This window comes from Mauremys mutica, chromosome 13, assembly GCF_020497125.1.
Source record: "Mauremys mutica isolate MM-2020 ecotype Southern chromosome 13, ASM2049712v1, whole genome shotgun sequence".
NCBI classification, from domain to species: Eukaryota; Metazoa; Chordata; order Testudines; family Geoemydidae; genus Mauremys; species Mauremys mutica.
In genome coordinates this window covers 44,797,097-44,869,185 of record NC_059084.1, presented here as the reverse complement: position 1 = coordinate 44,869,185, position 72,089 = coordinate 44,797,097, and the positions used below count along the sequence as shown (strand labels likewise).

General features: G+C 44.7%; 2 protein-coding genes across 3 annotated transcripts in view; one reads left to right on the top strand and one right to left on the bottom strand.

Annotated features, from left to right (window-relative positions):
• LOC123347242 (H-2 class II histocompatibility antigen, E-S beta chain-like) overlaps positions 1 to 900 on the top strand; it is a 4,483-nt gene extending 3,583 nt beyond the window's left edge. For both annotated transcript variants that reach the window (XM_044984631.1, XM_044984632.1), the window contains exon 6: positions 1 to 900. This exon is cut by the window's left edge and continues 984 nt beyond it. The gene's annotated coding sequence lies outside the window, so the exon portion shown is untranslated.
• Positions 901 to 28,307: 27,407 nt separating this feature from the next.
• LOC123347952 (centromere protein F-like) lies at positions 28,308 to 58,689 on the bottom strand. The gene is made up of 9 exons (XM_044985140.1): positions 58,558 to 58,689; positions 55,335 to 55,439; positions 53,419 to 53,526; positions 46,378 to 46,510; positions 43,822 to 44,000; positions 38,557 to 38,638; positions 37,679 to 37,762; positions 36,646 to 36,839; positions 28,308 to 29,376 (listed from the first exon to the last, which is right to left on the bottom strand). Exons 1-9 carry the CDS (start codon positions 58,615 to 58,617, stop codon positions 29,173 to 29,175), a joined length of 1,149 nt encoding a protein of 382 aa, XP_044841075.1. The 5' UTR covers positions 58,618 to 58,689; the 3' UTR covers positions 28,308 to 29,172.
• Between the last annotated feature and the right edge of the window lie 13,400 nt (positions 58,690 to 72,089).

The following is a 72,089-nucleotide window of genomic DNA, read 5'->3' as shown; positions in this document are numbered from 1 at the left end:
GTTCTGGCATGGGCAGCATGACATTTCAAGTGACTGGAAAGACCTTAAGAGTTGTACTAAGGGATTGTAACAACATGTTCAGGAAACAGAAGGGTACAGCTGTGGACTCAGGAGTGCCACAGTCTTGGGTGATGGCATCAACGATGGGTTCAAGGCTGGGATGAGCATTAGGGAGCACGGACATGGGAATCTGGCTGCCCGGCCTGCTGGGGTCATGTTAGGTTGGCGGACTGGATGCCTGCACCACGGGGAGGCAGCAAAAAGGGATGGGACCCTGCTGCCTCTTTCAAAGGGGGGTGAGGACCTCTCCCGGCGGGAGAGGACTCTCATCAAGGTGGAATACAATCCCTGGGGTTCCGTGGCGGAGCTCCAGAAAAGGGTGCAGACTTGGCTGGATTTGTTAGACCTGTCTGCCAAGTATAAAAAGCAGAAGGGTAAAAACCTAGGGGCAGCCTTGGGATTAATATGGACTGCAGCGGCCATGTGGTATCAAATGTTGTTGGGACAGAAAAAGGAATTTGGGAAGTGTGGTATTTTTGTAAGTAATATTGTTTAAGGAAAGGAACCAGGAGGGGTGGGGGGTAGTTAAGAAGCCCACCCTCCTTGCTAAATTGGTAATGGAACGAAGCCTGTGCCCATAAAAAAATAAAATTAAAACAGGTTGAAAGCCCTGAGGGCAGTGGCAGGAGTAAGGGAAGCAATTAGTACAGGCATGGGAAATTCAAATCCCTGGAACAATACTTGGAAAGGTGAAATCTGAGTTAATAAAGGTGTAATGTTAAAAAATAAGCAAGTAATTAAAAAAAAAGTAAAAAGTTAACTCCATAAATGCAAAAAAACCCCTAGGCAATTAAACATTATACAAATATTTTAAAAAAATTCTTGGTTTCTTTGCACCCATTCTAAAAAAAAAAAAAAGGGCCTTTTTCCAAAAAAAATCTGTAAATAAACCAGGCACAAAAAATCTGATTTAAATCATTTGACTATAAACAATTTAGTCAAATTTGCTAAAAACAAAAAAAGAGTGTCTATTAAAACTTAACTGCCCCCAAATAAATATAAATGTATCTATATACAGCTGTGTAAAAATTAAACCAGTGCAAGGGGTGTTAAAAAATAAAATAAATTGGTTTTGTTTTTAAATAATGCCACTAAAATCCATTTAAATCTTTCATTCAGAGTTCCAAACCAAAAAATGTTTTTTGCTGAACACGGGTAACTAAAGTGCTGTTTGGCTTTGGTATTTGGCATTTAACCCTTAAGGGGTAACTCAGTGCTTTACAAAATTTAAAATGTTTTTAAATAAAGACCAAAGTCGTGGCTGCAGCAGGGCGGTCAAAACCAAAAGAATGGGAAAAAATTCTAAATTTGTTTTTTGGTAACAAAATAGCAAATAAAAGCTGTAGTAAAAGAAAAAAAGACAGTGCCCCACACTCAGCCTTAAGGTGGCTCTGTGTAATCAAACTGTCCCTTTGCTAAGGGTACATACAAATTCTGTAAGTACAAAAAAACCCAAAACAGTTACACCTTATATAAAAATTAATATAGCTATAGTTATACAAATTAAAATATAAAACATTTGCATTTTCCCCAGAACATGTGCAGTGTATATTGTAATTTTTTTTTAAATGAAAAATATACCATACTACTTAATTAGAATCCTATTAGGGCTCCAAAGGAAGCCACAATAGGTTGTGTTTTCTTTTTCAGATCTGTGTGTGTTTTAAAAGCAAAAATTAAAAGTTAAAAGTAATCAAAACTCTGGTGAAAGTTGATTGTGCCCCTTTTAAGACAGAGTCTCTGAGTTGCTAATGACTTTAAAGCAAGCCAGAAAGTGTTTGTGTTAATACAAATTACCTAACTAATAAAGGTAAAAGCCATTGAAACCTGGCCTGCCTATAGAACAAACACAGGAAAATATGGGGGTAATTCCTCTGTTTTGCCTGCAATCAGCAAGGATATTTATAAAAAATATATATATTTTAAGAAATAACCTGCCACCCCCAAAGGGGTAAAAATATGTTTGTTTTGTCTTTCAAAAAAACAGAAGAAGCTGATATCAGCTGACAAGTAACCCAAAATACCATGAATCTAATGTCACAATAGATATTGGTTTGTGTTCTGTTTTGTTTTGTGATGTTTGTCTTGTTCCTAGCACTGTTGTGTATTAAATGCTGCAGGGGAACATCCTCATGTAGCAAACATCATATTAGAAAAAAGTGGTTTTAAAGCAGGAATGATAAATAGTGTAGACGTGGAGGTAATTAAAAATAAATTAAGCTCTCTGTCCCAGCTGCAGGACAGCCTAATACAAAAACGAATAAAAATAAAAAACCAGACTGCTATTGCACATGGAATGTACTGAAAGGCAGATACTTGCTTTGTCCATCTTGGAACACAAAATGTTTTAAATAATATAAAAAAACACTAAGTTTTTAATACACTTGCTGAAGCAAAGAAAATGATCACTGTTTAATACTTATCATTACTTATTGGGGAGGGATAGCTCAGTGGTTTGAGCGTTAGCCTACTAAACCTGGGGTTGTGAGTTCAATCCTTGAGGGGGGGTCACTTAGGGATCTAGGGCAAAAATTGGTCCTGCTGGTTAGTGAAGGCAAAGAGCTGAACTTGATGATCTTTCAAGGTCTCTTCCAGTTCTAGGAGATTGGTGTATCTCCAATTATTTTTTTTAAATGAATGCAGTATGTTTCTAGCATAGTAAGGCCAAACCTTTTAATTGGGGAAATTGTTGTTAAAATTGCGCACCAACAGGCTCTGGAAGCACAAATATGAAAAGCTAGCCCACGCCCCATATTTCACATGGGATCCTTCTGGCTACCCCGGACCTCCCTTGGATCCCATGTGGTGGCCTGCGAGGCCCTTTGGCAAGCTATAGCAGTCCCTGAGCCCTGGATGCAATATTGTTATTGTGACCTCCTAAACCAGGCAAACAACATCCACAACGGAAGCCAGGAAGGGCTGTAACAGAACGACTAATAATTTAAATGGTTTTGTATGTGCCTCAATTTCCCCAATAGGTGCACTGACGTTGTTCTTTTCCCCCCCCTTTTGCTTTGTTAACAGGACAGGCAGTAATAGCGAGAGCCCAGGGACGCCCCGAACAGTGGTGGTGGGACTGCTCTTGCTGCTTCAGGCCTGCAGAATCCTTCATTGTAATACAATGGTTTTCTGGGTATTTTCCAAGGGCAGCCTCCGGCCGAGAGCCCCAGGTCCCCTGGCCCTGCGTATCCCTCCCCAGTTGGAGCCCAAATGGGATTAATCCAGCAGAGCTCCATACGCCGCCAGGCAGCACCAGACGGGACAATGTTACAGCCCATTGCCACACAGTGGTGGTGGCAAATTCCACCAGCCACTCAACACTGGCTCCTCCTCAATGCTACCTTGGGAGCTTTAGACATTTATTTGCCTCTGAAGCACTTCCAAGGCCCAGCCTTCCTTCCCAATTGTACCAAGGGGCCCACCCTTCATCTCACCCTCCTTACCAAGATGTTGTCCCCCCAGAAAAGGTTGACCTTAATAAGCTCCTTGTGGGATGGGGCCAATTTAGCAGTCAGTATTTGGAATATTCTGCAAGGGGCCATAAAAGACAAGCGGCTGGAACAATTGGAAAAGGCCATGGGGCTGGTTACAAGTGTGGGTCTCACCCACCTGACAGTGGCCACCGCCGCCCTCAAACACACTGCTGAATTGGCCCTCTACACGCGGGACACCTTGCAGGAATTAATTAAAACCATAATTGAGGCCAGACACCAACTAGCTTGGGATTCTGTGTGTGTTCCCAAATCCAACAATATTTAACTCGGCAAATTCGCAGCATCCAGAAGGATGTGCTCCGTAAAGCCTGGCCCTGGGAAATCGATTCCCACTCAGGAATTCCCCAGGAACAATTGCCTTTTCGCTACTCCTGGAGGCTCACTAATTGGAAGTGCACAGGAATAGCCTGCTCCTTCATGGCCTTTGGCCCCATGAAAAAAGTTTGGGCCCTCACTATCAAAATCCAACCAGGCCTTTGGGAAGGCTGCCTCTGGGATTGGTGGTCCATCACAATGTGTGGGAGGTGGCTCCCCCTAGTGACATGGCTAAGCGGTATGTGCTGACTGCCGCCCCTGACTATCGGCACATATGGATTGCAAAGGGCAACTATGGCCTATGGAATCCCATCAAATGATGTGTAAAAAAAGAGCAGTGCCAGGCCGCTTTTACAAGGTGGGTCAACACATCTGCTGGGACGGGGAGGCATCGGGATATGCCCCCAGCAAGGCACATTTGTTCACCAATACCTCTACGTGTCTGTGAAGAACCACCTACCCCATGGTCCCCCTACATTTGCAGTTTCAATCTTGTTGGTGGCACCAGGCATGGCCCCAGTGTTAACAGAGGGGTGGAAAATGACAGTGCCAATGAAGGCTCCCTGTATCAGGCCTCTGCTTGTCCGAACCGCTTCCATGTTTAGACTTTAATTAACCCCACAGGCCAGATGGAAAGAATGGAATGTGTGGCAACTAGTTATCAGTACCAGGAGGCAATTATGCAGCCTGCTTGCACCTGGCGGAAGGGAGTGAAACAGAATGACCGGTCAAGAAAAAGTTACTAACGAGATAATATGGTTTTTGCCAAGTATGACTTAACTGCTTCATGTGATTGCTATTGCAAAGTGTATTTGCTGCATGGGAATGAAAGGTGGGGGGAGAGGAGGAGTGTGAGAAGTGATGGGAATGCTTAGTTGAAATCATGTATAAAAAGAGAGAGAGCTGTTTTGTATCGGTGTGCAGGATTTGAGAATGCTTTTCTCCCTGGCACCTTTTTGGGCTCAAATAAACCTGGTTTTTGCTTCTCCACCTTGGTGTGTTTATTGGAAGCGAAGCACACCGGGCAACGAACCACTGTTGCTGTCGCCTCGGGCCTCTGTGCCAGCAACAGTTTTGGCGTCCCTGGGTGGGCTCGAGGCAAAATTGTGCCTTGCCCGGACTCCTCCAATGGCGGCGGACGATGGTCACAGCCGAAGCCCAGCGCGCACCGGTGCCTTTACCGGGGGCCTCGGCAGAGACGTGTCAGGCTGACCTTGGAGGACACAACGGTGCAACGCGCTCAGATAGTGGAGAAGCAGCTGCGGGCGACAGTGAGGAACCGGTCCTGTGGATAAGGTAGGAACAGTCCAGTGCTGTTAACCTTTTGTTTGCCTGTTAAGACCTGGGGACACCCAGTGTCTTCCCATAGGTATGGGGCAGGAACAGAGTACAGGCAGGGCACGGTGTACACCCTTAGAATGCATTCTGATGAATTGGAGAGTGTTTGAATCAGATCCATTGACTAAAAGCAAACTGAAAAGGTTTTGTACAGTAGACTGGCCTCAGTATCAGCTAGAGAGCCAGGAAAGGTGGCCACCGGAAGGATCACTTAATTACAACACGATCCTTCAATTACTCCTGTTTTGTCAGCAAACAGGTAGCTTCTGAAGCTGTTTGTATGTAGAGCTCTTGTAAAAATCCCTCATCATATGCCCCAGAGCTGCACTGGGAGGAGAACTGTCCGTGGGAACGTCTGTCTCTGCTGGGCTCATGCCATTTGAATTTATTGACTGTGCAGCAAGATAAGATGCATCGTGGCAATCGGAAACAATGGCCTTGGTGTGTGTGTGTGTGTGTATACCAGTGTGAGTGTTCGTTACTGGAAGACGCCCAGATTACCCTGTAAAGCGATTGCTAATGATCAGGAGTAGTCTAACGCAAGCCCAGTAACTAGTGGATCTTTAGGAGATCCGACCCACGGTGGGCTGACTCAGCCTGGCATCGTCCGGCGAGGAAGCTGCCTGGGTCTAGGAATGTGTGAACCCATCTTCCCTCCCCCGCCTTCCTTTCCGTGTGGGCTACTGACAGTCTGATCAGACTGTCAGTAGCCCACACGGAAAGGAAGGGGGGGGAGGGAAGATGGGTTCACACATTCCTAGACCCAGGCAGCTTCCTCGCCGGACGATGCAATCAGAGTATGCGGCGCTGTGTCTCCCAGAGACTAGCCGACGCTCTTTGCTGAAGGGAGGTGTAGGAGAGTCAGTCATCCTCTTTGCTGAAGGAAGGGCGGGGAGGGAAGATGGGTTCACACATTCCTAGACCCAGGCAGCTTCCTCGCCGGACGATGCAATCAGAGTATGCGGCGCTGTGTCTCCCAGAGACTAGCCGACGCTCTTTGCTGAAGGGAGGTGTAGGAGAGTCAGTCATCCTCGTTAGTCTCTCCTGCGTGAGTGTTCTGTAGGGAGAGATTCTTAGTTTATGAGCCGCTAGCGCGGACAGGGTACCCTCTCTGTGTGTGTAAGTGGAAAATGGGTAAAGGACAGTCTAAAAATTCTACCTCACCCCCTAAGGGTACCCCAGCATAGTACATGTACGTACATTATGGTCCTAAAACCTGCAGGTATTTAGAAAATTGGAATTTTTATATCTAAACAATGTCCATTAGAAGGTACCTTCAATCTAAATAAGATCATACATCTCAGAGGAGCTTTTAATCACAAAGAAAAGCCTCTGACACAGTGTGAGCAATTTGTCTAGGAACGGGTTAATTTGAAACTCGGCTAACCCCAGAGATAAGGAGAAAGCTGCTCTGCGTACAAGGTCAAGAATCAGTACAAAAAAAAACAAAAAAACAAACCAACTGCTTTCAGCCCCAGCTGGTTGTGGAAAATAGAGACAGAGGTAAACCAAAGGCAATACAAGTTACAGAACTGAGATTGCATTTGCAAAGCTTAACGGTTCAGTGAGATCCAACAGTTTTTGCAACCCTGAAGCCGGACAGGCAGCTGACCTGAACTGGAATCTCTGAAAGAGACACCGCAGGAGAGTCCAGGGTGTAAAAGAACAGCCCTCCTAAGAGCGGAAGCATGTTGGAAATTCTGGGAAAAGCTGTATACAGAATAATCTTCCATCCACCTATTCCCCTTCTCTGAATGTTATATACAGACATGAACAGTCTGGACATGTGTGAGTATTAAAGTGGCTTAAGGCTTGGGGCATTCATGTTCTTCCTGAGTGATGTGGGAGTGTTCCCAACACTCTCCATTGTTGTTTTATTATTTTTAATGAAGCTTTAAAATTTGGTTATATGGTGTGCTTTCTCTATCCACCCCCACCACCGTCCTGCAGTGTCAGTTTGATCACCTGATATGAGGAATTGATTGGTAACAGAAATTTGTCACAGTTTGGTGAGCAATAGAGAATGGGGGAGCCCTGCAGAATTTACACCATCTATCTGTTTTGCCCTTGTTATTTTATGTTTGCTTTGTTTGGTATTGTTGGTGTTATATGTTGAGGATTGTATGATTAAAGGTGTGCCCACTCTCAGCCGCAGTAAGTCTGAGAACTGGAGGGGGGTTTAGCATTCCTCTCTCGACCCTGGTTGACCGGGAAGGGTGGCAGGTGGATCTACCCCCAGTTGTAGCAGGACTGGGCAATAAAGTGGTTGGAGAAAAGGGGGGACCCGGGTAGTCTTGTAAGTAAAAATGTTAGGGAAAAGACCAGAAGGGTGGGGGCTAGTTGTAAAGCCTAGCCTCCTAGCTAAACTGGTTGTGAAATAAGTTGGTACCCATGGAAGCGACGGTTCAGCGAGAAAAGCAGGATCGGGCCCAGGCGGGCAGGCAACAGACAGAGACATTGAAAAACAGGTTGAAACAAGTAAGTAATTTAAGGCAGAGTGAAAAGTTAACTGTGTAGTTGCTGAAGGGAACAGCAGTTAAACTTTGTAAAATACTAAAAAGAAAAGTTGTTGGTGTCTTTGAAATGTTTGTAAATAAATTCAGGCAAAGAAAATATGGGGTAATTCTCCTGTTTTGCCTAAAATTAACAAGGGTATTTGTATATTTTAAGTAATGATTGACTGCCCAGAAGGGGTAGACCTCTGTTTTTGTCTTTCAGATAATCAAATAATATTAATGCCAGCTGCACAGCATTCAATATACCATGCATTTACTAATGGAGTAAAGAATTAAGTTTTGTGTTCTATGTTCTGTCTTGTGGTGTTTGTCTTGTGGCCAGAATTGTTGTGTTTAATATTTTCATGGGATGGTCTGGTTTAAAATCAGGTAAAAGGGTTAAATTAAAATGCAGATACTTGTTTTGTTCAACTTAGAATACAAAGTGTTTGGATACATCAGGAAAAATGTGATATGCTAAAGTCTAGTACATTTCCTTAAGAGAAAGAGAAACTTTATTGGCCAAATCTGTTAATTGAAAGTTTTTAAATTGATTGTTTAATTAAAGTTATTGAAATTTGCATATTAACAGTCTTTGGAAGCAAGGACATGAAGAGTTAACCCACTCCCCATATTGTGCATGGGATCCTTCTGGCTACCTCAGACTTCTAGCCAGTGGGCTGGGGATGGTGGGAAGCTATTGGACTAGAGTTTGTATTGAATGAACTCCTCAAAGTGGGTGTGCTTGTCCTGACTTGTTGTTCCAAAGCTCTGTAATAAGGTTAATTTAGTAAAAGGGTATATGTGGCATATATTAAATAATAAGACTAATGTACTGTATAACGGCAATGTGTACGTGTTCATTGTTAACAAAAGGTGTATAAATAAAAAGTAAAAGTTTCCTTTGTAGGTTAAAAGAAGCCAAAAAGGGGAAAAGGAAAAAGAACGAGTTAACTGAGGAAAAAAATAGTTAACATATTCAGTTTCAAGATAAGACACTGACTCTGTTCAAGGACTTGGCTAACAACCAAGAAAAGGGGGGGGGGCTTGAATATACCCAAGCAGATGTAAAATCTGCAAAGACATTAATGCAATGTGTTAGGTTTCTTTTCTCACAGGTAAAGAAGCACTATCCGAAGACCCTAGCAGCCCCACTACTCCTTGGAACCAGAAGACCGGATCAATGTAAAAGACCACCAGCGAAAGACTGCTTTGGCTCCATGCTGGAAAGGCCCTTATTGAGTCCTGCTGACTACCGACACCGCTGTGAAGTGCCAAAGACTGACTGCCTGGACCCAGGATTCTCACTGCAAAAAGACTCCTCCACCTCAGGAGAATTTTCCGACTGAGGATTAGCCTATCCCTTTTTCTAGTTCTATTGTGCTTCTGGACAGCAGGGAAAAAGGACAAGGTGACGTGCTGGTTAAACCTCTCCCTTGTCCACGAACAAATCTGCTGTGCCTTTGAATTTTTCTATAAGAAGCAAAACCATTACAGGGTGATGTACTCGTAATCCCTCCCTTGTAGACTGCTGAACTACAACTGTTTGGGGAAAGGAGAAGAAACACTCATTTCACTGACATTGCCAAAGTCCAGGAATTCCTGACCAGAAAGGACATTGAGAACTGACCCTGGTGAAAAAACAAAGAATTACACACTGGCAGGAAGAAACTTGTGGGACCCATGTTTGGGAATGTGGTATTAATTGGATCTTGGGGTTTATTGTACAGGCTGCGCCCTGTGTTTTGGATAAATACTTCAGTATGTATTGCCCTCCCTAATTGAATTTTAAATGACATTGCCTTTATTCAGTTTTCAGATCACTTTTACATACCCAGATTGCTCACAAGGGGCTGCCATTAGATTAGCACAACAAAGAGCCTGGGTTATTTCCTCTGGAAAAAGAGGAAATTGGTCAGATCCCTGTGGGCTGGGGCTAACAGTGTAACAGCCATTTGAAATATTCTTAAAGGCCAAGAACATGATAAGAAATTGGGCCAACCAGAAAGGGCCACTAGCCTTATTTCTGAAGTTCAGCTAACCCAAGTATAGGCTGGAATTGGTAAGTTACATGACATTTCCACCCTAAGTTCTATAACCCAGAAGTTACTGACAGAGATGGTATTGAATATCACTGAGGCTGGGAAGGTATTGCAGTGGGATCTGGTATGTTTAGAAATTCAGGATTTCCTGAATGACCAGCTGATGGCCATTCAGAGTGATCTTGAGCACCAGATTTGACCCACTGCCCTTACAGACATATCAGGAGTACCATCTGATCTGTGGTCATGAAGACATACTTGGACACTTTCTGGGTGGAAGTGTGGACATTCACAGTGCTCCTTCCAAGCATATGGACCAGTTAGGGTGGGTGTGGGCTCCCACATACCGAATCCTGCTGGGTCCATGGGGAGCATGCATATGGGACTGAATTATTCACCGAGACATCTGGGAAATTAAACCACTTGGTATACCTACCTGATTTATAGTCAGTGCCCCAATCCCTTAGTTGTTAAATGAACATTCCACTCTTTTGTCCATGCGTTCATTCTTGGGTTGGGGTGACTAAGCTCAAAAGAGCAGTTGTACATATTTCTGCAAAGCTTCATTGTTTTTTGGCCTCAAAGTTTAAGAAAGCTCAGCCAAAAGCTTGTTGAGTATTCTCAAAGGGGGGAATTGTTGGTGGCACCAGGCATGGCCCCAGTGTTAACAGAGGGGTGGAAAATGACAGTGCCAATGAAGGCTCCCTGTATCAGGCCTCTGCTTGTCCGAACCGCTTCCATGTTTAGACTTTAATTAACCCCACAGGCCAGATGGAAAGAATGGAATGTGTGGCAACTAGTTATCAGTACCAGGAGGCAATTATACAGCCTGCTTGCACCTGGCTGAAGGGAGTGAAACAGAATGACCGGTCAAGAAAAAGTTACTAACGAGATAATATGGTTTTTGCCAAGTATGACTTAACTGCTTCATGTGATTGCTATTGCAAAGTGTATTTGCTGCATGGGAATGAAAGGTGGGGGGAGAGGAGGAGTGTGAGAAGTGATGGGAATGCTTAGTTGAAATCATGTATAAAAAGAGAGAGAGCTGTTTTGTATCGGTGTGCAGGATTTGAGAATGCTTTTCTCCCTGGCACCTTTTTGGGCTCAAATAAACCTGGTTTTTGCTTCTCCACCTTGGTGTGTTTATTGGAAGCGAAGCACACCGGGCAACGAACCACTGTTGCTGTCGCCTCGGGCCTCTGTGCCGGCAACAATCTCAAGCGCAAAAAATTTCATTAAGAAAAAATTGGTTGCTGATGAGATTAGAAAAATTGCTTACTTGATCCAGCAAACTCAGATGTCACATGCTAAAATTTTTGCAATTATTTTGCAATCTGTATTCAATAGAGATATGGGGCGGAGGTTGCCACAGTTGCAACCATCTTTGTTCATCTGTAAGATTAAAGAAATTAAAGCAGTCCTTATGTCACAAGAAATGGTTCATTTTTGGAAAGTTTCAGTGAAGACCTTCCTACCAGGAAGGAGTATGAGCAAAGTGAGATTGCACAAATAGAAATGTTAATAGCATGAAGCCTTAAGGTGTGTCTCTAAGTGATCAGAAAATCACTTTGATAGAGGTTTATGGAAAAATTATAAGCATAAAACAGTTACACTTCATGTGAAAATGAATATGGTGTAACCCTTCTGCTAGTTGGAGTCAGCAGTGACAAGGGCCAGGTTCAATACGTAGGGGTTCCTTTTTAACAGTACAACACAAAACCCTCTTGAATCCCCACCAAGTAACCTGGGACTATTACACACCAGCCATTCAGTGCCTATAGAGGTAATACTTCCCCTCTTGCAAGAACAGAGTCTGAGTCTAGAAAAGAAACTTTTAATAAAAAGGGAGAAGATAACTCGGCATTAACTTGGGAAAATGCCACAAGCAGGAGTTGTAAGTGTGAAACTATGAGCAAAACACCCACTCTAGAGTACGTTGGGCAGTGTCCTTTTGCCTCAGGTTCTTAAGTCCAGCAACCAAACGTTCTTTTAACATGCCCCTCCCTTATTCCTCCAGTGCACCCCACTCACAGTTGTCCTTGGTCAGTGAAGTCCCAGAGTTCAGAAGTGCCTCTGTAGAGTTCACCTCCTACCCTGCTGGGGGGGCACCTTGATTGCTCCGCTGTCCAGGGAATCACTCCAGTATTAGCCATCCTTCCAGATGCTCACTGCTCAGCCCCACCGGTTGCCCTACCGGTCACTTGCCGCTGCATGCTGCTCCGCCAACCACCCTACCAGCCACTCACCACTCCACCAGCTGCCCTGCTGGTCTCTCACCACCCTGACGGCCACACTGACAGCTACTCACCACTTTGTTCAGGCTGGGCAGTCTCTTGCATCAGAGACACTGTCCCGAAGCTGGTCTAATGCTTAGGCCTGGTTATCAGTGATTTCAGCTCTATTCATCTACAACAAGACTCTCCACTGAGTCTCAATCAGCTCCGTCATTACAGAAACAGGGAGGGTCAAATGATGTCTAGGACCCTTAGGGAGGGCCCACACCACCAGGTACAAGTACCTGTCCCCACCCTCTCTCAACTTCCCTGGGCTTTGGCACCCATGTCCCCTGCCCAATGAGTGCAGTTTAGTTGAGGTTGAGTCCTTCAGTCAGGGAGTGACAGCATCCCCCAGGTACAGCTTGGATTGTAGGACTGCTGAGGCATCCAAACCCAGCAACCTGAGCTGCCTCTGACACTGTGATGCTGATGTTGAGCAACAAACCTCTGGCAGGCCCTGCACTTACACAGCCATCCATGGGCAAGGACACACCCACCTGAGTTACATGAATGCTCTCCCAGCCACTCATGAACCATTGTACAAGGGTTTGCCGGGGCTCAATCCCCTCCAGGGCGGCGGAGAACCACACCAGCTCCCTACACACAGTTGATGTTCGAGGGAATTAGTCTGGCTGTGGGGTCTTCGTCGGCAGCCCTTGCGGTACTGGAACAAACACCGTCAGCCCAGGCCCTGGATCAGGGCGGGACAACAAGGAGTCAGGGCTTGGGCCCTCAGGCAGGGCTGGGCAGTGACAGTACAATTCATAGCAGGCCCAGGCCCTAGGTCAGGGCGGGGCAGTACAGAGTCAGGGGCTCAGGCCCTCAGGCAGGGCTGAGCAACAGCAGTAGGCCCCAAGCCTCCACAGGCCTGGGAGAGGGAGAGACTGACACCCATGAGTGGGGTGGAGGGGGGAGGCAGGCCCTCCCACTCCACTGCATCCCAGCCTGGGGCCCTAGCAGCGGCAGACAATGGGGATCCTGGCCGCAACACACTGACCTGGGCTCTGGCAGTGCTGCAGGACTAGAGTCGGCTGCCCCCAGGCTACTTCCAGACTCCCCCTCGGGTAATACCTGGGTCGCAGTGGTGTCCTCTGGGGGGTCCAACACCATGGGTTCTTCAGGGCAGTGGGCGAGTGGCAGGTCCGGCAACTCCTCTGGGTAGCTAGCGCAGGGCAGGGCAGGCCAGTCCTGGCCTGCAGCTTGGGCCGCGGGGATTTCCCAGTCGCGGGCTACACTGGAGGCATTTGGTCTCTCCGGTGGCTGGGGCTTTACTGAGCTCTGAGGGCCGGCCTTTATACTTCCGGGTCACCACCTGACCCTGTGAGGGGCGGGCTCAGAGCTCCCTAGCTCCGCCCACTCCAGCCTCTGAATGGGCCCAACCCCCTCCAGGGTGGCGGGGAGCCACACTGCCTCACTACAACCATTCATTGAGAGGCTTCAGCCAGTTTCCCCCAGCTCATCAGTCTCGCACCCCAGAACTGTACCATCTGACACTGGTCATAAACCTGGCCAGGGTAAGCTCATTACCTAGTTCACCACTTCATTAACAGAAGTGGACATGCACTAGCCTTTGTAACCTGAGCTGCGATTTTCCCCAAGCACTTCAACCAAAACACACTGTTTTAGGTAAAATATAAAACAGCATCATTAACTACAGAAAGACAGACTTTAAACCATTATAAGTAAGGTGACCATTTTTTTCAAATTTAAAACCAGGACATTTAAAATAGCTCAGCCAGCATGAGTAATAGTCGCTGTCGTAGAATATAAGTTGAAAAAATATTGCGGAGTATGCTTATCTTTTTTTTCTTTAAGTGAAAGAATACAATAAAATGTACTTCTTTTATTTATATTATATATTATGAAAGTAATTTTGCAAAAAAAAAAATTGATATGGGTAGATTAGTACATAATTGTATACTTAGGATTTTGGGATCCAAGTAATAAAGAAACAAGTGTAGCAGTAAAACAAAATGGTTTTAATAAAAAATGGTACAAAAGTACTTAATCTACATTCCTAATTTTGCTTCTTATATTTTTGTGAAGAGTGGATTGATTTTAATAATAATTTGTTTTCCTGGATGTTTTTATAAAATTCCATGCAAGTTTGGTTAAAATTATATTTAGTAATTAGCAAACATTTCAAAGTTTCAACATGTACTTGAGTTTTATCACTGGACCAGATATTGTTCATCAAAGAAAAAAGACGTTCGGCAGGTGCATTGGTTCCTGGTAAACAGAGACAATATTCTACCAATTTGCCAATATTTTTGTACGAAACATCATTTTCAGTGAAGGCTTTGAATATTTCAATCCATCTGTTCGATAGTGGTACAGAATTTTGTCTCCAGTGAGTAATTTTTTCATCTGTAATGTAGCGCAGGACAAAGCAGGTTTCATCAAACAGTTCATCTTCTACTAAATTGATTTCAGAAAAATACTGAAGAATGTAATCACTGCAAACTTGAATGTTGTCACCATTTCTCTTTCTCCTCGTCATTGATTGGATTATGAAGACAGCCACTTACGAGCGTAGGAACGGAATTCAGTGGACGTTGTGGACCCAGCTTGATGACCTGGACTTTGCCGACGACCTTGCACTCCTTTCACACAGCAAACAGCAGATGCAAGAGAAGATCAACGTAGTGGTAGCCACGTCAGCACAGGTCGGCCTCAACATCCACAAGGACAAGACCAAGATCCTCAAGATTAACTCTATCAGCAATGACCCAGTCACACTGAATGGAAGCCCCCTGGAAGAAGTGCAGTCTTTTACCTACCTAGCCAGCATTATCGATCAGCAGGGTGGCACAGATGCAGACATCAAAGCAAGGATTGGTAAGGCAAGAGCAGCCTTCCTACAGCTCAAGAACATCTGGAGCTCCAGAGAGCTATCTTTGGCAATAAAGATTCGACTGTTCAATTCCAATGTGAAACCAGTCTTACTGTATGGAGCTGAAACCTGGAGGACAACTAAAACAACTGCTAGGAAGATCCAGACCTTCATTAATAGCTGCCTTAGAAGGATTCTTCAGATCCGCTGGCCAGACACCATCAGTAACATCCACCTCTTGGAGAGGACTCGTCAACCTCCAGCAGAGGAAGAAATTAGAAGAAGAAGGTGGGGCTGGATAGGACACACACTACGCAAGCAGCCAACCAACATCACCAGACAGGCATTGCGGTGGAACCCCCAAGGCAAGCGGAAAAGAAGCCGTCCAAGAAACACCTGGCGACGCGACCTTCAGGCTCATTGCACAAAAATGGGCTATACCTGGAACCAGTTAGAGCAAATAGCCCAGGATAGAGGACTCTGGAGATCTGTTGTTGGCGGCCCATACCCCGACTGGGGTGATGGGCATGAATGAAAGAATGTAGCGCAGGACAAAGCAGGTTTCATCAAACAGTTCATCTTCTACTAAATTGATTTCAGAAAAATACTGAAGAATGTAATCACTGCAAACTTGAATGTTGTCATGGGTGAGTTTAGTGTTTAACAAAACCCAATTGAATTTTTCGGTATGCTTAATAGGTCCTTCCCATTCCTCTAGATATTGAATACATGTGTCATAAAATTCTACCACTTTTTCTTTGAAAATAGCAGGTTTTAATAGGCCTTCTTCCTCAAACTGCTTCAAATTTTGCCGCACCTGTAACGGCAAGAAAACGTTGGCTTTTCTGTCAGCTAATTTTGTTTTTAAGTCACTGTAAATATTGCTAGTTTCTATAATAGAAATCTCCTGTCCTTCTATTTTCAAAATAGCATTGTGGAACAGTGATGACACGTTATGCAAAAAGTAAAGCCAAGACTCTGTCTCTGAATTATCAAAATAATTTGTGATAATTGTGGGGCTCTTCTCGTTTGAGGCAAAATATGATTTTAAGGCAGGATATATTTGTAGGACGCGCTCAATCGCGGGTCGTAACGCCAACCATCATGTGACACTGTATCCCAAGACTTTCTTATATTCGATGTCCACGAATTCACAAAATTATTTCAATTCATTAACGCACACTGTATATATATAAAAGTATGAATAAATAGAAATAAAATTTGCAGCATCTAAATCCTCTTCCAATAACTTTCGCATAAGGCACCAGCACATTGCCTCGCATTTTGTTCTAGAACATGTAAACCTGGCATCAAAACATGTTTTAATCAGTTTGCAGGTACAATCCATTGATCGGAATGAGTGCTTATTCATTACTGTGTGGTACGCCCATAAACCTTCAGCTGCAGCTAGTTTTCTTTCAGCATCTTCAGATTGTTTTTTCTTAAAATATGATGTCACACTCGTACTTGCAATTGCTGCAGACACGGCCCATTTATGTTTGACTGTATGTGGTTTTCAATGTCGGTTTTTCCACTGTTTGCAATAGAAAATATACTTCTGCATTTTACACATTCCACCTCACTATTGCCATTAGTAGTATTTGCTTTGATGAATGTATATTTCGATTTTAACTTGTCATTGAAGACACACTTTCGTCGTTTTGGCGCCATGGGTGTCCAAAAATAAACAATTATTACAAACTTCGTTGGATGTCGCTCTTGGTCCGAGGGGGCGAAGTCACTGGTCCAGGATCGAGGGGGGCGAAGACGCCGGTCCTGGTCCAAAGGGGCGAAGTCATCGGGTCCTGGCGAAGCAGCGAGGTGCGCCGTGAAAACGGCGGAGCGAAAAGCTCGAGTAACGAAGACAGCGCGGAGCTCTGAGGGCCAGTGTCACGGTCCGAAGATGCCAGATCACTGGTGCCTGTCCTGTGCTGCGGCGGGCCTTTTATAGTCCGAAGCTAACACCGAATTGGTCGATTTTGGCAGGCTCTGTGTGATGACGTCATCATCGAGTTCCCACGGTCGTATGGTCACTTTAATCTGAAGTGATATAACTGCAGGCTAGTAGTATAAGGGCCCTACCATCAATCAAACCCTAACCCTGCTCCTTGACCCCTTAACCTGTCCCTTGACCCCTTAAACACCACCTTCCTGTCACCAGAAGTCCCGCCCCAGAGGATATTACTTCTGGGGTCAAGGTAGCCACATGACCAGAAGCAAGTATGCCATGTGACCCCTCTAAGAATTCTGCCCACTGTCCTCTACCCATCAGGATGGGTTTTGTCCCATTAGCAGTGCCCTGAGAGGAGATTTGTCCAATCAGGGTGAGTTGCGGGGTGGGGTGAGCCGTCCGTAAGTGGGTCGTGTGACCCCTCTAAGAACTTCTCCCACCATCCTCTACCAATCAGGAAGGGTTTCAGCTGCTGGGGACCACCCTGAGAGGAGATTAGACCAATCAAGGCAAGTTCTGGGGTGGAGTGAGCCATTTGGAAGTGGGTTGTGTGACCCCTCTAAGAACTCCACCTACTTCCCTCTACCAATCAGGATGGGGTTCGCCCCGATAGGACCACCCTGAGAGGAGATTTGACCAATCAGAGTGAGTGCTGGGGTGGGTGACCTGTTCGGAAGTAGGTCATGTGGCCCCTCTAAGAACTCCTCCCAACGCCCTCTGCCAATCAGAGAGCAGCACCATTACCCCATAAGTCCCAGCTCTGGGCAGAGGAGGCCATCTCTGACCAAGGACACGTGTTTTAGAAATTGTGGAAAGGCTGCTGAGAGGAAACATGGACTCCTTTACCATCCCTGTGAGAAGTTTGGACTTTGTTTTAGCTCCGAGCACCTTTGGACTTGTGTGGAGAAAGTGCTACCTCAGTGACAGTTCCAAGGAGGACCCTTTGACTCAACGTTGATGGATACATTGGAATCCGACCCCAGAACCTTGTTAGGCATCCCGATTAGTGTGAAGGCCTCTCATTGTCCACCCCTTTCGAGGTGGAAGGCGATCATGGCTTGGGGAAGTCACCAGCAGACAAGGTGAATGGAAAAGACATCGCTCGGTTAAATGAATAATTAAGAAACGACGGTTGAGGATGGGGTGTAATGGGGCTAGGAACCAGGGATTGCATAAATTTACAACAAGCAGTAGGGTGCTTACACTGTTCTTTACTGAAAATCTCTCAACAGCTCGACGATGCCTTTCTAGAGGCCTCTGAGTACTTACACAGCGGTAGCCCTGTGGGAGTAAATATATTGTGTATCAGCTGTTTTTGCTCGTGCCTGAAACACAGATCTCAAGAGGAAAATCTGGAAAAGGACAAATGGAAGAATGAACTATAGTAAGATGAGGCCTGAGGCCTGATCTGAAGTAAGGGTCAAGATGTTGCTAAGCAAATTTAGGCTGTGAGCCAGAGGCAGGCCCTGCTCACAGAAATTGGCAAAAAGAGGGCTGCTAGAAGAGGAAGGGTTTCAGCTGCTGTGTACAGATGTGGTCTCCTCACCTCAAAAAAGATATTCTAGCACTAGAAAAGGTTCAGAAAAGGGCAACTAAAATGATCAGGGGTTTGGAGAGGGTCCCATAGGAGGAGAGATTAAAGAGGCTAGGACTCTTCAGCTTGGAAAAGAGGAGACTAAGGGGGGATATGATATAAAATCATGAGTGATGTGGAGAAAGTGGATAAGGGAAAGTTATTTACTTAGTCCCATAATACAAGAACTAGGGGGTCACCAATGAAATTAATAGGCAGCAGGTTTAAAACAAATAAAAGGAAGTTCTTCTTCACGCAGCGCACAGTCAACTTGTGGAACTCCTTACTTGGGGAATTTGTGAAGGCTAAGACTATAACAGCGTTTAAAAGAAAACTGGATGAATTCATAGAGGTTAAGTCTATTAATGGCTATTAGCCAGGATAGGGTAAGGAATGGTGTCCCTAGCCTCTGTTTTTCAGAGGATGGAGATGGACGGCAGGAGAGAGATCACTTGATCATTACCTGTTAGGTTCACTCCTTCTGGGGCACCTGGCACTGGCCACTGTCGGTAGACAGATACTGGGCTAGATTGATCTTTGGTCTGACCCGGTACGGCCGTTCTTATGTTCTTAGGAACGTATGCCAAGATAGCACCAGAACAGCTGGGTACGAACACATCCCACACAGATAACAAGGAACAGGCAGACCCAGCCTAATGACAGTATAAAAGCACAATATGATGAATAGACAATATGGAAGGATAATATGATGGACAGATTTGTTCGAAACGACCTGTGCCAGGAGAAAGGCAGTAATGCACAAAGGGGCTGCACCTCAATGCGTCAGGAGCGATGAGTAATCTGTTCTGCACCTGTGTATAAGAATACGTACCGGAGAGCACATCTTTGTCCGGCCTAGGGTGCAGTGGAAAGCCCCATCACTGACTGAGCTGTGTCCATTGCAGGGAGCACCACACCAGTAGCTACTGACAACAGGAACCAGCTCAGACTCCCTTATGGTACGGGTCATGGCGTCCATTTTTACAGGCAGCTCTAAAAGGTTGTGTTAAAGCAGGCAATTAATAAAACTTATTTAAATGTGTCAGTATGAATGTGTCCCCTCCTCTATGCTTGTGTGAGTAAAACATGGTACATGACATGTCTCCACAGACTGCTCTGTTAAATAACTATATTACACCCCCCCGGAAGTTGGGAGCTTTGGTGGGGTGACCGCTACCATAAGGAAGTCTGAGCTGGTTAATTCTTCCATTTTGTCCTTTTCCAGATTTTCCTCTTGAGATCTGTGTCTCAGACATGAGCAAAAATAGCTGATGCATGATAGACTTACTCCCACAGGGCTACCGACGTGTAAGTTCTCAAAGGCCTCTAGACAGGCATCTGTGACAGGTGGGATCACAGAAACCCCCTGGGAGCTGCCACCTGATGTGCCCAGACTACTGCTACCCCTGCTTTCCCTGCCAGCTCAGGACCCCAGCACCCTGTCTTGCTGAGCCAGACACTCCCGTCTGCTCCAACACAGACCCAGGGTCTGAATTACTTGCCCCAAGCTGCAGGTTTACCTGAAAGCAGCTAACAGAAGTGTTCCTGTCTTTAACACTCAGATGCCCAGCTCCCAATGGGGTCTAAATCCAAATAAATCCATTTTACCCTGTATACAGCTTAAAATGCGCAAATCTATATCTAATCAAACTGAATACAGATAAGATCCCTACCAGTTCCACAATGCTCCTTTGACAGACGAATCTCCTTTTAGCCTGAGTCCAGCAATCACGCACACCTCCTGCAGTCACTGTCCTTTGTTCCCATTTCTTTCGGGTATCCTGGGGTGGGGGTGGAGGCTCTCTCTTTAGCCAGCTGAAGACAAAATGGAGGGCTCTCCCAGGGGTTTAAATAGACTTTCTCTTGGGGGTGGAGATCCACTCCTCACTCCTGTGCCAAGTCCAGCTCCAAGATGGAGATTTGGAGTCACCTGGGCAAGTCACATGTCCATGCATGACTCACAGTTTTTACAGGGAGCATCCACTGTTTACATGCTACCTTGAACTTCCTCAAGTAGACTTCTTATGTAGATTGGAGCATTCCAAGATCCATTGTCCTTTCAGTGTTTCTTGATTAGGTACTTAATTTCCCCAGGAACTGACCAAATGCTCTACTAAGGTTATTTAGAAATCAAGCCGGTACACAGCCAATATTCATAACTTTGAATACAGAAATGATGCATGCATACGAATAGGATTAAAACATTCAGTAGATCATAACCTTTATGGAGATATGTTACATGGCATATGTAGCATAAAACACATTCTAAGCATATTTCCATAGAGCCTTATGGGAGGTACCGTCACACCCTCCCCCGGAGCTTACTGCCAGAGACTTGGACACTGTCCATGGCGGAGGCAGTACATGTAAAATCCCTGTTTGTTTTTGGTTACACTCCTTTCAAGTACCTTTAAACCATATGATGTCATTCCTAAGGGTCTTAGCCAGTTTTGGGGGTCCTGGTCCTCAGATGCCGGAAAACAGGTTGGGGTGTAGTATTGTTAACAGAACGCAGACAGCGATATCTGTTACAGTGGAGGCGTTTTGGCATTTAGCCACCAATGCCATGAGGCGGTGTGCCTCAGTTTCCCCATCTACACAGCAGCATGGGGCTGTTATGCTTTTGCTGCTGTTCCAAGCTTCCAGACTGTTTACAGGCGTAGGCTAAAAAGTAACATGCTTGTGGGGCTCTCCTGTCACCATCCCTAGCATGTACAACAGTTTCTTCACAAAGCAGGTATGTCCCACATCTTTAAAGGGTTTAACACTAGTACGAATTCCTTTGTTTTATCCCATAGGTGAATTAGCAAAAGACACAAGGTTAACAGCAAATCTACGGTGGACAGGCTTCGTTCACTCAGTTTGACTCCTTTAGTGTCTATTGCATTTTCCCAGCTCTCTGTAGCCTCTGGGAGGCACTCTGCCTCTTTGGAGAAGGCTTTTAATTCCGGCAGGTGGTTGAGCCTTTGGCAAGGAGAGGGTGCACTGCCACCATGCCTGCCCTCGGCCCCTCCCTCTGGAATGTCTCTGGGCTGGACCGCACTCCCTTGGGAAGTTCGATCCATGCAGAGATTCCCCACCACCCCCATCTTGGAGAGAGCGTTTTATCTCTTACAGGTGCAGCAAGAACACCACCTTTCAATGGGGGGCTCTGGACCCCTTGGGCACCCCACTTTCTGTTCCCAACAGGCCAGCTGGATGGACTCCCCCGTTCAGGAGATCTGACCCCCAGGTTTCCCTTACAACATGAACCATAGGAGAAGGGGCTGGCATTTTAAATGCAAACTTTTCACCCTCCTCCTGGGAAAGTCCCTTCCCACAAAAGGTGGGTGGACTCTCTGCCCCCCCTTCCATCTGGCTTCCATCTCTGGGCTCCCCTCTGGGTCAGACACTCCTGTGTCCCCCGAAAGGGAAGGTGACCCTGGTCCAACTGTGGGCTCACAGCTACCAGCTATGGCAGACTTTTCACTGGCCAGCAAAATTCCCCCCTTTTCACTCAGGTTGGGTTTGCTTCCAGCTACAGAGATCTTGGGGTCTGTTTCCACCACTGTGGTCACCAGGACCCCAACTTCCACCTTTGGGACACACGTCTCTATGCACCCCAGGGCAGGCCCTGCCCTCTGCTGACCTGCAATTTCCTGGCAGTCAGCAGCTGTGGTGGCCCCCCTGTTACAAGGTGGTTCCTCCCCCTCCCCTGGGGAGATGATTACGGGACAGGAGCTGGCTTCGTCCAGCCCCTCCCTCTGGAACTTTCCTTGAGCCCCGGGACTACAGGAACTGGCCACAACCATCCCTGCCCCCAAAGCTGCATTCTTTACTGCTGCAGAGGAATCTAGGAGACACCCTCCTATTCCCCCAGCAGTCCATGTGACTTCACCCCGCACCGACCCCAACTGCTAACCAGCCCTGGGACAGATTCTGCCACACTAAAGAAATCGTTTCCCAATAGAAACGGTGCAAAATTGTGTGCCACCGTTGCAACAGTCAGTTCAGCCTGCAAATCCTTAGTTTGCATGTGTACTTTAGCTAAAGGTGCAAAGACTTTGTAACCCGCTAACAGCTCTAATTCTGCCATTTTACCTGGCAACAAATCGTTCTTCTGGATAAGGTCCCTCCTGACCACAGAAATCTCAGCACCTGTGTCCCTCAGTCCAAGAAGCACTGCACCATTCATTTTAACAGCATGCATATGCTCATTGCTTGGTTGTGTGGAAGCAAGCTTTACAAATCCTGTGTGGAAAGAGGCCACAGCCTGGCTCTGAGAAGCCGCAGCTTCATGTGTTACTTGTTGCTTGTTTCTACTCAGAAAGGGACACTTAGTCCTCAGGTGCTCAGTTGACTTACAATCATAGCACCTCTTGGGCTCCTCTGCTTGCACAAGAAATTTGTGACGAGTTCCAGGGGAATTGGGAGGTTCCCCAGCCTCCTTTTTCCCAGGGGTAAAACGGTGATTCTGCTTTCCCCCAACCCTGTACCCCTCTCCCAGTGGTTTATGATTGATTGCAGCTTGTGCTTGCTCATAAGAGTCTGCAGACCCAGCTAATTCACCCACTGCATTTACCTTTTTGTCCCACAAATACTGTTTTACATATTCCCTGCACATATTCAGGAAGTGTTCCTGAGTAACCAGATCACACATCCCTTCAAAGCTTGTAATGCCCTTCCCCCACACCCACTTGTCTACCAAATCTCTCATTTCATTGGCATAAACCACATTACTCAATCCAGATCCCCTCTTAGGACTCCTGAATTTAACCCTGTAGGTTTCAGGTGTAATCTGAAACTCTTTCAAAACCAGATCCAATAGGCATCTTACTGACTATGTCCAGAGCTCTACCAGTCCATTTTGCTATCAATGTGGTCATCTTTTGATCTTCAGGGATGGCATGCAGGGTGCCCAGGCTCTTGAAGGTGATGAAATATTGGGCGATATCGCTGGATTCCTCATACTGTGGGCACAGTTGCTCCCATTTATGAATTTTTGGGGCAGTGGAGCCAGCAGGTGGAGGGTTTTGTCTCTTTGACTCCGTTACAGCCAGTTCATGCTTCTGGGCCTTTCTCTGGGCCTGCATAGCTCTCTCGTGGGCAGCCTCTTCCCTGGCTTTTTCTGCCTCCACCCTTGCTGTCTCTGCCTCCATAGCTCTCTCGTGGGAAGCTGCTTCTGCCTCCACCCTTGCTGTCTCTGCCTCCATAGCTCTCTCATGGGCAGCCTCCTCCCTCTCCATTAGTCTTTTATGTTCATTTTCTTTCTCTTTTGCTTCCAGTCTAGCCAACCCTAGTTTGTTAGCTGCTTCATGGCTAGTCATTTTCCTGCTTTCTTCTTCTGGGCCACATCCCCTCTGCAGTTCACTGAAAGTGGGATGCACTCAGCTCAGGGGATTCTTCATTAACAGAGACTTTCACAGTGCCCAGTGTTCAGCCTTTCTGGGCAATTTGCACCCTGTGCAGTTTTAGCATCTTCAGATCTTCTCTCTTACTTATTTTGCTTCCTTTTCTGACCCTACTTCCCTTACCCAAAATAAGCAAACAGAAAATAACAAACCAGTAACCACTTGGTCTGTTCTCCAGCCACCGACCACACTCAAAACTCACTTAAAATCACTACCAGTACCTCAAAGCAATCAGATGTGCACAGATTCTGCTGACTACGCCACTGTGACAGGTTGGATCACAGAAACCTCCTAGGAGCTGCCACCTGATGTGCCCAAACTACTTCAAGCCCTGCTTTCCCTGCCAGCTCCCTGTCTTGCTGAGCCAGACACTCCTGTCTGCTCCAACACAGACCCAGGGTCTGAATGACTTGCCCCAAAGCTGCAGTTTTACCTGAAAGCAGCTAACAGAAGTGTTCCTATCTTTAACACTCAGATGCCAAACTCCCAATGGGGTCTAAACCCAAATAAATCCCCTTTACCCTGTATAAAGCTTATACAGGGTAAACTCATCAATTGTTCGCCCTCTATAACACTGATAGAGACATAGGCACAGTTGTTTGCTACCCCAAGTATTAATACATACTCTGAGTTAATTAATAAGTAAATAGTGATTTTATTAAAGACAGAAAGTAGGATTTAAGTGGATCCATGTAGTAAAAGACAGAACAAAGTAAGTCACCAAGCAAAATAAAAGAAAATGTGCAAATCTATATCTAATCAAACTGAATACAGATAAGATCCTCACCAATTCCAGAATGCTCCCATTTACAGACTAATCTCCTTTTAGCCTGGGTCCAGCAATCACTCACACCCCCTGCAGCCACTGTCCTTTGTTCCAATTTCTTTCAGGTATCCTGGGGTGAGGGTGGGGGCTCTCTCTTTAGCCAGCTGAAGGCAAAATGGAGGGCTCTCCCAGGGGTTTAAATAGACTTTCTCTTGTGGGTGGAGACCCCCTCCTCACTCCTGTGCCAAGTCCAGCTCCAAGATGGAGTTTTGGAGTCACTTGGGCAAGTCACATGTCCCTGCATGACTCACAGTTTTTACAGGGAGCATCCACTGTTTACATGCTACCTTGAACTTCCTCAAGTAGACTTCTTATGTGGATTGGAGCATTCCAAGATCCATTGTCCTTTCAGTGTTTCTTGATTAGGTACTTAATTTCAACATTCCTTTCCCCAGGAACTGACCAAATGCTCTACTAAGGTTATTTAGAAATCAAGCCAGTACACAGCCAATATTCATAACTTTGAATACAAAAATGATACATGCATACAAATAGGATTAATACATTCAGTAGATCATAACCTTTATGAAGATGTGTTACATGGCATATGTAGCATAAAACACATTCTAAGCATTATTTCCATAAAACACATTCTAAGCATTATTTCCATAAAGCTTTATGGGAGGTACTGTCAAAAGCCTTATGGGAGGTACTGTCACAGCATCATCAAGCTGTTCAGAGGTTTTCAGAAAACAAACAGTGTAAGAACCCCATTGCTTGTTTTTAATTTATGCAATCCCTGGTTCTTAGCCCCATTACACCCTATCCTCGACCATCGCTTTTTAATCATTCATTTACCTGAGCGACACCTTTTCCGCTCAACTTGTCTGCCTGCATGGGCGCCAACTTATATGGGCTCGTGGGGCTAAAGCCCCAGGAATATTCACAATCAGGGGCTCTGCTCCACCAATATTTGGAGCTAGGTTTCTCCCCTGCTTGGAGCGCAGGGGAGTCAGAGGGCTCCGGGCTGCCTGCAACCGCAGGGAACCCAGAGCCCTTTAAATCTCAGCCGCGGCTGGGAGTCAGAGGGCTCTGGGTTGCCCGCTGCGGCGGGGAGCCCAGAGCCCTTTAAATCTCAGCCGCGGCCGGGAATCAGAGGGCTCTGCACTGCCCGCTGCGGCGGGGAGCCCAGAGCCCTTTAAATCTCCGCCACGGCCGGGAGTCATCGGGCTCTGGGCTGCCGGCAGCCGCGGGGAGCCCAGAGCCCTTTAAATCCCAGCCGCGGCCGGGAATCAGAGGGCTCTGGGCTGGCCGCTGCGGCAGTGAGCCCAGAGCCCTTTAAATCTTAGCCGCGGCTGGGAATGAGAGGGCTCTGTGCTGCCGGCAGCCGCGGGGAGCCCAGAGCCTTTTAAATCCCAGCCGCGGCCGGGAGTCAGAGGGCTCTGGGCTGCCTGCAGCCGCGGGGAGCCCACAGCCCTTTAAATCTCAGCCGCGGCTGAGAATCAGAGGGCTCTGGGCTGCTGGCAGCCACGGGGAGCCCAGAGCCCTTTAAATCTCCGTCGCGGCCGGAAGTCAGAGGGCTCTGGGTTGCCCGCTGTGGCGGGGAGCCGAGAGCCCTTTAAATCTCAGCCGCAGCCGGGAGTCAGAGGGCTCTGGGTTGCCCGCTGCGGCGGGGAGCCCAGAGCCCTTTAAATCTCAGCCGTGGCTGGGAATCAGAGGGCTCTGTGCTGCCGGCAGCCGCGGGGAGCCCAGAGCCTTTTAAATCCCAGCCGCGGCCAGGAGTCAGAGGGCTCTGGGCTGCCTGCAGCCGCGGGGAGCCCAGAGCCCTTTAAATCTCAGCCGCGGCTGAGAATCAGAGGGCTCTGGGCTGCTGGCAGCCGCGGGGAGCCCAGAGCCCTTTAAATCTCACCGCGGCTGGGAGTCAGAGGGCTCTGGGCTGCCCGCTGCGGCAGGGAGCCCAGAGCCCTTTAAATCCCAGCTGCGGCCGGGAATCAGAGGGCTCTGGGCTGGCCGCTGCGGCGGTGAGCCCAGAGCCCTTTAAATCTTAGCTGCGGCTGGGAATGAGAGGGCTCTGTGCTGCCGGCAGCCGCGGGGAGCCCAGAGCCTTTTAAATCCCAGCCGCGGCGGGGAGCCCAGAGCCCTTTAATCTCCGCCGCGGCCGGGAGTCAGAGGGCTCTGGGCTGCCGGCAGCTGCGGGGAACCCAGAGCCCTTTAAATCTCAGCTGCGGCCGGGAGTCAGAGGGCTCTGGGCTGCCTGCAACCGCGGGGAGCCCAGAGCCCTTTAAATCTCAGCCGCGGCGGCGGCTGGGATTTAAAGGGCTCAGGGCTCACCGCGGCTGCCAGTAGCCCAGAGTCCTTTGAATCCCAGCCCCTGGCCGCTGATTGCCCCCTCCCCAGACACCTGTCCCAACTGCCCCCCAGGACCCTCACCCCCTATCTAAGCACCCCTGGTCCTTGTCCCCCGATTACCCCCTCCCGAGACCCCTGCCCCTAACTGCCCCTTTGGACCCCAGCCCCTATCTAAGCCTCCCTTCTCCTTGTCCCCAACTGCCCCCTCCTGAGACCCCACCCAACGTCCCCCCAGGACCCCATCCCCTACCTGTCCCCTGATAAACCTCCTGGACTCCCATGCCTATCCAATTTCTGCCTATCCCCTGACTGCCCCTCCGAACCTCTGCCGCATCCAACCCCCCTACACCTTGTCCCTTGACTGCCCCCTGGAACCCCCTACCCCTTCGCCAACCCCCAAACCGCTTACTGTGCCACTCGACCAGCGTGTCTGGCTCCGTGCAGCTCCAGATAGTTGCTACCATGCTCCCCCATGGAGCCCACAGCCCTCTCCAACCCCCAGCACCTGCCTTCCAGATTTGAACACCTCAAAATTCAGGAGTGTTCAAACTCGGTTTGGGCAGTTTTTACTTCATTTCTCCCAAATCAGTTTCCCCTGCAAGGTGCCAACTGAAGGTGTTGGAGAACAGAGAGATCGGGTGGCCTCCTAATGCCTGGAAAAGAGACAAAGGCCAGAGGAGGGAGTGTCAGTGCCTGTGCGGACTTCTGGGAAGTGCATGGTGTGGAAGGGGATGCTGTGATGCTTTGGAACAACTCCATACAAAGCCAGTCAGGACTCTGGGGGAGCCTCCTCTCTCTGAGCAGACTGTCTCCAGGGCAAGAAGCTTACACCTTCCTGGGTCTGACCTCAGAGCATTCAGCCCTTGCACATCATGCACTTTCCACAGCGAGTCTGCCCAGGTGGGTCCTGGGGCAACCAGAGGTCCCTGCACCCCAACTCGGCAGTCAGATGTGACTCTCAACCAGACAGTAAAACAGAAGGTTTATTAGATGACGGGAACACAGTTTAAACAGAGCTTGTTGGTACAGAAAACAGAACCCCTCTGTCAGGTCCATCTTGGGGGGTGGGGAGCCCAGAACCAAGTTCTGGGTCTCTCCCCATTTCCCCAGCCAGCTCCAAACTGACACTCCCTCCTCTGGCCTCTGTGTCTCTTCCGGACAAGGAGGCCACCTGATCTCTTTGTCCCCAACACCTTAAGTTGGCATCTTGCAGGGGAAACTGAGGCACCCACACAGTATTCAGAGAAAATATTAAGAACATTCCCACTTCATCACAACAGGTGCAACAAAATATAATACTGTATATTGAAGTAGCCAAGTGCTGCTTCTGACTTTCCACTTTTAATTGACCCTTGTAATCTTGTGGCACTGACGCGTTGTAGCTTCATTTTATATCGGCTTACCGGGCGGGAGCGGGGGGGCACCACCATTTTGGGCCCCACCAAAAATTATACAAACCTGCCACCTATGTCTGCCTGTGACTCCCCCAAGGCATGATCACTTTCCACCTCTAGGAAGGTGAATAATGAGAGGCCGTCACACTCATCAGGGTGCCTAACAAGGGTTTCGGGGTCAGATTCCAACGTATCCATCAACGGTTGAGTCAAAGGGTCCTCCTTGGAACTGTCATTGAGGTAGCACTTTCTCCACACAAGTCTAAAGGTGCTCGGGGTTAAAACAAAGTCTGAAGTTCTCATGGGGGTGGTAAAGGAGTCCACGTTTCCTCTCAGTAGCCTTTCCACAATTTCTAAAACACATGTCCTTGGTAAGAGATGGCCTCCTCTGCCCGGAGCTGGGACTTATGGGGTAATGGTGCTGCTCTCTGATTGGCAGAGGGCATTGGGAGGGGTTCTTAGAGGAGTCATACGACCCACTTCCGAACAGGTCACCCCACCCCAGAACTCACTCTGATTGGCCAAATCTCCTCTGAGGGCGGTCCTATCAGGGTAAACCCCATCCTGATTGGTAGAGGGAAGTAGGCGGAGTTCTTAGAGGGGTCACATGACCCACATCCAGATGGGTCACTCCACGCCAGAACTTGCCTTGATTGGTCAAATCTCCTCTCGGGGTGGTCCCCCAGCGGCTGAAACCCTTCCTGATTGGTAGAGGATGGTCACATGACACACCTTGCTTCCGGTCATGTGGCATCTTGACCCTGGGAGTAATACCCCCCGGAGCGGGACTTTTGGTGACAGGTGGGTGGGGTTTAAGGGGTCAAGGGGCAGAGTTTAAGGGGTCAAGGAGTGCGGTTAGGGTTTGTTTCATGGTATACTACCTATACTACTCAGGTTTACTGTACCATACAGTTTTTGTTTTGTTCATTCCGATCAGGTAGTTTTTGTGTGCTCAAGGAACATCTGCCTTGGTGTGTGTGGAGATTCTCCCTTGAGTTCTCAGCAACAGCTTGTGTGTGTTGCTTCTTCATGCAAAGAGGAGATCTTGATTCCATAGGTTCAATAGGTGTTTCTGCTTGGCACTGCTGAGCATCATCTACCTGCAATACAAACAAAAAAATTCTCATGCTTTAGTGGTATGGGAGAACCTTGTTAATTACCAGCAGGAAGTGAAAGACCCATTCCAAGTGACTGAATAATATGAATTAGCAGACACACGCTAAAAGCAAGAATCTTCAGTGTTTATAGTTATCACTCTGAAAATAAAACAGCGCTATGCAGAATGCTTTACAGCAACTACCTACTCCTCACCATGTTCAAGTTTAGAATGGACATTATCATCCATGCTTTACAAATCACAAGTCACATAATTTAACAAGGTATAGGCAAAGCTAAGGAGTAGTACACAGGAGTTCCTTGTCTAGTCTCTTCTTACTCAATCACTAATCTGCAGAACTGTATTTTGAGATATGTAATTTAAGTTTAATTACTGATATTTCATAATGATTTTGTAAATGTCCTATAGTTTATTCTGTAAATATGATAGCACTTGAAAAAGTTGTTTAGTCCTGAAGCATTTACATTGGCCTGCCGAAGATATCCCTCCTAAGGGGAGGGATAGCTCAGTGGTTTGAGTATTGGCCTGCTAAACTTAAGGCTGTGAGTTCAATCATTGAGGAGGCCACTTAGGGATCTGGGGCAAAAATTAGTTCTGCCTAGTGAAGGCAGGGGGCTGGACTTGATGACCTTTCAAGGTCCCTTCCTTTTCTAGCAGATTGGTATATCTCCAATTATTACCTTACCTTATATCCTGTCCAGACGTATTATGAAATATTCAGGAGAATGTCATGTCATTCTAAATGTTTAACATAATCTTCACAATATGTTTGTTGTGATGGTCAACACTAGCTTTGTAAAACTGTTGAAAAATTTCACAATGTGTACACCTTTGGGGTTATCTCAAATTCCAGTCCCCACCGCTATTACAATCGTCCTTGTCTCTCCTGCACTCCCCACCAAATTCTGACATGATTTTAGCATCAGTTAGATAAAACTTCAGTAGTTATAAATGTGTGCTTCATGACAATTGAAATCCTGAATGCCAAAGCTTCTGATAGTCTAGGTAATTGGCTCCAATTCTCATCCCACTTACACTGATGTGGGTCCTGTGTGCGAGGTGAGCATCAGGGCTTATCCTTCTAGTGCCAATACTTATCAAAATAAAAGCGGTTAAAATTTTGATGTCAAGTGAAGTATGATTGTTTTTGTAGAGATTGTTATTTAAAGAATGATCTTGTGTGTTGTTTAAATTGGCTAAGTTCACAGCAATGCAACAGCAAAAACAAAATTGTTACCAACATATATTACTGGCAAAGCTAATAGGACCATTTATTATTAAGGGTACCTGACTCCTCCCATTACAAGAAGACCCTGTTTTCTGCTGCTTCTAACTTTACAAACTTTAATTGCTTGGGCTGAAATTTTCAGGGGTGGGGGACAGAAGCAGAATTTCAGCCAAAATGGTTAAGCTATTCCCAAAATCTGGCAACTTTTCTTTGAAAAACTCCATGTGTTGGGGCGGGGACTTGTAATTTGGCAGGGAGTGCCCTTTGTGCAGAGAATGTGCTTTTTGCCATCCCCACGAAAACCTGCCCACATTTGGCCAAATTATAAGCCTTTGAAAAAAATCACAGTTCACAGATACTCAGAGAGAATTCTTAGACCAGTAGCAGCTAAAATCTCTGAAGATTTCGTCCTCGCTGAGTATACTTGAATCTCGCACAGCTCTTAGTGCTAACCAAACTGTGCATGAGCTATTCCCCCCAGAGTGACTGCACATGTGCCATTTCCCCACAGCTCCTGGATGTGAAAACACGGCACACTGTGCCATCCCCGCAGAGCAATTAATATGCTCCAGCCCAGGCCTCTAATGATCAAAGCCAGAGTTTCCCTGCAACGCTTCTTCCCAGCTGCTTTGGTCCAGGCACCAGAACTGAGAGCAGGAACTTTTCTCTTAATAAACTCCCAATGATCCCTCCAAGCTGCTGCACAAGTACGCTGGTGGAGGAAGATACTGGACTCAAATGCAGAGGGGAGAAAAGACAAATGGAGGGGCGGGGGCGGGAGGGGCAGACTGGGACAAGGAGTATGCCAAGATTGGGACTGGAATGGGGGTGCGGGGAGGGGGCCAAGGACAGGGAGCTGGTAGGCAATGCTAGGACTGGAAAACTATGAGAGAAGGCCGAGGAAGGGGGAAAGGAATGTAGAGGAGACACTGAGAGACGACACAGAGCTAAGAGGAGGAGGAGGAGGAGGAGGAGGAGGAGGGAGTTTGCAGGGGGAATTTGCAGAGGAGACTAAGAGACTTAGGCAGAGGAATTGACAGGCTAGTGAAAGGAGTGGGTGGTGTTCTGCTGGTGTTCTGGTGCCTGTTGGGGTTTGTTTTGCTGTAGGTGGTGGTGGTTTGCTTCAGTGTCTGTTTCCTGGACTTACAGGTTTTAGGTGGGAAGGCTATGACCCATACAGAGGCAGCAGTGAAAGACAGAAAGAGGCTGACTGGATATGGAAGCTGCATGTACATGATCCTGGAGGGGGTACCTGAAAAGAGTTTCGTCTGCCTGACGTGCCGACTGATAGAGCTGATGGAAGAAAAGGTCTGAGGACTGGAGATGCAGGTGGAAACTCTGGTCGAGTTTAGAAGGGGATTCGAGCGGATGATGGAGCAAAGACATGAGGAGGCTGAAGGGAAAAGCTCAGTCTTGCAGATGGAAGCAGGACCAAAGAATTCTGAGGGGAGACTGCTGGGTGAGGAAAGTGGACGGTGGAAGCACGTGACTAAGAGAACCAGGCAGAGAAAAAGATGGGCCAGTGAAGGAGAAATAGAGCTCAGGAACAGGTTTGCAGAGTTGGAAAATGAAGAAGACGCTTCATGAAATTGAGGCTCAGGTGATCTTCAGTGGGATCCTGCCTGTTCCTAGAGAAGAGCAACAAAGGTATGAAAAGATTATGGCGATCAACAGATGGCTCAGGCAGTGGTGCTATGAGGAGGGCTTTGGGATGTACGGCCACTGGGAAGCATTCATGGACAGAGGACTGTTCTCTCGGGATGGACTTCACCTGAGTAAGGAGGGAAATAGACTTCTAGGATGGAGGCTGGCACAACTGATTAAGAGAGCTTTAAACTAGGAATTTGGGGAAGATGGTTGGGAGATGTCCAGGTAATCTCCAAAATTCCCATAAAAGGGTAATCTCCCTTCTTAACATTGAGAGGGAAGAAAACAAAGTAAGAAAGGATACAGCCATGGGTCGGAGAATGGAAATAAGGAGGAAGGGTAGTGTAGATACCAGTCTAATAGGTGATACTGGGAGTAGAATGTCTGTGCCTAACTGGGTAAAGAATGTCAGTGAAGCCAAATGGCAAAAATTAAGATGTTTGTACACTAATGCGAGGAGCCTAGGTCACAAAATGGAGGAAGTAGAGCTACTGGTGCAGGAAGTGAAACCGGATATTATAGGGATAACAGAAACATGGTGGAATAGTAGTCATGACTGGAGTACAGGTATTGAAGGCTATGTGCTGTTTAGGAAAGACAGAAATTAAGGCAAAGGTGGTGGAGTAGCATTGTATATCAATGATGAGGTTAACTGTAAAGAAATAAGAAGTCATGGAATGGATAAGACAGAGTCTATGTGGGCAAAAATCACAATGGGAAAGAAAGCTACTAGAACCTCCCCTGAGGTGCTTGGGGCTAGCTAGAGACCGCCAGGATCTGATCTGGATATGGATAGAGACCTCTTTCATGTGTTTAATGAAGTACTTTAACTTCCCAGATATAGACTGGAGGACAAGTGCTAGTAATAATAGTAGGGCTCAGATTGTTCTGGATGTGATAGCTGATGGATTCCTTTATCAAGTAGTTGAAGAACCAACAAGAGGGGATGCCATTTTAGATTTGGCTTGGGTGAGTAGTGGAAGAAGAAATGATTGTAGGGGACAACCTTGGTTCAAGTGATCGTGAGCTAACTCAGTTCAAGCTAGATGGAAGGATAAACAAAAATAGATCTGGGACTAGGGTTTTTTATTTCAAAAGGGCTAACTTTAAAGAATGAAGGAAATTCATTAGGGAAGTGGATTGGACTGAAGAACTTGTGGATCTAAAGGTGGAGGAGGCCTGGAATTACTTCAAGTCAAAGTTGCAGAAACTATCAGCAGCCTGCATCCCAAGAAAGGGGGAAAAATTCATAGGCAGGAGTTGATGACCAAGCTGGATGAGCAAGCATCTCAGAGAGATGATTAAGAAAAAGCAGAAAGCCTACAAGGAGTGGAAGACGGGAGTGGTCAGCAAGGAAAGCTACCTTATTGAGGTCAGAACATGTAGGAATAACGTTAGAAAGGCAAAGGCCAAAAGCCATGTAGAGTTGGACCTTGCAAAGGGAATTAAAACCAATAGTAAAAGGTTCAATAGCCATATAAATAAGAAGAAAACAAAGACAGAAGAAGTGGGACCGCTAAACACTGAGGATGAAGTGGAGGTTAAGGATAATCTAAGCATGGCCCAATATCTAAACAAATAGTTTGCCTCAGTCTTTAATGAGGCTAATGAGGAGCTTAGGGATAATGGTAGGATGACAAATGGGAATGAGGATATGGAGGTAGATATTACCACATCCGAGGTAGAAGCCAAACTCAAACACCTTAATGGGACTAAATTGGAGGGCCCGGATAATCTTCACCCAAGAATATTAAAGGAACTGTCACATGAAATTGCAAGCCCATTAGCAAGAATTTTTAATGAATCAGTAAACTCAGGGGTTCTACTGGACAACTGGAGAACTGCTAACATAGTTCCTATTTTTAAGAAAGGGAAAAAAGTGATCCAAGTAACTATAGGCCTGTTAGTTTGACATCTGTAGTATGCAAGGTCTTGGAAAAAATTTTGAAGGAGAAAGTAGTTAAGGACATTGAGGTCAGTGGTAATTGGGACAAAATACGACATGGTTTTACAAAAGGTAGATCGTGCCAAACCAATCTGATCTCCTTCTTTGAGAAGGTAACAGATTTTTTAGACAAAGGAAAGGCAGTGGATCTAATTTACCTTGATTTCAGTAAGGCACTTGATACAGTTCCACAGGGGAAATTATTAGTTAAATTGGAAAAGATGGGGATCAAGATGAAAATTGAAAGGTGGATAAGGGATTGGTTAAAGGGGAGACTACAACAGGTCATACTGAAAGGTGAACTGTCAGGCTGGAAGGAGGTTACTAGTGGAGTTCCTCAGGGATCAGTTTTGGGACCAATCTTTTTATTACTGACCTTGGCACAAAAAGTGGGACTGTGCTAATAAAGCTGGGAGGTATTGCTAACACAGAGAAGGACCGGGATATCGCACAGGAAGATCTGGATGACCCTGTAAACTGGAGTAATAGTAACAGGATGAAATTTAACAGTGAAAAGTGCAAGGTCATGCATTTAGGGATTAAGAACAAGAATTTTGGTTATAAATTGGGGATGCATCATTTGGAAGTAACAGAGGAGGAGAAGGACCTTGGAGTATTGGTTGATCACAAGATGACTATGAGCTGCCAATATGATATGGCCATGAAAAAAGCGAATGCGGTTTTAGGATGCATCAGGCCAGGGGCGGCTCTATAAATGAGGCCGCCCCAAGCAGCGCGGCGCGCTGCGCCGCCTTTCCCCGGTCCCGCGGCGGGTCCCCTCTTCCCGCGGCTCCGGTTGAGCTCCCGCAGGCATGACTGCGGGAGGTCCACCGGACCCGCGGGAAGAGGGGACCCGCCGCAGTCATGCCTGCGGGAGGTCCGCTCGTCCCGGGCTCCGGTGGACCTCTTGCAGTCATGCCTGCGGGAGGTCCACCGGAGCCAAATGCCGCCCCCCCAGGAAAGGGCCGCCCCACGCGCCTGCTTGGCGCGCTGGGGTCTGGAGCCGGCCCTGCATCAGGCGAGATATTTCCAGTAAAGATAAGGAGGGTTAGTACCATTATACAAGGCACTGGTGAGATCTCATCTGGAATATTTTGTGCAGTTCTGGTCTCCCATGTTTAAGAAGGATGAATTCAAACTAGAACAGGTACAGAGAAGGGCTACTAGGATGATCCAAGAAATGGAAAACCTATCTTATGTAAGGAGACTCAAAGAGCTTGGCTTGTTTAGCCTAATCAAAAGAAGGCTGAGGGGAGATCTGATTGCTCTTTATAAATATATCAGAAGGATAAATATCAGGGAGGGAGAGGAATTATTTAAGCTTCGTACCAATGTGGACACAAGAACAAATGGATATAAACTGGACACTAGGACGTTTAGAGTTGAAATTAGACGAAGGTTTCTAACCATTAGAGGAGTGAAATTCTGGAACAGCCTTCCAAGGGGAGTAGTGGGGGCAAAAGACATATCTGGCTTCAAGACTAAGCTTGATAAATTTATGGAGGGAACGGTATGATGGGATAGCCTAATTTTGGCAATTAATTTGGCAATTGATCTTTGATTATCAGCAGGTAAATATGCCCAGTGGTCTGTGATGGGATGTTAGATGGGGTGGGATCTGAGTTACTACAGAGAATTCTTTCCTGGGTGTCTGGCTGGTGAGTCTGGCCCACATGCTCAGGGTTTAACTGATTGCCATATTTGGGGTCGGGAAGGATTTTTCCTCCAGGGCAGATTGGCAGAAGCCCTGGAGGTTTTTCACCTTCCTCTGCAGCATGGGGCATGGGTCACTTGCTGGAGGATTCTCTCACCTGGAGGTCTTTAAACCATGATATGAGGACTTCAGTAACTCAGACACAGGTTAGGGGTTTGTTACAGGAGTGGGTGGGTGACATTCTGTGGCCTGTGTTGTGCAGGAGGTCAGACTAGATGATCATAATGGCCCCTTCTGACCTTAAAGTCTATGAGTCTAAGAGAACTGGGGCTGGCTGAGCAGGGAGATTGGGCCAAGGAGCCTTAATTCCAGCATATACGAATTTTTGAGTGCTTTTGCGTGTAATCCATATATGCACACGCACACCCCCCCTGCTCTAGGCATCCAGGCCTTTCAAGAAATAATCAAATATTTGGGATGAGCATTAAAGTGGGAAGATTGACCTCATTCCCATTTACCAAGTTAATGAGCACTTGGCATGAGATCACAGATTTGATCATACCAACAATTTTAAGTTTACCATTATGCCCAGATCTTTGTTATGTGCCAAGCTTTATTCATTTTATTTACATTGATGACTTTGTCTTCACTATATTCATGGCAGATATAAAGGAGGTATGAATAACACGGCATATCTTCAAACTCACTTGGAGAGATAAATACATTATGTGGATTTCCCATGCCCTGCACATTCAGATACATTTTGACGATCAGTTACCTTTGGTGATTTGCTGCCACCAGCTGTCGCTTTAGAGATCTTGGCATTATTATATGACCTGCCTTTTTGTAAACGTTGGTCATATGGGGACAAATTTTGGCTTTGAGCAGCAAGACAGGGACTGGTCTTTAGGTTTAGCGCTGTTCTGCGCAAAACACAGGGGTTGGTTTTCCCAGTAGGAATATCAGCAAAGCCTGAAAAATAAACAACAGCCATTAACCATAGTTGATTAAATTACTTTATTGTTCCGATCAATCTGATCTTGCTCAATTCAAGATGGAGATGACAACGGGTAATAATTTAAGAAAGTAAAATGGCATTTACTCACTGAATAACATAGAATGGGAGAATTATTAGGACTATCTTGCGTTCCTAGAATTTTATAGGTGAACTCAGTCAGGGTGTGGATCTGTGCAACAGCAACTCTACTAAAATGGCAAAAAGAGTTTTCCCCAAGCAAATGTTCTCTTTTTCCTTTAAAGGGACACCGTTAACTGGAAAATCATTTCCATCTGAAAACGATGTCTCTTCTATTGTTCTACATAGAGCCGGCCAGAGGGAGACAATTCTGTTTTTCGAGGTTTCAGAATTTGTTTTTATTCTAGATTGGAATGAAAACATAAGCCTTTCAAATGCTTTCATAAAATGAAATTGAATCAAAAAACATCAGGCTTTCAATTTGGGGGCCTTCCTCCCTGCTCAGCAAAAGCTTTGTCCAAATCAATACATCTCCGTAATACATTTCGGCTTTGACAATGCAGCACATTTCAATGAAAAAACATTTAGCTAAAAATGTTTAAGCAAAAATTTCCCCCCTTCCTATCAACCAGAAGAAAAAGGTGTTTTATATTGGGAATGGGTGGGCCTAGAATCCCTCTCTTGCAACCTATACGAGGGCTGAATTTGGCCAATGATGTCCAAGTTTTTACAATGCTTCCAAGTCACACCTATGACAACACCATTATTTAGATGAGCGTGCGCGCGCACACTCTCCCCAGTGTGGACCGTTCTCCTCTAAAGAAGTAACAATTACCTTTTCTGACCACCTCCGGGAGTCCGTCTGGCTCGTACTCTTGCTCCTTGTCCTGGGTCAGTGAATGTGTCATCTCATCAGCACCTGACCAAAGGAAAGAGTCGTTACCTGTACAAATAACTTTAAGGAGACTCTGGAAAGATGCGTTTAGAATGCAATGATCTCAGTCATTCATTTGTTAATTAAGTACATAAGATGTGTGCTTGTGCAACCACAGTCAACTATACCAGAGCTTCAGAAGCTAGACTGATTTATGAGGATCTGGCCCCTCATCTGAATCAAATGGAATAATGGAGGTTTTGAAAACATGTGTTCTAAATAAATGCATTAAGGTTAGAAACAGGATCATGATTAAGGCTGTTTTAGTCATGGGTATTTTTAGTAAAAGTCATGGACAGGTCACGGGCAATAAACAAAAAGTCAGGGCCCCGTGACCCCTCCATGACTTTTACTGAAAATACCTGGGACTAAATTTCACCGCCTGGGAGAGGGGACGCTCCTGAAGACTGCTGGGGAGTGGCGAGAGAGAGCAGGGCAATGCTGGTGCAGGGGGGGAAGGGGTGGCTCAGGCCCCACCACCACTAGTCCCAGACTGCTGCTCCAGGGACTGTGCCTGGGGCTGACTGAGCAACGGCCAGCGCGGCTGGCTCCTGGGCTTCCCCAGCTGCTGGGATCCTGGGATCAGCTGCACCAGCACTGCAACATTCACAGAGGTCACAGAAACCGTGACTTCCACGAATGATTTGCAGCCTTACAATCATTATAGTACAGCATTTCCTTCTTCAACTACCCCAGACTTGGCTTGTGCTCCTTTAATAGAGCATTATGGTCAGCATTTTGTTTCGGCAACATTTCTTTTTCCTTCCCCAGCTGCTTACAGGATTGCATCCATGTCTTCAGTTTAGTGTGAGAGAATCCATTTTGCTTCTTCCGTTGATCTAAAGCCTTCAGACTGTCTAGCTATAAAATAAAATAAAAAAAATTTAGTTGCTAATAGGAAAATTCATTCTTCTGTCTAAGCATTATACTCTCACTAATGGCATCTCACCTACCATTAAAAGTTCAGTGCAACTTAAAATCCAAACAAAAGTTATAATATGAATTTGATATTATATCAAAAGATATAATATGAACAGTAGAGTTCACTTAGTAATATACAATTGAATTATAGCAGCTTCTAATTCCAACAGAGAAACATTAAAGTCATGTTTATTGGAAAGCTACGTGTGTGTAGATTTCCTTGATAGAGAAATCATAATCTAAACATAATATTCAAAATAACCAAATGACAGAACCCAGCCGAAAAGCATGTGGTCCAGGCATGTTTGTCCACCCTATCTGCATTGGGGTGCCAAAATAAATGGATGGTGGATATCTGGCAGCCTTATAAAATGCACTTCAGGATAATGTAAATATCAAGCACAGTGCTCCATCAGCTGGGCATGGAGTGAGTACTGGAACTCAATGCCTGCTTGCCACTATACCGGCTCCACACTGTGCCACATGAGTGCTTTTAAATGTGTTTATTTCTGAAGCGAGAGCATAGAACTACAGTCCCTCATTCACCACAAATGGAAGTAGAAAAAGATTGCAGGCTAGAAAATGCAGAGGGAATTGATAAGAAAAAATGCACCTAGATGGACAGGTTTAAAAACTTTTCCCCTTCTGCTTGGCAGTAAATACCCAACCTATGCGTGTTACAAATAAAACTTCATATAGTCATTATCAGAATTTCTCTTTGCAGTGGCACGTGGAATTGTTCACACGCCTATCTAAATTATTAGCAAGAACAGTGCTGTCATAAGAAGAATCACTTCATTAATAATTTAGATGGAAATTCTGCATACATCAGAACTGATATGCTCTCCCAAGTCGAGTGTGACATAATGAGATAGAAGAAGCAGTTTAAAGACAATAGGAGCATGTCTGCACTGGGACGTTTCATAAGATATTAATTAATGTGTTCATTAACATGATATTAAAACATGCAGTGTAGACACTGCCCTGTTATGTTTAATATCACATCAGTCAGTTACGGTCAACCTTAGGGGCAGAGTGAAAAGACATGTTTAAACACGGTCTAATTTTGAAGTACAGACCCTGACAAATAAGGTATTGTTTCCTTTGCACCATAAGTGAAACTTTACCAGAACAATGAATGAAAGTTCCTGATTGAATTCTGCCTGGATACCAAAATGTATCAGTCAGGCTAAAAAAGTGTTTTTAATTTATAAGGAGGGGGGTGGCGCACTCAGAGGCTTGCTATGTGAACGGGGTCAACAGGATAAAAGTTTGAGAATCACTGGGCTAAAGGATAATCTCTGCTGAACTACACTTTCCTTTTGATATCCAGGCTGTCAAATTGTAGGCAGCTCAGGTACAGATGAAATAGGGGCCCATGCTTCAGGAGATCTGTTTTTTCTGCTGGTATAGTGGAGATTCCTTAGCTATCAATCAATCATGTCCAAAAATTCCCAGAACTTCTGGCTAGTGACGAACTAGAAGGATGATTTCATCTCTTTCCTCTTCCCTTTATGCGAACTGTCTTGTAAAGCAGCGGATTCTTCTCGACATCTGACATTATTTCCATGGCCTCTGAGAGAAGTTCTGACCTCTGGTTACTCACTTATGTTGAAAGGGATATAAACATTCATACTTCAGAGCACAAGCCAACCTCTAACAGGAGATAGGAAGAAATTTCCCTTGTGGGTTATTTATTCCATAACTGCCCTCTACAGGTTTCTTGAACCTTCCTCTGAAGCAACTGCTACTGGCCACCGTCAGATGACATACAGAAGACTCAATGGACCACTAGTTTGAACCCATCTGTCCATTCCTATGTTTTTGTTCCAACACTACTGAATTCTGTAAAAGTAAACTAAAAGGAAGTGTACCCTGACATACTGAAAAACGGTACAGCACAAGGTGTGAGGTTCAGAAAGCTGGATGCTCTTTTTTCTGAGTGACCCACCATAACCCTGGGGGCATCTTGTCTTCCAGGTATACTCTTCACCAGGTGAGGTGTGTTCCTGTAGCAATCATACAAGGGCCAAAGTGAAAACTGGGTTGGCTTAAAGTATGTTCCTTGTACTTACCTGCCCCAAAAGAGACATTTGGACAGGTTCTGAGAATGACGTGTGCACAAAAGGAATTTCTGGAGACACATTGTGAAATCCCACTCAGAGGACAGTACCAATGCCTGGCATCAGCAAACCTGGTCACTGGGGAAAACTAGCTATGGGGTGACTGCTGCCAGGATACAATTGATGAGGTGAAGTTTTGGGTCTTTGTAAATCTTTACCATAGTGGTACATTTAGAGTCAAAGCCATGCCTATTTTAATCTGGTTGAACAATGTCCTGCACTGGATTCAGAATATTCTGATTTTGAACTCCAGGGGGGTTGGAATCCTTTCTAGCAGCTGGCAAGTTGGGAAAGGATCTGTTTCTCTGGTCAGGGCACTAACAGTGATGTTGTCTGTAAATGGACAGGGTTGTGTAACTTGAGACCTCACCCTTGCTGTGATACTACCAGCCATTTAAACCTCTCAACACAGAGGATAGGTCAAAACGAAGAGTCTTGTATAGGAATTGTAAACTCTTCACACACAAATGCTCATTTTGTCTTTGTGATGCTGAAGATTTAATTGTTTGGGAAGAAAAAGATTTAGGTCTTCCATGTGAGCTTCTGCTTCATACTCTCCCCTCTGCTAGGCAAACATTCCCTTCATGAATACCTTTGGTGTTGGCAGTGACCAATGGATTACTATGCCAGCTTTGACAAGGAGGGTTCAGGCTTCTGTTGTCTCAGCTACTAATTTCACTGGTTCCCCAAATAGCCTTGCACTTGTGAAAGTGGATGCACGGGGCAGGGATGATTTTTTTCACGTTCATGAGTGTAAACAGTTTCCTTATAGCCAGAGAGTAAGAATGCTTTTCTACAAATCACATCAAGATAGAGAAAAAATTGCCATGAAAGAATATCTTACACAACACTTCAAGGATTTGACAAGAATGTAATCCAGAGAACTCTCACACTCAAATTGAGGATCATACCCTAGAGATGATGGCCCACTTGCTTGCCACCAACTAGATTTTCCTTACTAAGTCTAAGAAATGGCCACAGTTGGAGTTTTGAAATTTGCTGTAGTGTCCTCACTCTTTTGGTCAATGGAATCTTTTGGAAGCAACCCCCTTCTGGAGGCATGGCCACGTCTCTCTCAGGTAGGACTACTGCTGCACTTAGGTTCCCCAAACTTACACATTTTCCTGATCTTTTTATATAATATTTTAGTTTAACATCTAGATTTAACCGGAAATGAATGGAATTCTTATGTGCCTCTCTTCTGGGCACACACTGGCTAAAGTGCTCTTTAATCCTTCAATGCTGAGCAAGCCTATGGAGAGGGGGAGGAGACTCCAAACTCCTTTCCTTGGTAAAGCCTGGGCCCTTGACCTGATAAACGGACAGGGACAATTCCCACTCCATTGTGACCTAAAATTTGGGTCCCCTTCCCTGCTTGAAAGAGGGTCTCAGGCTGAAAAGCAGAGATGAACAAATTACATTACCCTGCCACCTGAGAATGGGCTTCACAGAAGTAACACACCCAGATATACTCGGGTGGGAGAGAAGGGAGGCAGTGAGTCTGATACAGAGCACTCCAGGAGACCCGTACATAGGAGAAAACCACAGCAAACACATCCTAAGGGTACGTCCAGACTACCCGCCCTATCGGCGGGTAGCGATCGATTTATCAGGGATTGATATATCGCGGCTCATCTAGACGCGATATATCGATCCCTGAACGCGCTCTCCATCAATTCCGGAACTCCACTGGAGCGAGCGGTGGTAGCGGAGTCGATGGGGCAGCCGCGGACATCGATCCCGTGCCGTGAGGACCCAAGGTAAATCGATCTAAGATACTTCGACTTCAGCTACGCTATTCACGTAGCTGAAGTTGCGTATCTTGGATCGACACTCCCCCCCCCACAATGTAGACCAGCCCTAAGAGTGGGAAGGCAAGAGAAAAGATTTAAAGCCTGATGTGTATTCAACCTGCTCATTAATTGTACGTATTACTTCCTTACAAAGGGGGCGATTCCTTTTGCCTTTTTGGGACCCAGAGCATACGGAGTTTCCAAGTATTATTCCTGAGCAGACTATGTGGGGTTCTCATCTCCTTGAGAATCCTCATGCTCCTGATCAAGCCTTCTCACAATGGAGTCAGGGCTTCCAATGGGTGTGTTTATGGATGCATGCATGGCACTAGTGCGCTGGTCCAACAAAGCCCCGTCCCCTCACAGAGCAAGGGTTGGTGGCTTGTAGCAGCAAGACATAGGTTACCCTCTAAGACTCCTAAAAAGCTGCCCCCTGAACTACTTGGGCTTAGCTTGATCTTGCAGGGCTTTCCTAGCACTGCAATAGCGGTCAAAGGGAGTTACTGAGAGGTGCTGTGTTTGCGGATCCAGAGAACTTACTTGAGGAAAGGGAAAGAGGAGCAAGAAGTTGAAATGAAATCAATATGACAGAAAAATGAACAATAATTAATTAGAAAACAAAGTTGTTGGGAGAAACTGAACCGCCAACTTGTCCTGCTGGTGGACACACTTTCTGGTGGCCTGAGGTGAAGGGTGGAGCTTAGTCCGGGGGCCTTTAGCAACAACACTGGGCCACCTCCCAGTTCTACAGGGGAGAGGAATCACCTCTTTGTTACCAATGAGGAGAAAACCTGGGCCAAAGAACAGACAAAACGTGCACATTTTATCATGTTTTCAGGTGTCCCGCTAAAGACCTCCTGTATCTTTGATAGCCAGAAGTTGATAAGATAATAGATCTAATCACATTTCCATGCTACTAACGGAGAAGTTATAGCAAATGTTATATTAGAATTGAGAATAGATATTAAAAAGGACACAATTTAATATTTGGGCTCTTAAAAGCTAAATGCCTTATTAACTGACAGCAAAGGATATTGCTATTGCTCTTATCCGGCATTGATAACAGAGACTGAAAATAACATGGCTTTGTAAGTTTCCGTATTGTACCATTTCAACTAAGATATAGGACAAATCATTTAAAATAGTTTCCATTTTCCCTGTCATGAACTAAGTAACGTGCTACTGATTCATTCTTTCTTTTTATTACCTTGCTCAGTTGCTCATTTTCGTGAAGTGTGATATTAAGTTGCTCTTCCATTTTCTTTTGCTGAGCCTTGATGTTAATCATTTCCTTTTTTAAAGAAGCCAACTCAGCTGCAGACAGCTGCAGATGGGTAATCTCAGCTTGTTTCTCTTTCAATTCTATTTCCTGAGATAAATTCTTCTCTATAGTAATAAAAAAAATTAAGTGCTTAATTTGTGAAAGCAAACTATGTCAAATATGCAATATTAGCTTTTATGGATAACACTATAAAATGGCAATATTGACCATTTTCAATTTTTACCTAGCAATACATTTTCTTAGTATTTTGGAATATAATTACTTATGTGATCTAAAACTGCCTTTATACCCAAACCATGACATTGGATAGCTGAGACAATTTATGCATTGCAAGTATTCAGTATTGCAGAAAGAACATACTGCTAGTCAAATCGCTCTATGCTTCACAATTGTAACTGTTTCTACAGCCCATCTTCACTGAGGTCCGATGGCTTGTACTCTGAAACTCATGGTTGACAGGCAACAGTACCAATGGCTAGATAAAGAATGTTGGTGCCCTATTTGTCCGTTTTCCTCTCTTCAAAATCCAGCATAGATAAAAATGTTCAAGGTGTTTGATGAACGGATGTATGGAGTAAAATTAAGAGACACAGACAATACAAGAGATTTCCTGTATTGCAAAGAGAATTCTATTGAATAACACCAACTTACCTTATGAAACAAGACTACGCATTACCTTCCTACAGGACAAGGGAAATTCAATGTCTCCAAGACCCAGAACTTGGTGAGAAAGAGGAGCAGACAGAGGGGAAGGGAAACAATAGCAATCAACAGTTATTTGAAATATATCAACACCTAGGGTGGAGAAGGATTATTTAGGGTGGTGATTCAAAGGGGGGTGTGGTGGGCCGGTTGCCCGCTCTAGCCCTGAAGGGGTTGGAACAACCCTGCAGAGGGCTGTGGCTGGGGAAAGCAGCAAGCCTGGGCTGATTGGGGAGGCAGCTACAGCTGGGCCAGGCCCCAATCAGGCCACAGCTGGCCCTTATAAAAGGGCTGTGAGCCAGGCACTCGGTCAGTCTCCCTCTAGCTCTGAAGGGAGAGGGACCTGGCTGCTGGGGAAGCTAAGGGTACTAGAGTGAAGCAGGGCTAGGGAAAGGCCAGAGGAGCTGGGGAGCTCCAGACTGGCAACTCCCCAGGCCGCAGGGCCTTGTCCAAGGCCCACAGAGGTACTGAGTTGCAGGGAAAGGCAGCAGGTCCAAATCCCCCGGCCAATGATGAGTGGCCATTACAGACTGCAGTCAGCCTCAGTGAAAGGGGGCTAGATGGTACTGGCAGTAGCCACTGAGACAAGGTGGAGAATAGGGGGTGGGGATTCCCTGGGGTGGGGAGACCCAGATAGTGGATTTCTGCTGGGAGCAGGAGCCTGACGGGGAGGGCACCGGGGTCTGGGAGGGACATGGGGGCCAGTGAGGAGAGGGATAGTGACCAGCAGAGGATGCTCCAGCTAGAAATGAGCTCAGTCCCTGGATGACCAGAAGGAGGCACAGCAGGGGTGAGAGGATAATGAGAGACTTGTTAGAGAGAAGAACTGTCCGGGGGTTAAGGGTGACAGCCTAGGACTCTGGGCACCCACATTCAGTTATGTTTCAATTAAGACAAGGTATTGTTGGTTGCAGTGCACAGCTACAGCACAAACATCTTCTGACTTATTTTTTGTTCATAATTATTCCCTCCGGAAAATGGAGATAATGCTACCATTTGACACCTTAAGAACCACAGCTAGAAGATAGCAAAAGCAAGAAAATGGACTTAGAAGGCGTTACATTTTATTAGCTAGCCGAAAGTGCTGCCACTTGCCAAGAATAAGATCAAAACACAAAGCACTTATTTGGATGGCCTCATGGATTGGAGAGTGCAAAATACTGATTAAAATGGGAGCAGGACTGGGTCCATACATTTAATTTTGAAATCTCATTAAGTAAGGTTAGACTTCTACAGGGATAAGTGGGAACAGTCTCCTTCTTTACAATGGCTATTTAGCAGAATTACCTGTTCTCTTAAACCTCAATCTGCAAATTGCATTTCCCCAACCAAATAGACAAATGTAGAGAAAAGTCAAATTAAGGCTCGGCAGGTAACATTTCACCACGTTTAAGCTTGATGGAGTCCATATACAAGCTAAAGGATAATAGTTTGAGGTATATTTGTTTGCTTGGGATTTTAAAACACAGGAGCACATTGTAGTATTTAATGTGCTGACCATATAGTTCTCTTTGGGACATATTTATTCCTCATTTTAAATTGCTTTAAAACCATATAATTGTACGAGTTAGTACTATATATTTGTATAAAGAAGTTCCATCTCAGTTTGGAAAGAGAATTGCATGTATTAGCTGAAAGTTAATTTAACTGTATCACACAGTGAGAACTTTTTTTCCTTGGGTATTCTTCAAATCACCATTGATAATGAGGTTTAAAGAACCTCCACACTGAAGTAATAGATTGTAACAGGATTTTAAAAGGTAGAAATGTGTAGCTCACTTTTCATCTCTTCAGCGTAATTCTGGCTCTCCTTCAGGAAGTCTCTGGCTGTTTTTAGTTCTGCTTCCAGCTGCTGGATTTTTTGCAATTGTTGCTCAGACTGGAAGCGAAGAAGGTTTTTTTCCTCCCTTTCCTACAACAAAACATTAGTTACAAAACAGTTGATTAAGTCAATAAACTGAGAGTAGTGTGATGTGGAATACTACCCATCTGAGTCCCATGAAGACTCTGGAAAGTTGAACTTTGGTTTCTAAACATATACATGAGTTAGGAACACAAACGGCACTCTTGGCAGTCCTCAGAGGGCAGACAATCCTTTTGGGACATCTCCCAGCTGGCACAGATCACAGCAGTACTTAGGTGGCTCAGGATATGGAACCAGGGAGCTGCAACCAGTTCTCTGGTGCCTGCCCATAACAGATCTTGACACAGGATAGAATCCAGCCCACAAAAACTGAGCGTCAGTGAAGTTAAGTGACTTGCCCAAAGCCACAGAGGGGAGTCAGTATCAGAACACAGGAGAACTTTCCAGTTCTAGCTCCTGTTCTCAGACCACCCATCTCTCAGTGTGGATGAGTCAAATATATGAAGTTGCTCCTGGTAGCAAGATAGCATTAGATGTAAAGTATTATTAGTCAGTAATACCTGGGGGCTCGGGATAGTACATTTTCTAAGCATCTTTTTTCCCAAATATTTTAAGAAAAGTTAAAATACGCCATACAACTATGTCCTACCTGGGAACTGAAATAAAAGTTATTTCTAAGAAACTAACTCCTTCCACCCAACTCCTGCATTGCTGGGTAACAGATGGCATGGCACTGGTGGGACTCTACTGGAAGCAAGCCATCATTTCTTCATCTACTTACTACGAGCAGATGGGCACCAGTGCGCAGAAGCCAAATTCAAGAAAAGGGAGGGTCTGGATGGAAAACAAATTAAAACCTTGCCGACACAGCAAGTCTGTATTTTCAGCTATTTAAACAAGTCACCCAAAGAACATAACTAAAACCGTTGATGCTTCTAGTTATTTTCCTTTTGTCTCACAACCTCCTAGTCCAAGCTATCCAACTGCTATACTGAAACAAACACACACACACTCTGCTATCAATCATTCTAAAAGACACAGGTGTCAAGAGACAACATTTTCAGACAATGCTGATGTATGACAAATGTTTCAAAGCTGTATGAATTCTCAGCTTCCTGTGTTCAAAATATCAACAAAATTCAAGGGATTTAAATGGCTGAAACGCCCAGCCCTCTTGCTGTGACTCAGCACAAGTGGCTCTGATTAAGAAGCATTCAACAAAAAGCTGGAACCAACAACCTAACATAGCTGCAAAAAAAAATCCCATGCTCTGATGCAGGACGTTCACAAAACCATTTACAAGAAATGCATTCTCCTACCTTAATCTGGTAAGGCTACATCCCATCATTTGTATTTACAATTTGGCCTCAATCACATAGGCCATCATTAACTCTTGCTTGAATCATCGCAATCCAATGTATTTAGACTTGAATGCTTCTGCCCTGCAAAATCTGCAAGAGTTACAGAACACAGCAGCACACCTCCTCAGTAATACAGGTTCACTTGAGTACATCAGTCCTATGTTTCACTCACTCCGCTGATTCCCCAACAGAACACTGAATCAAATCTCGGTCTTTATTTTCAAAGCTGTAAAGGAAATGGGCCCAATATACCATCTTACTCTCTCAGACTTCAGTAGCTGTGTTCCTCAGGAACAACTGTCTACACATCAGAAGTAAAACTAGCAGATGCAGCAGACAGGGCTTTTTCAGGAGCTGGCCCAATACTATGAAATTCACTCCTGCAAAAACTTAGAATGACAACTAACATCACCATTTTTCGTATTTACACTCCCCGCACCCGCCTCCCCTTCCCCCCCCCACTTTGCCCTCTGGGACAGTGGTTTTCAACCTTTTTTCCATTTGCAGACCCTAGAAAATTTCAAATGGAGGTGCAGACCTCTTTGGAAATCTTAGACATGGTCTGTGGACCCCCACAGGCCACGGCTTGAAAACCACTGTTCCGTTGTAACGACAACCTGTCGAGAACCCCTTAGACAGTCTGCAAACTCCCAGAGGTCTGTGCACCACAGGTTGAAAACCACTGCTCTGGGGGATATGGGAGGAATAGAAACCTCAAATAACAGATGCTAGTCACCTTATTTATTCTTAACTCTGGAAAGCATTCAGATACAACAGCAACTGGCACAATAGAAGAACTTTAAAAAAACCCAATCGCGGATGTTGCTTCTATGACTATTCTGAGTTGTCTTCCCTTTCATTTTCCTTCTAATACCAAAGTAAAGGAAAAATCTTTTAATCTACAATCAAGGTTTTTTAAAAATCCAAAGTTACAGTCAGATCCTTTTTGTGTACATTGGAATAACTTTACTGATTTCAATGGAGCTATGCTGATATATGCCAGAGCAGGATCTGGCTTCATAGTTAGAATTTTGTTGATAATGCTGGTCTATAGTGCTTGAAAAAGTTAAAATGTACAAATCATTTGGGGGTTTTTCTCTTGCTTTAAATTGATTGTGTGACCAAAAAAGTACCCACTCCTCCATGAAATCATAGAATTAGGCAAAAACACACTTATACTTAGGAAGCAGCTAATGATTCTAGAAGTTCCAAATGAACTCAGATATTTAATATATTCTATTTTTTAGGAATAAACAAAGAGTCTCTTGAACCATACTACATAATTAGATTAAAAAAATAATTCCATATGAACTGTAACCCTATCTGTAGTATGCTGGTGCAAAATCATTTTTTTAAACCCTGACCATACAACCAATTTTTGGCCTGGGGTCAGTCCACATGGAATCAATTGCAAAAACTGCAAGATCGGGGCCTTATCTTGTATCACAGCTATAGGTCTTGTGACAGGGTCGGGCCAGAGGGCTACAGGAGAGTGATCCTATTGGGATCCAGGAAGTGGGGAGCCCACTGCTAAAAGATCCCCCCAGCCTTAAGGGGGGATCCAAAGGACCTGGAAAACAAGTGGTTTCAGGGGACAACTAATGAAATAACAAGGACAGACGTGCTGTCAAAGGCTCAAACGAAGGGAACCTGATGGGAACACTGAGCAGAGAACCCCGGACAGCGCCCACTGCTCCTCGAAGGCATCAAGGGAGTCAGTGGACGCCTCCCAGAGGATTTCTGCCCAGTTGCATTAATGGATGGAGGACCGGAAAGAGGCCCCATAGTTACAGGAGACTCCATCGGCCAACATCCTCTCCCTGGCTTTATCGATGGCCATTTTAGCCAGGGCCAGGAGGAGGTTGACCAGGAGGTCCCGTGACTTTGTGAGGCCACCGATAGGCAGTGCATAAATAAGGAAATGAGGGGAAAAGTGCAGCCAGAAATGCAACAGGATATCTGTGAGGAGACAGAATAGAGGCTGCAGCTTGGCGTACTCCAGGTAAACGTGCACCAGAGTCTCCCTCACGCAGCAGAAAGGGCAGGTGTCCAGCATGGGGGTGAACTGCACCAATCACACGCTCGTGCTCAGACCCCTGTGAAGAAGCGACCAACTGACATCCCCGGCGGGCCTTGGGAGCAGGGTGGAGTATAGGCTGGCCCACCGGGGCTCCTCACCCTCTAGAGGTGGCAGGAGGTCCCTGCACTTTGTGTCAGGGTGGGACGCGAAGGTGAGGAAGTGCAGAGTGTGGAGCATGAGCGCGTATAGATGTTTCCTTGACACGGTCTGGAAATGAACCGGCTTTAAGTTGTGCAGACGGCTTATGGTGAAGGGGCATGGAGGCCGGTTGGGTCCATGGGGCAGGGGCCCGCTACAGGAGAATGAGAGAAGGCAAATATATTAGCCCCCGATTAAGCAGGTCCCTTTTCCCTGGGTAAGATAACAGGGGCAGTTCCAGAAAAATCAGGAATTTGCTGGAACCAATGAAGGCAGGCAGGCTAATTAGGACACTTAGTTTAAAAAGGACCCCACTTCAGTCAGTGAAGGGTGCGCAAGGTGCTGAGAGTGAGAGGGCCTGCGGCTGGAGAACTGAGGAGTACAAACGCTATCTGGCATCACGAGGAAGGTCCTATAGTGAGGATAAAGAAGATGTTGGGAGGAGGCCATGGGGAAGTAGCCCAGGGAGTTGTAGCTGTCACACAGGTGTTACACGTAACACTGTAGACAGCTGCGATCCACAGGGCCCTGGGCTGAAACCCAGAGTAGAGGGAGGGCCTGGGTTCCCCTCATTCCCCTCCCTCCTACTGGATATAAGAGGAGTTGACTTGGACTGTGGGTCCCACCAGAGGCGAAGATCCCTGGCCTGTCTCCCTGGCCCACTAGGTGGGTCAGCAGAGACTGTGGGGATTGTTCTCCTTCCTTTTCCCCATGCTGGCAAGTGATGTGGTTAGCTGAGTGAATGGCAGGTTTGAGACATAAAACTGGCCAAACTGAGGGCTGCCCTGAATATCTGAGGTGAGCAAATCCGCCAATAAATGCAGGACCCACCAAGGCAGAGGAGGAACTTTGTCACAGTCTTTTAAGATGCTCCAAAAAAGGACAGCCAGAATAAGACAGTATCGAAACCCAATTTCTGGTGGAAATACACTATTCTCCAACATAGAGCTTGCAGAGTTCCCCTGGGAGTCAGTAAGGCATAAATGGCACCAGTTCTTACTGATTTCCAGTTTAAATTATTAATTATTCCAGTTCCTTTGACTGGTTTGCTAGTAAAGCCTGTTCTGCTCTGCACAGCTTCTGTGTTAAGCTCACTGGAGTTGTTTTCCAAACGGTGTTTCATTGCTATTGCCTATGAGGAAAACACATCACATTTTATTTGTAGTTATATTGAATCTATTTTAAAAAATTAAAAATTCCTGATGTCCCTTTAAATGATGAGCTCCAAAGACACCTTAGAAAACAAAGCCAAAAGAATAAGCTACGTTCTGCTTCCTCCTACAGAAAGAGAAGTTTGGAGTAACTGTTGACTTCTATGTTGTATAACTAAGAGCAGAATTTGGCCCTAAACCTTGAAACTCAGCATGATGGCTTTAAAAAAGTGCAATTAAAAATAGTTCAAATATCTGAAAAATCCATCCTCCTTTCACTGTCCAGTCCTGGGTTCTAGATTCTGTATCATACCAAAACCAGAACAAGTTAAGGTAACACAAATCTTTAACTCAAGACTGGGCAAGGTTATGAAAAATATTTTCAGGCACATTTTCAAGTATATAGTTGTAATGTATAAATATATTCATAATTTAAGCAATAGTCATAGTACAGTCTGGTAATCATTGGGAATCCTAACCAGTGCTTTCTTTTAAGCTCAATCATAAGGGCAGCAGATTTAACACTTGCTTTCAATTTTTTTAACGTAACATATTTTGTCAAAGCGAGCACCTATTGGGTTTAGAAGATCCTTCCCCATTCCCACTCAGTCCTCAGCTGCTTATTTGAGAGGTAACATTTAGGTGTTGGACTGACGATCAGCTATCACCAAATATGCCATTGAACAGCCAACGAACAGAAAGGATCAATACCAAACTAGACTCAATTAGGTACAATCCAAATACCAAGAGATTGACAAATTACTCTACCTTTTCCACTTACTATATACTCAAGGAATAGGTTACATGTTGTGAAAAACCAGTATTTGTACATCTTAATTCCCCATATTTATGGACCAACAAAGACATTCAGCTTGCACCTCTGTCTCCATAACCACATGAAGACTTGGCACATCACTTCTGAAAGGTTGCCGACCCCTGTTATGTCGCTATCTAAACCAGGAAGTTAACAAGATCATAACTGTACCACCACCAAATTCTAACTGGTTTTCAACCTTTTTAACCTGTTTTATATCAGTCATAATAGCTCTATAGTACTCCAAATTAAAAAGGAAGTAAAAAATGAGAATTAAATAACCTAGTTCCATTCTAGAAAGGAGTAGGCTTTCCTGGATAAAAACCTATAGATGTCCAAGTTTGAGTATGAATCGAGTGTTTCAAGAGTAAACCTGGAAAGAAGAGTATGTGTAGAGAAAATACTAACCACCTCTGTAGAAAAGGTTTGATTAATGTGCTCACACAGCTAGGATGACACATAGCTATGCCAGACAGCTATCATGGACAAATTTAGAACCTCTGTATGAAGTCAGTGTGGACCATGTCTATCATAAATAAAAAAGCAGTTTTCTATTAGAGAGTGTGGGTAGAAAAGAAGCAGTGCTCATATCAGAACAAGGCTAAAGGGAACGGTTGTAGGGCATTACCCCCAGATTGCCTTTGGGCCCATCTGCTACCTCAGTTTACCTTTAATCTTGCATCAAACCAGCTAGCACATGTGGTGATTTTACAGTAGTGCTCTCTTGCAGGTTGGTTTATTATCATAACACAAGACTCAAACATACCCTGACCAGCCTCAATTCTTCTTTTCCGCATATAATGCCTCAAGTTTTTCCAGGTCTTGATCAGAGCAGGCCCATCCTTGTAGTCCCACCCCTCTCCCTAGCTGGGACTTCTGCATCCTGCAAGTCCATCAATGGAGGCTTGTCCCTGCACAGTTTCCAGTTCCTTGTAATTCTCTTCCCCCAAAAGGCTTCTGCCTTGGAGTTCTGGAAAATTGTCACCTGCCCTCTTCACAGGCTCTCTGCCTGGGCACTAACGAGAGAGAGTCTCTCTCTGAACTTTTGGGGCGGAGCGGGGGAGGGGGGTGTCTCTCTCTCTTGAATGACACAGGCTGCCCTTTTACCTGCCAGCAGGCCCGGTTTAGATGCATGCTTCTGTCACATGACCCTTGTATTTATTCCCATCATACAGGGAGATGGGCTAAACCTGACAAAAGGTGCAGCTGTGCCCCAGTCTTTTAATGGACCAGCTCACCCTGTGACAGGAACATACTGCAGCTTGCTCTGACCTGTGATATATTTAGTTGCACTTAAATATTAGTCATGTATAGATCTTCAAACACAATAAAGAGGACAGTTAAATTTTACATACAATAAAAACTCAGCATCACCACATCCATTTGAATAGTTCAGATATTAAAAATCCTACTTTGTCGAGTTCTGCTCGTAGAGCGTCGTTGGCTTGCTGCAAGTCCTGGTTTATCTGGTCGCAAGGCAGATCCCCGCTCAGTAAATCATGTAGCTGACAAAATACTTCCTAGAAATGTAGAAGATTGGGGTGGGGAGGGGGAGGAGAGAGAAACACACTCCTGTTACATGTTTCTTGTCAAGTTACTATAACTATTAACACTGGAAAATGCGGGGGAGGGACTGTAAATCGCCTCTTTAAAAAGTTACTAATTACACTAAAGCGCTCTCTGACAGAAGCAAAAAGAGTTTAAAAACCATTTTTAAGTAAAGCATAAATTCTGTTATGGCCATTAATGGCCATGACTCACTTTGGCCAATCAGAGTAGCCTACTTCATCTGCTACACCAATACAGGTGGATCAAAAAAATACTAGCAAATAATGGAATGAAGCTTATATATCGATTCAAAAGTAGATCTCCATAACAACATTGAGCATTACAACTAAGCAACCAGACTAATCCCCAATAATCATGATCCTTTGGGGTGCGGGGAAATCCCTTCTTTGCTATGATTACATGTTTAGCTTATTGCTGTCAAAATGTTTTTCATGAGGAAAATGCCTTAGTTATTTTCAATTTGACTTAACACATGACTGGGCAGCAACAGAAGTTTGGTAGAGGGGCATTGACTCCTCCCGCCTCAGGTCTGGGAGAGCAGAACTTCACTAATGCACACCTCCTAAGATCCTTAGGAATCTAGCCCATCTCCTGCAATCTTTAGGAGATGCAAAGTAGATCTCCATCTGAGTATAATTCATTTTTGAGGCTTCTTCCAGGCCCCACGGTCCTTATGGTTGGGGCTCTACATGAATTTGAGAGGGGATTTATATGGGGGAATAGGGCTATGAGGGGCACGGGACTTTTAGTCGGGGGTGTTGGGGTTGGTAAGGAAAAGAGAGGGCTGAGTGGGGGAGCAGAAAGTAGAGGAAGATAGGGAGGGAAAGCACTAGTGGCATCTCCTGGCAACAAACCTCTCTGCCAAACTTCTCTTGGCAGCAGCTGCAGGACTCCCCTCTAACAAATCATAGCAGGTTTGTCAGCTGGAGAAGGTAGTGAAGTGCTAGTGCTTCCCCTCTGCTTTTTCCTAAGCACCCTCCTATCCTCCAGCAAGACACCTGCTCCATCCCATGTCCTCAAGCACCCCCACAGCCTGTTCCCACTCTCATTGCCAGCCAGAGACCCATCCTATGAAGTCCCCACCCTCTTGGATCCCAGTGATCCATTTCCCCAAACCTTTATGTCTCCCCACCCCCTTATTATATTCAGCCTCTCTGCCCTCAGACCCTTTCCAAAGCCCCACTCCTACCCTGGGTTGGCCTGCCAGGAGCAGAAGAATGCAGGCGGGGAGGGTCAAACTCAGGAAGAAGTGAGCAAATTATTAGCAAAATGTTCAAACTTTTTCTGATTTTATTTTTGTCATCGAACTATAAATTAGAGGTGAACAAATTGGTAGCCTGCCTGCCCAGCCTACCTTGAAGAAATATGGATTCACTTCCTCTTACCAAGTTATAACCACCAGACTACTATTATCAACAGCTAGGGAACATGGCTTTAGTCAACTTAATTCGTGGTAGGCCAGTACATTGTTTCACTAACAAATACAGATCCATTCAAGGAACTGAGAGGGCATGGGACCAGCAGGGCCCCATGTACCGGAGCATAAGCACAGGGCTCCAGAGGTTGCCAAAGCCGGCCCTAGGGGTACCATTACGGGGAAAAAATTCTGACAGCGTGCATGTGGGCGCGCACACATCAAATATGGAATCGTCAGCGTTTTTTCTTCTACATGGACAAATACTCAATGAACAACTTGTTCACTCTGGTAATAGCAGTCTGGAGGCAACTTTAAACTTGTGAAAAATGGGTCTCGTCTTACCTTTTCCTTTTCTTTTATTTTCTGTTCTAAGGACCGACGATTATTTTCGACAAATTGTCTCTGATGACTCAGTAGGTCGTCCATTTTTTGCTCCAACATTTCACGCTATACAAAGTTTAATCATAAATCACAGTGATGCCAGGGTAATATTTATTATTTGTACTACAATAGCAATCCCGCCCCCGCAATCAGGATTGAAATCCCACTTTAGTAGGCACTGTTTAAAAAACAACAACAAAAAACGACATACATACGAGGAAGTCATGGTCTCTGCCCCAAAACTGCTTACAGTGTTCCATGACTTAGTGACCACTCACACAGGTATCCCATACCTAACTGAGAACAGATTACGCTTGGCTAGAAGACAAGTGTGTGCTAAAGTTTCAATAAGTGTTTAGGCACAGGAGATAAATTCAATGCAACTTTAAATTTATAGAGAATCGGCACATTGATTGATCAGAAAAAAATTACTGAACTATTTTGAACATATTTACTAATATAATTTGCAATTCAATCGGATTTCAAACTCAAGTAAAGAAGCTAGACTATAATAAGAAAAGCTCTCAACAGTCACATCTAGAGGTTATGGTGACAGAGCTATGCCAGTAACTCAGGTAATTTACAAGTAGCATCATTGTGACATCAGAAGCAGCAACCAATCAATCTTTCCTTTGCACTTTGCTATCAGTCAGTGAAGTGGAGAGGGCCTATTCACAGGTCAAAAGTTCTCATTGTTAAATTACTTGAACATCTGTATACAATCATGGTAATAACCCTGGATTGACTCATTGTCCCTGGCCTCAACCTACTCCCAGCCAAGACCTTCTCTCAATGGGGTCCTCACAGAGGTAGCAAAGAACTGCCATTACAGTTCTTACATTAAGAATCTGCAGAGGCAAATTCTTAACCCCCATTCATATGATGGTATAATCTTCAGCATCCTGTATATAGGATGTAGGAAGCAGCAGAATTTCTAACAAGCAGCAGCATTTTCTAACATTCTTAACTAGGCAGCAGACTCTGCATGCATAGATAAAATCCCTGACAGCAAAGAGTAGGTGACAACCATCACACTTACAGAAGACATATGTGGTGGTGCCTTTCCCCACGGCAACATAACTTCTTTAATCTGAGTGTGTATGGAGGGGCAGAAAGGGGATGGGAAAAGAGTTAAGCTAAAGAGAAATATGAAGAATCGTGGAATCCATGACTTGCATGAGCTACAATGTTCTACCCAATGCACACGGAAATTGTGGAGCTGCAACAATTGGCAGAGGCCAAAACATTCAGCTGGACTAACTTCCCCATGTTAAACAGGGTGAAAAGCCAATGATTTTCAAAGAAGGAGACAGTGGTGCTGTTAAAACGTCTTTTTATGACACTTTCAAATGGCTTTAGGATATATAAAATATCTGTGTTTCTTAGATATTTGTTATCGTTATTCACTCTACCGCAATAACAATACTGCATTGCTGGCTGCCTCATTAGAGAGTTGGCCTGCTATTTGTTCAGTCTATCAGAGCAACTTATCCATAAAGGAAAAGTTTTCAAGGTGCAGATGTTCCCCACAGCACACACTCACGTAACTGGTATTAAATTTTTTTTTTTTAAAATGAAAAGGTAGGGGAAAAAAGGAACCAATCACTAATCCCAAAAGTCATAGAGCAGCAGATGATCCACTAGTTTCCATGGTTCTCCTGCTACGTTGTCCAGTATATCAATGCAGTGGCTGACCCACTAAACCAAACAACCACTTCATGCAGTGGCAAGGAAGCTCCTGCAGAGAAAGGAAGTGCTGTGCAGGCTGCTGAAATCTTGCTTACCCTATCCCATATAGCAAAGTGTAGGCCTCTTCATGGATATGGAAAGATGGGGCCAAATAAGGATTTGCCTCTTAATGAGAGGCTGGGTTTGACTGGCTTTATTTCTTTACTCTTATCAGTGTACACCTGTTTGGCATCTGTTTTAGCTAGCAAAAAAACCCTCCATTTTATATGATTAACACACGTTTGCTCCACTAATGCAAATTATTTCAACGTTTCAATTATATCAGTACTATAGCCACAGAAATTTCTTGGCTTCCTTGCACTGAATACAAGAGGGCCTTTTCCCCCTTGATTCTTCTGCAGCAAACCGGAGAGGTCTTGGAAGGACCCAAGATCTTGCATTCTGAGCACTTTAAAACTCTTCAGTAAGGTGTGTGAATTCTTTCCTGTCATGGAAGGGATCCAGAGGTACCACCAGAATTTAGAGGGTCCAAAGGATAGAGAAAAAATCTGTCCTGGATCATGCAGGTCTGTGACTCTAAGTGGACAGCACTGTTCTGTTTTCTTGTTTATGCATCAGCCTCACAGACTGCAATACAGTTCTACTAATAGGCTTTATTAACTTCTGCCTGTGCTGGTGCTGCATAAGCAAAAGTATGAGATGTTTTAGCTCATATAAAGCTATTTAAATCTTTTAAGGGCATAGGGAAATGGTGGACTTAAATATACAGTAGAACCTCAGAGTTACCAACTCGGGAATGGACGTTGTTCGTAACTCTGAACAAAACATGATGGTTGTTCTTTCAAAAGTTTACAACTGAACATTGTCTTAACATAGCTTTCAAACTTAACTAGGCAGAAGAAAAAATGCTGCTTTCCCTTCATTTTTTAGTAATTTAACACAGTACAGTGCTGTATTTGCCTTTTTTTGCGGGGGGTGGGGTGGGGTAGAAGGGATGTGTCTCTGCTGCTGCCTAATTATGTTCTTCCAGTTCCAAACGAGATTTGTGTGGTTGACTGATCAGTTTGTATCTCTGGTGTTTGTAACTCTAAAGCTCAACTGTAAATTATGGAGCCACCATTAGCAAGCACATACATAGTTAAGCTTTGTTGGAGAACTGTGTAATGAATTGTGTTAGTGAAATGTGTACTAAGTAATGTTAGAGAAATTATTATATACAATTCTGGAAGAAAATAGGAATGTTTGCTTTTTGTATGTAGTTCTGCTGCTTGAGATTGTCAGATTTTGCTGAAACAGTCTGTAAATCAGAAAATTGGTTTTTGTGTCTCATCTATAAAGTTCTTGACCAAGCAGATAGCAGGGTATAGAAGAGAGCTGTTAGCTTTCAGTAAGTCAGGTACAATCCCTCATCCCCCCACCCATCCATTCAACCAGCTACCGGTAACAAGTTTTTTTTTATCACAATATTAATAAAATTCACTGCTTGTTCTCTCACCTTATTCTTGGCTTTGATTATTTCAATGACAGAAGACCCCAAACTCTTCATATATTCCATAGTTACTAATATAATTTGCAATTCAATCAGATTTCAAACTCATGTAAAGAAGCTAGACTATAATAAGAAAAGCTCTCAACAGTTACATCTAGAGGTTATGTTGACAGAGCTATACCAGTAACTCAGGTGATTTACAAATAGCATCATTGTGACATCAGAAGTACCAACCAATCAATCTTTCCTGTGCAATTTGCTCAGTAACTCAGGTGATTCATAAGTAGCATCATTGTGACATCAGAAGTGGCAACCAATCAATCTTTCCTCTGCACTTTGCTATCAGTCAGTGAAGTGGAGAGGGCCTATTCACAGGTCAAAAGTTCTCATTGTTAAATTACTTGAACATTTGTATACAAACATGGTAATAACCCTGGATTGACTCAATGTCCCTGGCCTCAACCTACTCCCAGCCAAGACCTTCTCTCAATGGGGTCCTCACAGAGGTAGCAAACAACCGCCATTACCGTACCTCTCCAGAGGAAAATTCGTAACCCCCATTCACAAGATGGTATAACCTTCAGCATCCTGTACATAGGATGTAGAAAGCAGCAGAATTTTCTAACAAGCAGCAAAATTGTACAAGTCAGGTCCAATCCCTCATCCCCCACCTGCCCATTCAACCAGCTAACAAGTAAAAACTCAAGGCCACAGAAACAGATGAGTACGAAGAATAAAAATTGCAGTTGTACTATAAGTACAACTGCATGCAGCCAGGGAGCGTGACAGCAAGGAATAGCTGCGTTGGGAACTACACAGATATAAGTACGTTTTAGCAGGATAAGCAAAAAATGTATTAATCTGGGTTAGTTATTGTGATTTATGCAGGCGAATCTTTTAATTAGGGAGTTAGAGTAGAATATATATGGATAAAGACACGGATGAGGTAGCTTCCTCTACTGAGTCTGCGCAAAGTTACAGAACAGAGGATTAAAAAAAATTAGATGATTGACATAATAGTGGAGAAGAGAGAGAGGAAAAATAGCCAAGCATAGCAGAGATTTGAAAAGAGTCACCCTGTCCCCAAGAAAGATAACTTGAGCACTTCCTTGTCTTGCCTTATTTTTTTTGCATGCTTATGTAATTCATACGTGATAGTAGCATTGTCTGAAAACATATATAATAAAGGCTAAAATAAATTGTTTAAGCCTAAATTGAAGTGGATTTGGTTTTCACCCAACAGGTTGACATTTGCATTTAAAGTGGAACTAAAAATCCCTGTTTCACAGTATAATAAATGAATCTATTTTCCAAGTTTAGCAGAGTTACACTTTAGATTACATTAATTTTTTGCATAAAATAGTTTCTTACTTTGCCAGAGAATTTTTTTTTTTCAAAATCACAATATTAATAAAATTCACTGCTTGTTCTCTCACCTTATTCTTGGCTTTGATTATTTCAATGACAGAAGACCCCAAACTCTTCATATATTCCTTAGTTACTAATATAATTTGCAATTCAATTGGATTTCAAACTCAAGTAAAGAAGCTAGACTATAATAAGAAAAGCTCTCAACAGTCACATCTAGAGGTTATGGTGACAGAGCTATACCAGTAACTCAGGTGATTTACAAGTAGCATCATTGTGACATCAGAAGAACCAACCAATCAATCTTTCCTCTGCAATTTGCTCAGTAACTCAGGTGATTCATAAGTAGCATCATTGTGACATCAGAAGTAGCAACCAATCAATCTTTCCTCTGCACTTTGCTATCAGTCAGTGAAGTGGAGAGGGCCTATTCACAGGTGAAAAGTTCTCATTATTCACTTACTTGAACATCTGTATACAAACATGGTAATAACCCTGGACTGACTCATTGTCCCTGGCCTCAACCTACTCCCAGCCAAGACCTTCTCTCAATGGGGTCCTTACAGAGGTAGCAAAGAACAGCCATTACGGTACCTCTGCAGAGGCAAATTCTCAACCCCCATTCATATGATGGTATAATCTTCAGCATCCTGTATATAGGATGTAGGAAGCAGCAGAATTTTCTAACAAGCAGCAGCATTTTCTAACATTCTTAAATAGGCAGCAGAATCTGCATGCATAGATAAAATCCCTGACAGCAAAGAGTAGGTGACAACCATCACACCTCCAGAAGACGTATGTGGTGGTGCCTTTCCCCACGGCAACATAACTTCTTTAATCTAAGTGTGTATGGAGGGGCAGAAAGGGGATGGGAAAAGAGTTAAGCTAAAGAGAAATATGAAGAATCATGGAATCCATGACTTGCATGAGTTACAATGTTCTACCCAATACACATGGAAATTGTGGAGCTGCAGCAATTGGCAGAGGCCAAAACACTCAGCTGGACTAACTTCCCCATGTTCTCAGGCATTCCTGCACCCCTCAGAGTTTCTCCACTAATCTCATCTCAGCCCTGGTCTACACACCCCCCCAAATTCGAACTAGGGTACGCGAATTCAGCTACGTGAATAACGTAGCTGAATTCGAACTACCCTAGTTCGAAAACTTACCCGTCCAGACGGCGCGGAAGCGAAGTCCGCGGCTCTCAGGTCGACTCCGGCAACTCCTCCTGACGCGGTGGAGTACCGGAGTTCGACCTAGCGCTTCCGGAGTTCGAACTATCGCGTCTAGATCAGACGCGATAGTTCGAACTCCGAGAAGTCGAACTCCCCGCGTCGGACTGAAAGGTAAGTGTAGACCAGGGCTCAGAGTGCCTGCAAAGTTCAGTAGCTCCACCAGAACCTCCAGTTCTCCTGGTACCCACAGAACCTGAGCGACCCCTATCATACTTCAAGTACTACAATGTTCCCTCTTTCTTAGCTCCCCCATTGTTCTCTGCATAACACCGGGGGCTCTCTGCCAGCTTTCTTTCTTTGCATGGGAAAGATTTCAAAATGTCTTAAAGAAATTATCAAGAAAATCCCCAGGCAGAAACCAAACAAAACAAATCATTAAACTCTGTGAGTAAAGTTGACAGTACATGTAAGGTTTTTTTTTTTAAAATTCGTAATGCTGCAGTTATCAAAAACAAACAAAATGAAGCATCAGAAACCAAGGTAATTCAGAGTTAAGATCAAAATAAAAGACAGCCTAACATTTGAAAAGTAGGCAAGGTCAGGGCCGGCTCCAGGCACCAGTGTAGCAGGCAGGTGTCTGGGCAGCCAATGAAGAGAGGGGTGGCACGTGCGGCAGTTCGGCGGCAATTCGGCAGTGGGGCCGTCACTCCCTCTCGGAGCGAAGGACCTGCCGCCGAGTTGCTGCCGTAGAAGAAGCAGCGGTACTGCCACCAATCGCGAACACGGCTTCTTTTTATTATTATTTTTTGCTGCTTGGGGCGGCAAAAATGCTAGAGCCGGCCTTGGTTCAGATGCAAGTCTGTGACAACTGTCAGTAGGAACACAGCATGTGTCCAAAAGACACTTTGTCCGGACATAAGATAAAGCATAAGCATAAGCTGGGTCTGCATAAAAGCTTGGAGTTCTCCATCCTTCTCTTTGAGGAGATCTTAGTCTGGGATCATCTCTGGACTCTTCCGTGCCCTGTACCTTTTTCACAGAAAGCTTCTTGTTCAACATGCCAGATTTTGAAAGAGGATGTTGCTGATGAGGCCCAGGCAGTGAGGGACCCAGTACTAGCACTCTAAGAAGCAGAGAAGGCATTTACAGGATGGTTATCTGACCCAGGGCCTGAAGCTACTCTCATTTCTTTACCCATTAAGTACATCTGGAGCAGGGCTTCTCTAGATTTGCAGGTCCTGCAAGTGAAGGACTTGCAAATATGTATTTTGTTTGGGGGAATGTTCCTGGAAAATGCCAAACATTACAGGGTATAGTGCCCGTGTTTGATGGGCAGTATGTAAATCCAGGGGACTTAAAAGAAGCCATCCTGACACCAGAAAGAAATAGCCATTCTGGTTAAAAAACCAAAATGCCAATGGGCAACAACTAGCTCTCTCTATCTACATGCTGCACAGATTTAAAAAGAGCCAGGTATTTTGTTAGCACTGCTCACTGCCCATGTTCATCTCAAAGCCAGGAGGCATGAGAGGAACTGAGTGGTGGCTGGCCTGCTCCACCCTTTTATGCCCTCGGTGCAGGATATGAGGACGCTCAACGTGCATGAGACTCTGAACATGGGTGAGTGGGGTGCATTGAACACCGTCAGCAAACTGTGGAAATGGATAACCACTCGAAGGGAAAAAAGTTGCAAAGGGATAGCAGTGGTCAGTTCATTAAACCAATAATACACTGGCTTTTACAAATTGTCCTGGAGCCGGTACAAAAAGCCCTTAATCAAAACACCAGTTCAGTATGGAGATCTTATCTCGCAAACTCTTATGTGAAGGACTTGAAAACGGCACATTTTCCAGGAAGAAAAATTAGAGGCTAAAGTCACTGAAGAGGCAGAGCTGAGGTTGTTTGAGAGCCTGAATTATACATTTCCAAATTGATAAATGTTGGGTTGCAATTTACGTTTAACTTAACTTTGAATTTCCCGTATTTTTAATACTTGTTATTTTTATTTACTACAAATTTATTGTAAGGCACTCTCATCCTTGACTCGAGTTTACCCAAGTATTGAGCCTGCGATAGTTTAGAATCCAAGTAACTTTCCCCTGAATTTAAGGCTGAAAATTTTAAACTATATGACAGTGTCCCTTTAAGGTCACAATTGGCCACCAGGTGTCAATCTTTCTCTATGGAATATTATTGGTAGGGGCCTATGGTCCATTTTGGTCAATTTTACGGTCATAGGCTTTTAAAAACCATAGATGTCATGATTTCAGCTATTTAAATCTGAAATGTCACAGTGTTGTAATTGATGGGGTCCTGATCCAAAAAGGTATTGTGTGTGTGTGTGTGTGGGGGTGTCACAAAGTTACTGTGGAGGGGTGGGGGGTTGCGGTGCTGCTACTCTTACCACTGTGCTGCTGGTGTTGAGGGCGCTGCCTTTAAGCTGGGAGGCCAGAGAGTGGCAGCTGCTAGCTGGAAGCCCAGCTCTGAAGGCAGCACAGAAGTAAGGACCCTCAATTTGAGAAACACTGGTCTCCCCCATGAAATCTTTATAGAATAGGATAAAAGTACACAAAAGACCAGATTTCATGATCCATTTGGACAGAAGCCATGGCCCCGCGCCTGCTGGGGATAGAGAACTCCAGGGCTGTGGCCGCGGCTTCTCTCCCCTGCTCAGGCACTAGGCACTAGGGGCAGTAGGCACTAGGCGGCGCACATCAATGCACCGCGTTGGGGACCACTGACTTAAACTGACCGGCTTGAAACCCCGCTATACCGCGACCCCGCATTTATCGCCTTGGAATTTTTTGGACCCCAAACATTGTGTTATAATGGGGTTTCACTGTACTTACAGTATTAGTACTTTGAAGCAGCCTACACATTCTAATTAGACACTTGATAAGATGCAAATTAGAAAAAAACTATTTAAAAACTGCTTATCAGGTTAAATAAGTAGCAATATAAAAACATTTTAAAAATCTATTATCAAATTGGAAAAATGGAAAGGCCTTTAAAAGTCTGGTTGACACAATTCATATTTATTTTTTGAACTTGGATAATGGCTGTAGATCAGTTTCACTTTGTTTTTTACTAGCTTCATTTTCTGATTCTTATGCATTGGCACAACTCTGCAATGTTTAGGCCACAAATTTTGCAGAGGTTCTTTGTCAGGGGTTCTCAAAATGGGGGTTGCGATCCCTTAGGGGGTCGTGAGGCTATGATGTGGGGAGTCTCAAGCTGTCAGCCTTCACCGCAAACCCTGCTTTGCCTCCAGCATTTATAATGGTGTTAAATATATTTTAAATGTTTTTAATTTATACGGGGGCGGGGGGCTTGCTATGTGAAAGGGGTCACCAGTACCAAAGCTTGAGAATCACTGCTCTTTGTTTATAAGAACTACCTCCACTGGAATTTTCTAAAACGTTATTGAAACGTTTCTATTTGGTCTTCAGTTTTGAAAAAGCTGCTTCTGAAGAAAAGCTATTAGAAACCTATATTTGGGGCCAAATTTAACCGAATAGTGTTCATTTAACTTATTCAATGCATGTCTCCCTTTTTGGAAGGGGCCTTTTGTAAATATCATATAGGGTCTTTTTTTTCACATCACTAAAACCACTTATCTAAAAATCAAAACTGCTTTTCTCATGATACACGTGTGTGTGTTTGGGGAGGCTCAGAATCTATAGTTTCTTTTCCACAGACTTCAATGGAATTTTGCACATGAAGAACAGTAGTCATCAATTTCAGATTATTAGCATGTGAAATGAATGATCTGATCATTCTTTTATGAGGACCTATTCCACTGGTACTCTATCTGCGAACAAACAGATGGCAGCCAATGGCAGTTGAGAATTTTCCTTTTTTCGGTCACTGACCCTTCTCCCTGCCCCATCCCCTTGCTCCCCCCCCCCAACACCCAACCCCCCCAAACAAACAAACAAACAAACAAACAAACAAACCCTTCAGGCTTCCAAAGCTGAAACTTCATCTTAGGTTTGCAATTAACTTTACAATGTGACCACACACATAAACTAAGCCTTGAATGAAAACTCTTCCCATTTAAACAGTAAGCAAAGGGTGAGTGTTTGAATTGAGATAACTGTCCTGCAGAACAGCATTACCATTTAAAAATGATCTTTTTCAAAGACCACTTGCCAACGATTTTGGCTTAATTGGATTAAAGCAGAAATCTAAGAAAGGAGACCCATCCATTCACTGGAAAAAAAATGGAGGATACAGACACTGTCCCAAACACTTCCAACAAGGTAACAAAATTTACTGACAGAAAATCTGAAGAGCAAAGACAGAATGGCAGAGCAGAAGACATGAAATGGCCTTAAGTCACCTGTCACCTTATCTGCTGAAGATAAGGTTCTTCCTATAGCGTTTATTGAATGTTTACAAAGACTTCCAAGTGGGTATCCTGCACAGCTGCACTGACACTATGGCTACACTACAGCTTAAGTCGACATAAGGTTTGTTGCTCAGTTGTGTGAAATTAGTCACCCACCTGAGCGACATAACTTACACAGAGTTAAGCATTGGTGTGGACAGCACTGTGTCGGCAGGAGACAGCTGCCACCGCTTGCGGGGCCTGGAGGAATTAAGCCAACGAGAGACCTCTAGACCTCTATCCCATTGGCTTAGAGTGGCTACACTAGACAGCTTGAGCTCAGAAGACTTCTCAGTTGAAGAAGCTCCAGATGCTCATTCTACTATGGTTCTTGTTTAAGCAGGCAAGGATCTCCATGAAAAATGACTTCTTGATGGAACAGATTACTCTACAGAACCTGCCAAAGAATTAAATTCAAAAACACAATAAAACAAGTCAGTTTCTTAGCTCAGTTAATTTTTTCATACTGGAAAAACTTTATAAACTAAGAAAATAATTAATAAACATGTATATAGTGTTTTTTACCCAGAGATCTCCAAAAGTCTTACACGTTGAGTAGGTATTTTACCCCCATTTTATATATAAAACAGTCTTCAATGAAGTCCTTAAACACAGAGGGTTTTAATTATCTTAAAAAAAATAAGACGTTCTTATTTACAAAATAGATTTAAAGTCATAACTACACTTGCAAGATACCTTGATTCTGTGTTTTTAACTGCTTGATGACAGAAGAATTACCACAATTTTCAGGGAACTTGTTGTTGAAATCTGTCTTCTTTGATCTTAAGCCACTGTGACTAGGAATTGCCTCTTGTCCCCATAGAAAATGGGATGAAGTAAAACCTCTCTTTAAAGGGTTTCTTGACTGCTGGATGAAGGACAGCTGTGTGTCTTTTCTTTCCAGAAGCCAGAATAATGGGCTAGATGGACCATTGGCCCTACTGGATCAGACCATTCTGTTCTAAAAATACAAGAAAGCTGCTATTGGTACTTACTGAACTTGGTTTTCCAATATGTCGACCATTTGAATGGGGTTTTTGACTAAAGCCCTAAGGGCCCCAATACTGCTCCCCCAAATTCACAAGAATGTAATCCCTGACATCAGTAGTGGAGCAGCTTCCCCCCTCCAGTAAAGCAGGGCTTCAAAACAGCCAAGCGAAGCTGATTGAGGAAGCAGCCACAGCTGTGGCCAACCCAATCAGGGCCCAGCTGGCCCTGATAAGAGGCCTGTGAGCCAGCACCTGAAGGACTCTCTCTTCAGCCCTGGAGGGAGAGGGGTGAGCTGTCTGCAAGCAAGGTACTCGAAGCAGAGCAGAGCTGGGGAGCTCTAGCCTTGCAACTCCCCAGGCTGCGGGTCTTGATGGAGGTCTATGGTGGTCCTGGTGCTGCAGAGGGGCAGCCCAGGAATAGGCAGAGGCAGCTGGTCCTAACCTCTTGCCAATGATGAGTGGCCATGACAGGCTGCGGTCTGCCCCAGTGAGTGGGGGCAAGAGGATGACTGGCAGTAGCCACTGAGGCAAGGTGGTTTTAGAGGGTTGGGAGCTCCCCTGGGAGGGGAGACCCAGAGAGAGTGGGGGTATTGCTGGGGCAGAACCCTGAGGAAAAGGGCACCGGGGTCTGGGAGGGACATGGGGCCTGAGGCCGGCGAGACATCCGCCGGCAGAGAGCGCTCCGAAGGCTGGAAAGAGACGAACAGCAGGAGGTGCCACAGCGGTGAGTCTTCGCCTCGCTACAGAGCGCTATCAGTCTTCAAAAGTGCTACAAAGGAAGTACCTACTGAAAAACAGTAATGGGAATATTCCTGGATATTTACACTGAGTTTATCATGTAAATCAACTTCTAAATTTACTAGAAAGTGATTGTACATGTATTTCATTAATTTTGTTTGTAGGTTTTCAGTACACGTTTCCTAAAAAAAGGATGTAAGCATGTTGAAGTAGTATAAATATTCTTAAGGTGGTAAAACAACTGTGCCCAAGTTGAGTGGGTTAGGTTTTTTGTTTGTTTTGCTTTTAAAACCGAAAACATAAGAGATCATTTTCAGATTTTAAATTAACAAACATAAACATTCCATATAAATTCTATCCCTCTTTATAACTAAGTATTGAGAAATTCTCAGTCGTGTGATTATTTATATGAAAATACTATGTTTAAAAAGTCCTTTTTGTGTATTCTAATTAGTACTAACTTTTCAAAAATGCTGTCAGGAAATTAACCAGACCCCCTGCTTACTCTTCTTAAATCTACACTTTAATCTCAATGGTATGAACAATGAGCACATTTAATGTTACCACTTTCCCTGAAAAATCATATGGCTAATTTTGAAGAACTGCACCTTTCTCCATTTCACACATTAAATGAGATTCTAATGCTGAGATACTCTAGCCCCATACTTTAATCTGGCTATTTCTCAGCTTTTTTCTTTCTTCAACTTCTTTATTGTATTTTTCTTGGAGTTCTTCAAACTTAAAATCTACAAATTGACAGTGAATATTTGCTAATAATCTGCCTCATTTCATACATAATCTTTCCCTTTCCATTTCTTATGCCTAATATTAGACAAGGGTGATAAAAGAAACAGCCCTCATTAATCTCTAGTGATATATTAAGACAACAACTCAACGGGAGTTCTTCTAAAACTGAACAGTTCAGAGACTGAAAACTGAGATCTGGAACTCAGTGCCACAATGAAATTGCAACCACTAGACTGAGGAACCAATACCAGGGGTACAAATGTATATTGTAATATCTCCTGAATGAAGATTTCTTTCCCATCGCTCCGCTGGCATTAACATTCATTTGTAGCATGAATTAAAAATCAGGCATTAAGATTCAAAGGAGCTCAAAAGAAAAATCAGTGGGAGTTGGACACCTAACTTCTTGCTAATGGGACTCACCACACATTTGAAAATCTCAGCCTAAAGTCACATCTTGCTTACCTCTCCACTTTAATTCCTACATAACTGTAGCAGCCACTTTCTCAAGGAACACCATAGCCAGAATGCTTTGCCTCTTCCAAAAGCATCTGAAATCTCAGCTTTCAAATGAGAACAAGGACTGGGGATCTCCAACTCTAGCTAGGTAGCCAAATGCAAGTTTTTGGCAGTACCTTCTTTTGGTGTCCATGAAATCTGTGGGTTTTTGTTTTGTATTCTAGAGTCTGAATTTCACAACCCTAAACTCAAGCAAATTGTGTGATGGTACCTTGTCACTGGTAAGCATTTCCAACTCTGAGCACTTACTACTAAATCCCTCAAGCCCCCGATTCACCAGCCGGCAAAACTGAATTTCAATTATTTTGAATGAAAACTTTACCTGAATATTTTGTTATAGAACATAATTAGTTAGGACGTCCTTGTGTTACGTCCATATTAGTATCTGCATTTGTACCCTCCCCTGAATCAAGACAAAGCATAGTTTTGGACTCACAAAGTATGCTCACTTCAATTCCTACATAGTCACTCATGGGAATTAATTTTCAGATATTGGAAAATTATAGACATGAACAGATTATAAGCCAAACACATGGTCAGCTGTTTTCTTCATTCACCTTTTGTTTTCTTTTATGCTTTCAGGAGTGACCTGTACTTTCACAGGAATTTACATTTTATTCAATTGCATACTAGGGGGGAAGGGGAGTGACCATTGTGATTTTGATTTGGTGTTAAAGGAGCAGAAAAATTCTTCTGTGGTGTCCTCCTGAGTGATAAGTCTCCTGTAATCAATGTTTGCTGACTTCTCTCAAGTTCAGATTTGTACCTGTTTAAAAGAGAATTAGAAGAGCAAGGAATTAGTTACAGAAACAAATAGGGCCCAATCCTACATTTTAAGAACACCAAATGCACATTGAATGGCAATTTTGGTTACTCAAGGAATATAAAATTAGGCATAATAAAGATATATCACTAAAAGTATATCTAGATGACAATACGACACCTTCAAATATTGGAATCTGTACTTTCACTTCTAGCGATACTTGGTTGTTTAAATTCTTTCTTCTTTTTTTTGCGAACAGGGGCTGCTAACAGGGAGTTTCGCAAGGGAGTTCTCCAGGTGAAGGAGGAGCTAATACAGCATCTGTGGGGTAAGTGACTGTCTGTAGTGTGTGTTTGTTTGTGTTTGGGGGTTACTGCTGTGTGCTGAGCTTGTGTTTGTCAGTCTGTTTGTTTGGTTGTTTGTTTGAGGGACCGTGTGCTCTGGCTGGCAGTTGGAGGCAGGTTTGAAAGCTCGAAGCCTCTGGTAATTGGCTGAGCCTTAATCAGTGGGCGGGGCATTCACTCAGGCCAGGGCATTATAAAGCCGCGCACAAGCGAACAGGGAGCTTTGCGAACAGGGGCTGCTAACAGGGAGTTTCGCAAGGGAGTTCTCCAGGTGAAGGAGGAGCTAATACAGCATCTGTGGGGTAAGTGACTGTCTGTAGTGTGTGTTTGTTTGTGTTTGGGGGTTACTGCTGTGTGCTGAGCTTGTGTTTGTCAGTCTGTTTGTTTGGTTGTTTGTTTGAGGGACCGTGTGCTCTGGCTGGCAGTTGGAGGCAGGTTTGAAAGCTCGAAGCCTCTGGTAATTGGCTGAGCCTTAATCAGTGGGCGGGGCATTCACTCAGGCCAGGGCTTTATAAAGCCGCGCACAAGCGAACAGGGGCTGCTAACAGGGAGTTTCGCAAGGGAGTTTAAAAGGGGAGTGAGAAGGGAGTGGGAGTCCCTCGCCAGCCGTAACCCCGTCCCCGTGGCCCCCCCCTAAAACCTATAAACCTAACCACATTCCAAAACTTCCTTCTGTAAACCACCCTTTCACTAACTAGCATACAATGCAGGCAGAAGCCCAGCAGCAGATAGGGGGCTATCCAGTTTATTGCACCGACTATTGCATGTATGATTACCTGCCCTGTGGGCGGGTGGCGTATGTGTGCAGTCGGTGCAAGGAGCTCCTGGCCCTCAGAGACCATGTACGGACTTTGGAGGCCAGGGTGGCGGAACTGGAGGAGCTGAGGGAGGCAGAGAGGTATGTTGATGAGGCTTTCCGGGACACTGTAGAATTGTCCCACCTCCGCTTAGACAGCACCTGTGCTGTTGAGGAGGAAGAAGGGCCCAGGGAAGTAGAGCAGTCGATGGGAGCAGAGGGAAACTTTCCCGTAGTTGGGACCCTCCTTCCAGATGGTTCTGGGGTTGCCTCTCGCACTGAGGTTGCCTCTCCGGGGGAGGGAACTCCAGTTTCTAGGAAAAGGCAGGTGTTAGTAATGGGAGATTCGATTATTAGAAATGTAGATAGCTGGGTCTGTGATGACCGGGAGAACCGTATGGTGACTTGCCTGCCTGGTGCGAAGGTTGCGGATCTCTCGAGGCATCTAGATAGACTTATGTGTAGTGCTGGGGAGGAGCCGGTGGTCGTGGTACATGTAGGTACCAATGACATAGGGAAGGGTAGGAGAGATGTCCTGGAAGCCAAATTTAGGCTGCTAGGGAAGAGACTGAAATCCAGGACCTCTATGGTGGTATTTTCAGAAATGCTCCCAGTTCCACGCGCAGGGCCAGGTAGGCAGGCAGAGCTTCAGAGTCTCAATGCGTGGATGAGACGATGGTGTAGAGAGGAGGGGTTCACGTTCATTAGAAACTGGGGAAACTTCTGGGATGGGAGGAGCCTATACAGGAGAGATGGGCTCCACCTAAACCAAAGTGGAACCAGACTGCTGGCACTAAACATTAAAAAGGTTGTAGAGCAGTTTTTAAACTAGGAGATGGGGGAAAGCCGACTGCTGCAGAGGAGCGTGTGGATCGGACACAGACTTCTCTTAGGGGAGAGTCTGATGATAGAGAATCTCCAGGTTATATTCAGGAGCAGAGGGCTGAAAAGTATAATGTAAGGGCCGGATCAGATGATAAACAGTCACATAAAAAAGAATCTGGCACATCAGAAAAAGGCAGGCTAATAAACAGGGACAAGTTTTTAAAGTGCTTGTACACAAATGCCAGAAGTCTAAATAATAAGATGGGTGAACTAGAGTGCCTTGTGATAAAGGAGGATATAGATATAATAGGCATCACAGAAACCTGGTGGACTGAGAGCAATCAATGGGACACAATCATTCCGGGGTACAAAATATATCGGAAGGACAGAACAGGTCGTGCAGGGGGAGGAGTGGCACTATATGTTAAAGAAAGTGTAGATTCAAATGAAGTAAAAATCTTAAGCGAATCCACAGGTTCCATAGAGTCTCTATGGATAGAAATTTCATGCTCTAGTAAAAATATAACATTAGGGATCTATTATCGACCACCTGACCAGGACAGTAATAGTGATGATGAAATGCTAAGGGAAATTAGAGAGGCTATCAAAATTAAGAACCCAATAATAGTGGGGGATTTCAATTATCCCCATATTGACTGGGAACATTTCACTTCAGGACGAAATGCAGAGATAAAATTTCTCGATACTTTAAATGACTGCTTCATGGAGCAGCTGGTACGGGAACCCACAAGGGGAAAGGCGACTCTAGATTTAATCCTGAGTGGAGCGCAGGAGCTGGTCCAAGAGGTAACTATAGCGGGACCGCTTGGAAATAGTGACCATAATACAATAGCATTCAACATTCCTGTGGTGGGAAGAACACC

Bases quoted from the DNA above. Each gene is read 5' to 3' on its own strand.
- LOC123347952 (XM_044985140.1), bottom strand. From the start codon at position 58,617: ATGGAATATATGAAGAGTTTGGGGTCTTCTGTCATTGAAATAATCAAA. The intron at 44,001-46,377 runs GTGAGCTACACA...TTATTACTATAG, and splicing joins TTACGCTGAAGAGATGAAAA to AGAAGAATTTATCTCAGGAA. The intron at 36,840-37,678 runs GTAATTGTTACT...TTTATTTTTCAG, and splicing joins CCCGGAGGTGGTCAGAAAAG to GCTTTGCTGATATTCCTACT.